General features: G+C 31.8%; 2 protein-coding genes and 1 pseudogene across 2 annotated transcripts; 2 read left to right on the top strand and 1 right to left on the bottom strand.

The window, feature by feature from the left end:
* Positions 1-13744: 13744 nt before the first annotated feature.
* On the top strand, positions 13745-15634 carry LOC111614071 (annotated as a pseudogene).
* Positions 15635-29023: 13389 nt separating this feature from the next.
* Positions 29024-36621, bottom strand: LOC111614069 (protein argonaute-2-like). The gene is made up of 3 exons (XM_023355447.1): positions 36320-36621; positions 32137-32236; positions 29024-32050 (listed from the first exon to the last, which is right to left on the bottom strand). Exons 2-3 carry the CDS (start codon positions 32210-32212, stop codon positions 29367-29369), a joined length of 2760 nt encoding a protein of 919 aa, XP_023211215.1. The 5' UTR covers positions 32213-32236; positions 36320-36621; the 3' UTR covers positions 29024-29366.
* Positions 36622-39804: 3183 nt separating this feature from the next.
* LOC111614070 (dynein intermediate chain 2, ciliary-like) lies at positions 39805-56414 on the top strand. The gene is made up of 7 exons (XM_023355448.1): positions 39805-40280; positions 44093-44137; positions 47595-47636; positions 54316-54363; positions 54736-54816; positions 55899-55998; positions 56092-56414. The coding sequence occupies exons 1-7, from the start codon at positions 40263-40265 to the stop codon at positions 56094-56096; spliced, it is 339 nt and encodes a 112-aa protein (XP_023211216.1). The 5' UTR covers positions 39805-40262; the 3' UTR covers positions 56097-56414.
* The last annotated feature ends 15675 nt before the right edge of the window (positions 56415-72089 follow it).

Genomic DNA, 72089 nt, shown 5'->3' with positions numbered 1-72089 from the left:
AACAATGCTATGTTCAAACTGTGCTCATTGTATAAATGCCATCTGTTTAATCCAAGTCATCTCTTGCTCTGTTTATGAAAGCATCTTGTGTTACATTTGTGTGTTTTCAATGCTTTTGCTTTATTTTTGATGTGTTTGATTATATGTAGTGCGTCTAAAAATTTCAGTAAATGTTAGAATAAAAACAACAATACAGAAGATGCATAGCAATTACTTTTATTGGCTCTTATAGTACTCTCCATCAGACACAACACAGCTTTGACAACATCCATAAAGCTTCTAAAAACAGAAAAATCTTATTTGGGAAGTGCCTTAAAAATTACTATCATGGGTTCCTGAATCAAGATGTTAGCAAAACATGATCTCTTAATAACCTCTGACCTGAGACAAGAAAACAAAAAAAATTTCTGCTGGCACAAGATCAAGGAAATACAGCAAGTGATCCAAATTAGTCACATCATGCTGAGCCAAGAACTGGCATACAAGAATCACACAGTGCACTGGAACACTGTTGTGCAGTAAAACTCACTTTCCAGTCTCATGGAACTCTGTTAAGGTACATTCGGTGCATATGGACAAACATTTCAGAACTTCCATGTTATCTGTGTGAGATGCATAAACTGTTTGAATGACTGCTGCAGAAGCCCACTTGCAGTCATGCATATTCCATGACAAAAGATACTTCTAGATGTGTCCCTGGATGTTCCGTACATATGCTTGTTACTTGTCACATGCATTGCATTCGAGATATCCTAATATTCACCAAACTCTTCAGATACACCATGTATATATAACTCCTTTCTATTAACCATAAGTAGTGTGTAGATGAAATGAAGCCTAAGAGGAAATGTGTAATATGGACAATTACGATGAAAATGAACTTTATGAAAGCAGTACATGTGTGGCAGATCTGGCAACCATGTTTAAGATGCTAAACTTAACAGTGTGCACAGTTTCTAAGAAACAGGGAAGCAAATATGGCTAAAAGTGCGACAACATTGGTCTCCAGGAGATCACATATTGAAGAGATAGAAAAGCTCCTCTTAGTGTGGATAAATGAGAAGCAATTGGCTGGTGATATCATCTCAGAGGATTATTTGTGAGAAAGCCAAGTAAGCTGCATAGTAACCTTAAGAAATGGGACATCACTTCTTACTAAGATACAGTGAATACAACTTTCATTTTATTACACAGTATTTACATATTTTTTGATTGCTTTCATGTTTTATTATTTAAGACATTTAATTGTGTTATTTTTAACCTTAAAATGATGTGTATTTGCTATTTAAGTTTATTGAAATGGGTATTGTTTAGGATCTGAGAATAGATTATTTCATTTTTCATTATTTCTAACAGGAAAAACGAATTCAGACTTTGAACAATTCAGGGTTCAAACAGCTTCCTGGAATGAATTAAATTCAGAGTATGAGGCATCAATGTATTTAGAATATTAAAAATTATTAAATGAACATGCATAAAATCAAACTTTTTCCTATTAAATATTTAATTTAAGATTTATGCATGTTCATTAAGAGAGACATCAGATATCATGGACAAGATCTGAACTTGAAGTTAGAACCAGGCAAGCTTTCATCTGATGCTTCCAGAGTATCTAGTTTTTTTCAGATTTTTGGATCCTTTATAACAGATTCTCAGAATTTTTCTGACTTACTTTAAATTTATATCCTCTCTGATGGCCAGACAATCCTCTCTCCTAATGGTCTGCTGGATGGCAAATCCAGAGCCTGCTCATGATGTATATATTACCTCACACATTGACTGAGACTAGGTGTTGGGGGCAGTGAAGTTAGAACAGCACGGATGATGGTAATTTAGTGAAACATCCATCCCACACCCTGTGGCCTAATGATGTAGCTTTTTAAAAATCTGTCAACTGTAAACAATGTCATTGACTGCATTATACAAGCAAGCCTGGTGTTCAAATATCTCCAAACATACATTGAAAAATTTTGAATATAGTGAGCCTCTGCAAGCCTTTTTATAGTTTTACTGGTAATATTACAGTTGTAGTGCAATCACATCAGCTAATCATATACAAGCCTGAGTCACTGAAAACTTTGCATGGAGATATAAGTTAATTGGACAATTCTATCTGAATGCATAATTTATTTTTCAGTGTATTTTGCTGCCAAATTTTTAATATATATGCACATAAGATATATATATATATATCTTATTTGTGTTGCGTGCTGTCTAAACATGTTAATAAAAATGTGTATCTAGCATTAGTATATTTTACTATAAAATTTTAGTTATTTCATCATTTATCCAGACAAGATACAAGAATATTCAAACTATGCAAGCAGAAAAATTTTATAAATTATTTCTTTAAAATTGTTTAATATATAATTTTATAATTTGAGCTTTAATTTATTTCCAATTCAATTTTTTCTTTTTGTTCTACTTTATCACTAAAAAATGTTTTTACAAAAATCCATTTATTACAGTAATCTTGAAATGTAATCTCACTAAAATGTCACAAATAAAAACAACAGATATTAAACCAGTTAAAAGCTATGCTAAACATCAATGAAATCTATATACCAAACTATAGTTTTATAGTAACAGAAATGATTTAAAAGAATGATTTAAATTTTTAATTCTCATTTCTTTTTTGTTTACTTATTACTTACTTGCTAAGAAAAAATTTTCAATTTAAATTTTGTTCCTGATAATGGGTATCTAGTTTTTGAAAGTACTTGAACTCTTAGTGTTGTTTTGTTTCATTACAGATTGTTATAATAAAAACTGCTTTTCTAATACAGCATGGCCAATTCCACAAAAGAAAACATCACTTTTTAAACACGTGATATTTAGTAGTTTATTTGAAGGAAAAATAATGTTAAAAATAATATTTCCAACACACTGATATAATGGTCATAAAAAGACAAAACTAGTTTTCTTGTTAACTGTGAAATAATTATTTTTTTAAAAAGGTGATTAGTTAAAAAAACTGAACTGAAGAAAATACTTCTAAATATATTCTTCAACAAAGTCACATTCATATTTAAATATAAAATATAAAATATAGAGCACAGCATATGAAAATTAGTAGTGTACTTAAACTAATCAATATGTAATGTAATGTAATGTTCTAGAATTTTTCTGGCCGAATGGTTAATAAAAAAAAAAAAAACTGCTAGGGAAACCTATTCTATCTTGAACAAAGTTATTAGCAAGGTTGAGACTGAAGTTTTAAATGAAAAACGTGTACATTGGACGTTCAGCGCCGCTTTCCTGTAAGCCTAGAAGTTTGACAATGGTGTTTGGACAGTCAGTGGAATATGCTCGATATTCCAAACACCATTAAGGGTTCCTTATTTAGGGCTTTTTATTAATTTTTGCATGTCTATGTAAATATAATTTTCTTTTTAACTTATGTTTATACAATAATCTTTTTATGTTAAAAAATAAAGACCTTAAGGCTTCATCAGTTTAACAATATTAAAACAATGATCTATACAACTTCAAAACATTCTAAAATTTCTACTTTCTACAGTTGTATTCCAAAAGAAAAAGTGTACATCAACATCAGGATTCTACATATTGTTTTTTTAAATGTATTTTACTTACTGTAGGGTGAAAATATGTTTTATGTATTCACAGAATAAGATATATTCATATGGAAGTATTAATAGATCTGTTGGAAATCAGCTTATTACTTTAAAACTTTGAATGTGTTCTGGTAAACATGTGTTAAAAATTGGAATCCAACTATAGTAGAGAAATACAAAAAGTTAAATCTTTTGAAATACATAATGGAATATTTTCTTACAAAAACAAGGGAAACAAAACACCTAGTTTTGTTTTACAAAGCATATTCATATACTTTACTCATAAACCATACTCAGCAATATTTACATCTAAGTATGGAATACTGTCAAAATTAACTAATTATAGATGCAGTTATATCTGAATTCAAGTTTCCTGATATTAAAAGTTAAAATTTAGCTAGTACAATAACTGAAAATACAACTATATCGAGAAACTATGTTCACTCATTCATTTAAAAAAAAAAAAAAAGCAATTTGTCATATATGTATATTTTTCAGAAATCTCACAACAGCACACAATTATAGATTATCAAAATAAAGATAGTACACTGACCAAATATACTGAATTCATCACTAACTTTCTTACCATAGTATAGTAGTAAATTAGTATGAAATAATTCAAAACACAAACTTTTAGTGTTATTTGATTTTAAAGGAGTACTACTTCAGAAAGATTTTCAGCAAAACCTTGCATATAACTTCATTTGTAAGTATTTAGAAGTTCTTCAGTTTATGTATCAAATTTTAACATATAAATCAGGTGATTAAAGATTAAAATTTTCTAGAGCAATACAACAATCGTCATACCACCTTATATTTTGCATTGTATATTTTTTGTTTTTGATATACTGTAGTTTGTATACCTCTGCATACCAATCATTCCCTACAATTTATTTAGTACTATAAGGTAATGTTATTCAGTATTATATATTTCAATATTTATAATTATAGTAATTCAGATCATCATTTCCACAATACAATGAGGATAAATTTTTTCTCATGTATTTATAGTTTCTGGAAGTGCATGTTATTAATTAGGTCAAGGTCAATAGTGAAAAATTTGATTAACTGCCATTTATATTTTTAGAATTATTGAAAATGCTTTATAGCAAATAAAATATTTGCTGTGTAATATTAAAATTATGTTTGTTTATTTATAACTTAATACACAAACAAAATATCTCATGTTACTTCATTGACATTTTTCTAATTGACAAAATGAGAACTATTCATAAGTGGTCTGTGTTATGAATGTCTATAACAAAATTTTTTTTATTAGTTTCAACTAGTAAATAAGTTTGCATTAAAAATAAAATTAAAAAAAAACAATTTCTTTTAAATAAGATTATAAACAGCAAATTTATAGTAATAAATGCAAATCTCTTCATTACTATAGAGTAGTAGTAAATAACATCTATTTACAAATATAATCAAACACCAAACACTTGCTGAGCTTACTATTAATTTAATACTCAAACACTTACAGCCTATTTCTAATAGGCCATCCTCAGGAAATTACTGTTCTACAATCGAACACAAAGCTTTTTGAACACTCTTTAAATTTAAAAAATTATATTCTATGGGACCAGATTGAGGTACCAAAAAATGTAGAGAAGGTGTTAAAAAATGGACCCAGTTATGTTCCAAATGGCAAGAGCAATTGGGAAACTGCAATGGCTGAAATGGAAAGAGGGATGGCCGGTCTTAATGAAATTGAAAAGGATTTTTTTAGATGGAAGATGGTATTCAGAAAAAAGGAAAGGCACGAGATAGAATGTAAGGAAAGGTTAAATATAAAGTATACAAAAGAATGAATAACAAAAAATTAGTTGATGTTAACAAAAGCTGACAAGACCAAGCAAATGGTGATTATGGAAAGAAGGTATAACGAAGCCATTAAGGATTACATTAAGAAGACTGAATGTGACATTGTAGAAGAAAGGATTGTAACAGTAATGAACAACAAGGTTAAAAAGCTTGAAAAAACACCACTTGCAAATTATTTGACATTCTTAAAAAAGTCACATAACCCTAGACCCCGAATACCCAGAATCTTTGCATTCATAAAAATGCACAAGGAAAACAAGGAAATTAGATTGGTAGTTGAAAAATGTAATGCTCCAACCTTTATACTAAAGAGGTGATTAAAAAAAAGTACATCTATGAAGGTTTGGAAGATAATATGTATGTGGCACATGATCCAAATAAGCTGGTTAAAGAATTACAAGACTTCGCTTTAATGAATGATGAAATAACAATGGTAATGTATCATCCATGAATCTAACATGTTGTTTCAGTGCCTTTGTTGAGTTTAGCTACAACATAATCCAGGGTTATCAGCATATATAGAGAGGACTTAAATAAGCTAGCGAATTTGATGTGCTACCAATCCTTTTTTGCATTCAATGGGGTAGCATACAAACAAAAGAAAGGCATCCCAATGGGTAGTCCCATGTTGGGACTCTTATGTGAATTAGTGATACGTCAATTGGAAAAGGAAGTCCTAGGAAACTTCATGGAGGACATTATATTATACAAAAGATATGTGGATGACGTGTTGATAATTTGGAAGGATAACCAAAGAATTGAAGAATTTTTAATTGCAATAAATAGCAATAATCATGGGTTAAAACTAAAACTGAAAGCCATACACATCTTCATTTTTTGGACATTAATATAGAGTTTAAACAAGGCTATGTACAAATGGCAGTGTATTTAAAACCCACACATGCTCCACTATATATTCCAGCATGGTCCAATGATCTGTTTAGATACAAGATGTCATTATTTAAGGTGCTTATTAAAAGAGCATTCTTATATTGCACCAACGTACAAGATCAACTTGGGGAGATTAGCAGAATTAAGAAAGTTGCAAAAAGTTTAGGATACAAAACATCTACAATTGACGGATTAGTCAAGGATTACAGACAAGATGAAAGGAAATGGGATAATAGAGAAAATAAGTTTAATAAGTTCACGTATAACAGGAATGTAGAGGGAGTAATGGAGGAATTATGTAAATATAAAAACACAAGAACGATATATAAACGAGCACCAAACATCTATAGATTGCTAAGAAATGATAAGGACAAATTAAGAATAAAGGAGAAGGCTGGGGTTTATAGAATTCCTTTTGAAAATCAGCAGTTAGGGAGTGGCAAAGGATTATGTGGGTGTCACCACAAGAAACTTGGCAGTATGTATAAAAGAGCACATGTATGACGTTAGTAAAGGACACAACAACACCATTTTGGCAATCATGGCACAAACGGATGGAGCAAATGTAAAACGGGATGAGGCAAGAATAATTAAGCCAATCCATTCTCCAACGATTGCTTTGGGTATGGAGAAAATGGAGATATATAAGAGTAAAGTAAATAACAATTGCTTAAATGCCAAGGACGCTAATGCTCTTCCAACAGCCTGGAAATGCATGATAGAAAAGGAAATGGGAATTACAAACCCTTAAACTTGTGGCAGTTGTATTTTAACTGGTTTAATGTATATTTTCATTATATTAGTTTATTTTTNGACATACTACCAAAGCAATCTTATAAATATTTTGTAAATTTAAAATTGCATAGACGATATTCTAAATTTATAAAATGCAAACAATATTAAAATAATATTGACTGCCAATTTATTAATCTCAAATAAAAAGGTAACTAATGTTAAAATTAATAGTGTTCAATTTTATGTCAAATGGACTTTTTAATATACTTTTATTATCCATATTTTGTAATTTTATAATGTTTGTCCATTGAGTTCTGTAATCTGTTACATTAAATATTTTCTGTAATTTTATATATTTCATTCATTTTTGAACAGACAAAAACTTATTAATTTTTGAATGTTAAATGAAGTTCTAAAGTCTTTGCTTATTAAAACTAAATAATTAAAAAAACCCTTATTCTAGTATGTAAAAATTATAGTATAATTTTTTATTAATATGAAACAATTAATTATATTTTCAGTGCAAATGAATACAGATTTTATAATTGGCTTGGATATGAAGAAGATCAACATAATATAACTTTATATCAATGTGATATGGAATTTTCTCAATGGAGTAAACATTGTATTTATCAAGCTGATTATATTTTAATTTTGGCAATGAATGATCAAGAACCAATTCTTTCTGAAGTTAGTACAAAAATCAATAAAAAAGATTTTTAAATGAAAAGAGTGTTCGAAAAGCTTTGTGCTTGATTGTAGAACAGTAATTTCCTGAGGATGGCCTATTAGAAATAGGCTGAAAGCATTTGAGTATTAAAGTAATAGTAAGCTCAGCAAGTGTTTGATGTTTGATTATATTTGTAAGTAAATGGCTGAGGAAGTGAGGATAGTAACATCTATTTAACTGGAGAGACAACAGAGTTCTGATACTAATATCACATGTTACTGCTGTAGTTTGGGTATTTTAAGTAAGAGTAGTAGTAATGAAAACAGATGCCATAATTTTTGTGTGTATGCAAAAACTTGTCTTAAAATTTATTAGTAGTTTTATATTTAAAAGTTTTTGTAAATATTCTAAAATCAGCTTATTTGATAAACAGAATTTCTAAAAAAATAAAAAATTCTAAGTAATGATTTAACAAGAGATTTTATTAACTAAAAAATAAAGGCTAAAATTATACATTTAAAAATATATGTTTAGTTTGAGTTATTTAATATATATTGTATTTAATATATTGTAAATCACAATTATTATTTCATACAGTGTATGTAATAAATATGCCACTCACTCCATTACTTTTTAAAATAACAACAACAATTTCAAAATAATTTAACTTACTTTCTTTTAATATTTGTAAAACCATCTGATTTATTTATTTAAATGTTTTAAGCTTCAATATAAATTTATAATTTTATATTTCATATTCTAATAATATGCAAACATTACATGTGTGCATACCATACATCCTAAAAAAAATTTCTAAATGAGAAAACTTACAATAGTGGACATTTATATACTTTTTATAGCACTTTTATACAAATTTATTGTACCTTTTTATTTAGGTAGATTTTTGAATTTTGTTTATCTAAATTAATTAATTTCTATTTAACATTTTTTGTTACTGATATGAGAATTACTTTTTTGAGTATCAACAGTTTACAAAATGGCTTGTTTGTATTGTTCAAAATACATAGTTATCAAAATTTTTTATCTTCATGAAAATCTTAATGCACTCAAAAGTCTGCAAAAACTGCTTTAATAGAGAGGTTGCGGCCAATGTTTTCATCGTGAAAACGTGTACATCGGACATTCAGCACTGCCTTCCTGTAAGCCTAGAAGTTTGACAATGGCATTTGGAACATCAGTGGAATCATGCTCGACGTATTAAACGCCATTGTCAAACTTCTAGGCTTACAGGAAGGCAGCGCTGAATGTCTGACGTACACATTTTTGCGATAAAAACATCAGCCACAACCTCTCTATTTACTTATGTTAAAATAAAAAGAAAAATGCTAAATTTGTTCTTTCAAAAGAATAAAAATGTTTGAGTAAAAAATCTATTTTCGTTTCCTCAATTTAACATTTTTCCTTTTATTTTTAATTTGGTCCAGAGTTCAAATGGTATTTTTGTTGATTTACTTATGTTATTTGTCTTTCTACTTCCTTCATTCTAAATTTTGAAGACTGATTTCATTGAATCTTAATATTTCCCAGTTTACTAGCTAATTTGCATAATCATATTGATAGTGTATTAAAATTGCATTCCACAAACCTATATCAAAATTATAAAGAATTAATAAACTCATTAATTATTATTAAATAATGATAAAGTAATTATAAAAATTTATAATTTTATGTACATTAATAAGATGTCCAGAATACAACCACATCTCTTCTATAGTTCTAGCAAAAGAAATTCAGTTTAATACCATATAAATATTTTCAGCCATTTTACACTAGACTTCCACAGATATCAGCAAGAAAAAAAAACAAGTAAAACGGTAAAACCGTATTTGGAACAAGACTATGTCTCGGAGACTCACTACTAAGCAGAATCACTTTGACACTCAAGGTGGGTCTCGTTCTCATTCTCCAATCTTCTTTGGTATCACTGCTTTTGGGTACGATTGTTCAAACTTCGCCAGCCACGACCACGAAATCATCCACAATGCATTTTCGATGAAATTAACCTATCCAATTTCGAAATTTCTTTCTGTTGCATGTCGGCCCAGGTTGAATTTTTGTCAATGCATAACGAAAATGTCCCGTTTTTGAAAAAAAATAGTTATGGCTATTGTATAGTCCAAAATTATTTTTTTATTTTGCACAAGCAATATACAGTTTAATCCGATTATAATGTCAGACGTAACGACAAACCTACTATAACGTCAAATTTTTATCAGTCCCACAATTTTACTATAATAGATAATGTTAAAAAACCTACTTGTAACGACATAAAACCATTTTATCATCATATTTGAAGCACTCTCAAATTTACAAAATTAGATTACAAATTTTATTTAACATAAAAGAAACTGTGTTCTAAGGTCAAAGTCCTAAGGTCAGAGTTCACTTCTTAGAATAACTGTGGGTGGTACTCTCTCCCACCTGACTTCGGTGGAGTGAGATGCCTGTTTTGCCTGTTTGTAGAAAAGGGTTGCCATTTCGGATTTTATTTTGACTCAGTCCTCTGACTACCTACAAGTCTAGATTTTTTTATGCGCAAATGATTTGGGAACCTAATACTCTATGCCAAATATCAACTCTCGACATGTACTCCTTCATACCTTTATGATGGTAACATAAAACGGCAATATGATTTTATAAACAAGAAAGTCTTGTCAAAAATAAACACGAAAATTAGAACAAAATTTTATAACACAAATTTCTGAACAATTTTTTTTTTTGCTGAAACTGTAGAAAAACGTGTGGTTGTACACCGAGTATCCTGTTCCTATCATATATATTATATAAAAAAATTACATATAGTCTGTCTTTATTAGTGTGTATGAAAAAAGGATCTCAAAGCTGACAAAATATGTTATTGTTAGAAAACTATACTACTGATTTGAGACTTCTTAAATGAATTGCTTTGATAAGTCTTTGTTACTGGTATGATACTTATGATAAGAAAGTTCAAACTGGTACAAGAAATTATATTGTCTTTAGAAACATGTACTGTATATAACAAATAAACCTCTTAACAAATACTGGAGGAAATATAATTCATCACAAAAAAAAACCAGATGGCACCAGATCTAAACAACACAATATGTTAATTTTAGGAATGCATAACTTTAGGAATTTTAGGAATGCATGAGCACCTACTGCTATTGTAACATTGAGTAAAAAAAGAAACAGTATTTGTTCCCGTAGGCTACCAGTTGGATAATGTTGACATCAGGAATACACTATATATATATATATTTACAGTTAACAGAGTAAAACAGTTTTTACAATCAATATATATATATATATATATTGTAAAAACTGTTTTACTCAGTAAGCTAATTCATAAAGTATGCTGTTGCTACTTTATGAAGTAGCTACACATAACAAGAGCCTTTTAACTCAGTAAACTAAGGTTTGTTCACATACATCGCATTAACCTTGTATGGCTTTGCAGTTAATTTTAGAAACTTAACACTAACATTTTCGATTCACCCTAGAACCTTCTTCATGTATTTTATAAAAATTTTTCTGGTGTGATCCAAGTATAATTTAGCTTTGATTTTAAATGTTCTAAATGTTTCTATCTTTGAATTTATTCAATAAGTTTTGTTGTTCGATAAGAGGTGGCACTATTAGGATTGTCACTTTATTTCTCTATAAATAGTACTATTATTTCATAAACACATGTCAAGTTTCAAGTAGATCCGTCAACTCATTGTATATTTGCAATAGTTCAAAGTTGATGTGTCACTGTACTTTTTTTACAATGGAAAAAATTGAATATTGTGCAGTGATAAAATTCTTATTTTTGGAAGGTGTAGCACCAAAACAAATTCATGAATGATTGTTAAAAGTGTATAAGGACTCTTCACCTTCAATCAGAACAGTAGAAAGATGGGTTGCTGAATTTAAACATGGTCGTACGAGTCTTGAAGACGATCCACGTGAAGGACGTCCAAAAAGTGCATCAACATCAGAAATCGTAGCAAAAATACTGCATATGGTTTTGGAAGATTGTCGATTAACCGAGAGAGATTTAGTAGAAGCCCTAGGGATTTTGTTAGGCAGTGTGAGCAATATTTTGGCTGAAGTTTTGGGTTACAGAAAGCTGTGTGCACAATGGGTGCCGCATTCACTAACTATGGAACAAAAACACATTCGAATGCAACTTTCTCAGCAACATTTGGAGCATTTTAGAAAGGATAAAAAGAATTTTGTGCATCGTTTCATCAATATGGATGAGACTTGGGTCTACCACCATGATCCTGAATCAAAACAAGAGGCTAAGGAGTGGTGTGAACCCGGTACTGCAGCTCTGAAGCGAGTTAGGGTCCAGAAATTGGCCAAGAAGGTGTTAGCATCAGTTTTTTGGGATTCAAAAGGAATTTTGTTTGTGGATTACCGCCAAACTGTAAAACAATAAACTCAGATTATTATTGTAACCTTTTGGACCAGCTGGATGTAAAAATTCATGAGAAAAGACCTGGTTTAAAAAAGAAAAAAATAATTTTTCATCAAGACAATGTACCCTCTCACACAGCTCAAAAAACCATTGCGAAAATCAGTAAATTAAAATAAAATTGTTGCAACATCCTCCCTATTCACCAGATTTAGCTCCCTCTGACTTCTGGCTGTTCTCACATCTCAAAAAATTTGTGTGGGGGAAACGATTTTCATCAAATGAAGAGGTAATAGAGGCTGTGAAAGCTTATTTCGACAGTCTTCCAGATTCTCACTTTAGGGATGGAATCCATAAATTAGAAGATCACTGGAACAAGTGTATTGAAGTTCAGGGAGATTATATTGAATAATAAAATGTATTTCAAACCATAAAATCATGTTTTTCTTATCGAATGACAAAACTTATTGAACAACCTGGTACTAATACAAAAATAACCTACAGATGTAAGCCGAATACATTCAGCATACTAAGGAATGAGAAAGATCGAGCAGAAATTGAAAGAACACCAGGAGGGTATAAAATTCCACTAAGAGATGACAGATTTGATAGAGACCTCACATATATCAGATCTACAAAAAGATTGCTCAAACAACACCTCCGTGAACACAAAACAGATATTGAAAAGGAGGAAAAGTACTACCACCATGTAAAGTACTATATATGTAAAGTACTATATATGCCAGTGAACCTGAAACTACATTACATTACACCTGAACTACAACAGCATTACACCTGAACTACAACAAGCGACAATGATCCGGAAAACTTGGCATATAAATCAACTACAAAATCTGGAGGCGTTAGAAATTTTTAAAGCGGACTACAAAGGCTTGTCAATCAATTTTAAAGATGAAAAACAACTCTCGAGAGCTTGGCAGGCTACATATGACCCAGCACTTTAACAATCAGCGCAGGCACGCATCTTTTGGAAATTTAAAAAAATAAATTTGAAGATAGAAACATTTAAAATTGGAAGCTAAATCAAACTCAGATTGCACCTGAAAATTTTTTATAGAACACTTGAAGGTCCTAGAGTGGATCAAAAACATCAGTGTTAAATTTCTAAAATTAACTGCAAAGCCATACAAGGTTAGTGCGATGTATTTGTATTTATTATTGCTTTGTTCATCGAATGGATTTGATTAATACAGTAACACGACACACGGGCAATCTGTCTAGAGCAGGGATGTCAAAGATACGGCCCGCGAGCCACGACTGGCCCTCGAGGCAATTAGTTGCAGCCCCCGACATTAATTCAATAATGCTATTTGTTTATTTTTTGTTATGTTGATACAGTACTAAAGAAAATGTGATATTTTGTATTTAAACAAATACTTAATAAATGAAATTGTTAAACTCAATTATTATTATTATTTATTTATTCATATTACTTAGAGATATTAATTTTATTTGATTTATTTTTGTGTTTAATTTTGTGTTTACATTGTTTTCTCTATTTCCTCTTTTGAACTTCAAAGTCTGTCTAAACAAGATTATTTATTTTTGCTGGAAAAGTACGAATGTTGTTTTTTTATTTTGATGTCAAATCTTAGGTTATTAAAAATGAATTTTTTGATTTGGATACTTTTGGGCTACTTTTTAGAAAAGTTTTGTCCACAAAAGCTAAAATCATCTGGCAACATTGTTCAGTATTCAAGACACTTCCATAATTAGAGACTTTGTTATGTTTTCTTATTGGTGAGTGAGTTCGGTCAAATAAACTGCAACGGTAAAAAATTTTCAATAAATAATGCCAGTAAAAAGAAAAGTTGATAGTGAGTGCTGATTTTTCCAGCCAAAGTGGGAAATTTGGTATTTTTTTATTGAATGGAATGGTAAATCACTTTGTTTGATTTGCAATAAGATTATTGCCATTTGTAAAGAATTTAATGTGAAAAAACACTATGAAACGAATCATAAAGACAAGTTTTAGTTATTTACCAACGAAATTAAGCAAGAAAAACTGGCATCTTTGAAAACTAAACTTATGGGGCAGTAATCATTTTTTAAAAAATCAAAAACAACAGTGAGAATGCATTGAAAGCTAGTTATTCGATCACACTAAAGATTACAAAAAAAATCAAAAGCTTTTAGTGACGGCAAATTTTTAAAAGAATGTATGCTAGACGTGGCTGACATTTCATTCCCATCACAGAAACAAGTCATTCAAAAAATACCCCTGACTAGAAATACAATTGCTTCCAGAGTAAATGAATTGGCAGAAGATTTGTACTTTCAACTTAAACATAAAATTAAAGAATTTATCTGGTATTTCTTAGCAGCCGATGAAAGTACAGATATCAGAGATACATCGCAGCTTGCTGTATTTATTCGTGAAATTAATGAAGAGATTAACATCACAGAAGAGTTGTTGCAGTGCATACCATTGAAGAGTACTACCACAGCTCAAGATATTTACTCAGCAATTGAGCAATTAGTACCAAATTATGACTTGGAGTGGAGTAATTCTGCATGGATAGGTTACCATCCATGGTCGGTAAAAATACTGGTGTTGTCACAAAAATACAGAACAAAATTTTAAATGAAATTAAAGGTGAACAACCCAAATTTGTTGGAATTCACTGTATTGTAATATTGTACATCAAGAAGTCTTGGCCTCTAAAGTGCTGAAAATGGATCATGAAATGAATCCCATAATTAAAACAGTTAATTTTATTAAAACGACTAAATCATCACCAATACACACAATTTTTAAACAATCTTGATGAAAAATGTTGAGATATTCCCTACTTTTCAGAAGTATGGTGGCTTAGTCATGGATCAATGCTTAAATGATTTTTCGAGTTGCGTAAACACGTTGTTACATTTATGGCTCAAAAGGGCAAACCGATGGAACACAGTGATGAATGGTGGCTTGACTTTGCGTTCTTAGTAGATATGACGAAATACTTGAATAATTTCAATGTTAAACTTCAAGGAAAAAATGTAATCGTTGTGCAACTGTACTCAAGTGTTCAAGCTTTCAAAATAAAATTAAAGTTGTGGGAATCGCAGCTGCGAGAACAAAAACTTGACTATTTCCAGAGCATTCGTGAAATCGGCATGCACAATGCAGATAAATTAGCAGATTTTTCTTATCGTTTGCTTGATCTTATTGCTGAATTTGATAGTCGGTTTGCAGATTTTCGCAAACTCAATACCTACAACTTTCCTCTTTTTAAAGATCTATTTATGTTCGATGTTGGTAAAGCACCAATTTACTTGCAAATAGAACTAATAGATTTGCAGTGTGCTACTGCTTTAAATAGCAAGTTCTATGAAGTTGACATTTTGGCATTTTATACAAAGTACTTCAAAAATCAAAATAGTTATCCCAACTTAAGGAACCATGCTGCCCGCATTTTATGCATGTTTGGAAGTTCATATGTGTGTGAACAGTTGTTTTCAACAATGAAGATTAATAAATCTAAATACCGTTCAAGACTTACAGATGAACATCTTCCCTAAATAGTGGCCACTTTCCCATAAAAGACCTAGGAGGCATTCCCTCTAGACCAGGGGTGTCAAACTCAAACTCCTTAAGTGCCAATTTTTTGTCTCAAGTATGACAGCGGGCCAGATTAAAAATAAAATGCAAATGTAATACTAAGTATAAATAAGAAGTATATATAAAGAATGATTTTATTAAAGAAAAAAATTATAATTTTTTAAGTAGAGATGTAAAATATTATTTTGAGGATCCAGAAACTTGACTTCTTCTATGCTTCATTATATAATTGATCCACTTGGCCACTGGTGGGTAATAAACTAAGGACATCTAATGCCAGAGGAAAAAGCTAAGTATCATTGTCTCCAAAGGAATAAAAAAGAAAAGATATGACTCTACACTGATTACTATAAATGAGATCAAGAATTCTAAATTATTGAAGTGCTCAGTAATCTGATTAGAGGGAGGGAAAACCACTTTTAATTAAGATTAATTGTATTTTGTGAACTTTGTATTTTAGTAAATATAACCGATATTTATACCTGCCTTTTGATAAAAATCTGTACTGGTAAATAACTAGTTTAATAAAAAAAATTTTAATACCATTTGTCTCAGAGTACATAATCTGAAGCATTTCATTAACTTTGAAAGGTTTCTCATAAATAATACAAAAATTATAAACCTGAAATGATACAGTTAAGTGGTATTTAGTACCATGTAAAATGTAAAGTTTTTAATATCCAAAAATTAGTTGCTAATCAGAATCACTTGGACAGAAAAAATAACAAAAAGGTTTGCTATTAATGGCTTTTAATGGTTCATATAATAACATTTACAGTCAGTTATTAAAAATCAATCTATTATTTGGTTATCAATTCTTAAATTGCACTTAAATACAAAAAATATTAATTACAGAAAATGTATTAAATTCTATTACTTTGAAAATTTGTTATAGATAAGCAAATTTTAATAAATAAAATTGTAAACTATGAATAAAATGATATATAATCATAAAATGTAACAATAAGTTAACTTTACACCAATTGGTGTGATTCATTTTTCTGATGTAAAATTTTTTTTAGTTTAACTTTTGGTCAAAGAGCACAGAGGAAATGTAATTTCTAATATGTTAAATCATCCTGAAAATACCCAGATAAAAAAATTCATAGATAAGCTGAAATTCTTTAATCATCAGTGAATAATGAACATCAAAATACAAATTGATTACTAAAACATAGAAGTATATTTTAATAATTTTAATTGTATTATTGTTTATAAAAATAATATTTCTAATCCAATTTATTTTTAATAATGATTATATATATACACTCTTACAACTGTTTTAGAAAGAAACCTCGTGAAGCATTGCACTAATTTCATTCATATTCTAATCTAGACTACAGTATTCTTAATTATTATAAATTATTACATATTATATAAATAATTGAAAAATAAAATCTTTTTATGTGTATATATGATTTTAAACAAAATATAGTTATATAGAAATATTAATGTGAATTCAAAAATAAAAAAAAAATAAATCGAATAATTTTATAATGCTTATTTATATTTATTTAACTATTAGTTTAAAATATTTATTTTCATACACACAATATCAAAATAAGTATTTAAAAATAGTCAAATAATTTAATTCACATTTTAAATCTAACCTGTTTCGTAACTGGAATTTACTCTGTATTTAAATATTTTATAGATTTTAATAAAATTGATCTTTTAAGTAAACTACAATACTATTCAAATACAGTGAAGTTAGATTAACTTTTTATTTTAACTATTTCCAAATAAATAAAGAAGAAAATACTAAAGAATAAATGCTAAATTATGCTTAAGAATACTAAAATATTCTTCAGCATAATTTGAAAAATCAAGTTATTTTAAGCTAGATCGATTTCAAGTATGGAAAATATTTAAAAAAAAAAGCATTAAAGAGTCATTTTTGAAAAGCTAATCTAGAATTAAAATCTGTTATTTCCTTTTTTTTAATTCTTAAATTCCTGTCCGACACATACACACACACAATATGTAGTCTAACAAAATTTCAAGTTCATACAATTACTTTTCTCCCAATTTCTTACTGTTTACTTTTCTCCACCATCAAAAGATTATTTGCAATCAACATAAGATAAAAATGCATTATTAGTAATTAAAATAAACGTAATTGGTAATCTACATAATAAACTAAAATCTACCTATTTAAAAACGTCTATTCTGTATGGTGACAATTTAAATATATATAATTGTATAAATGTGTAATCGTATATTAAACGTTTGCCAGGGTTAAATTTTTAGTTAAAAAACGAGAAGAGATTTTTTTCTCAAATGAGAAATTTTTCACTGAGGGGAAAAAAAAAATCAAAAATAAAAAAAACTTGTTTCACTAGGCCTAACATAAACGTCTTAAGTTTAAGAATTATTTCTGACCTGAATTCGATGCATCCATCAATCTAAACATCCAAAATGTAACCAAATAAAACTACATTTCTTATATTTTTTCATAAGGAACTTTTTAATTCGCACTCCTTTAGTCTTTTCTTCGTTTATAAACACAGAACTTGGATTCCTTCTTCGACTGCACCCATCTTTAGTTTTTAACGCATAGGTCTCTTCATTTAACTTACTATATTTATGGTTATGTAGTGCGCCTAATAAATAAATGCGCCTTTAAGCTACTTAATACTGAAATTTATAGTTAAATTTATAAAGTAATATTAAAGTATAATAAATATAAATAATTATTTAAACGTTATATCTTTTTAAAGTAAATTAATTCTTTGCGTAAAAATACACCGATTTTGTGGTAAAGTTTTGTTACTCAAATGTGAGGTTGTTTTGATATGAAAAGTAGGCGTTAAACGGCGCTGTTATCGCTTCTGAAAAAAATTATATATATAATATATATATATATATGCATTTATATATATTCGTCTGTTTTTTAAACGATTTCTACTTTTTATATGTAGGGTTAAATATTATTTAATATTATGAAATTTATAATATTTATGTAATTGTATTTTAATTATTAAATTTAAATAAAATAAATTTTATATAAAGTCTTATGTTTTATGTAAAGACAAAACTTTAAAATGGAGCATCTTTACACCATGTCCTTTCTACACCTTAGAATCAATAAAGTCACGCAATACACCGCGTGTTCCAATACATCATCATAGCCTGCTGCGTTGGCTTACATTTTAGCAAACATTGGAACGTGTGACATTATATTCCCATTGCACTTGGAACCATGGAGCTATAATATCTAAATGGAGCGGCAGCGCTTTGTTGCTATTAAAGGCGCACTTAAAGTGGCTTCACTGTAGAACAAATCGCCATATTGTGAGGGGAAGAAAGTTTGTTTTTCTTTTGAAATTGACGTTGGAAAAGAGAATATGAACATGATAACATGAAAACGATAAAGAAAACATTCGGTTAGGTTTATGCGGTGTTGCTGCATTTCATACAGTAAGGCTGTGTACACACTATGCGTTTTTAAACGCGCGTTTTAAAAAACCAAGAGTTCTGCATAGGCATACACACTCAAACGCGCGCTTTTGGCTAAGCGCGCGTCAAACGCGCGTTTATAGATTTTTCTTAAAACGCGCGTTTTGCGGGCGTCAGCCGAGCGCTTTGAGATATATGTGCTGCCATGTTACTGTACATTCGATCGCGCATTTTGCGGGCGTCAGCCGAGCGCTTTGAGATATATGTGCTGCCATGTTACTGTACATTCGATTGCGCGTTTTCGGGTAGAGTGGACGTACGTTGGCCGAAATGGAGAACGATCATTTCGATACTGATCTATTTATTGATGAAATCTAAAACAGACCAACCATTGTCAAATGATTTTATAGATATTTTAAAAGAATTAAAAAACTTAGGTTTATTTTGTCTTAGTTTTGGATACAACGTCGCAAACATTCCATGTGTCAGTCTATCTCGTAATATTCGGTGCACCCAAAATTCTCTTTGCCTTGGCCATCGTCTTTTATAGCGACGATGAAGGAGGGGCACACAAGCAATTACTTTCACGTCCATTTCCAAACTGAGCCAGTGCGTATGCTCCACTAAACGGTCGTCTAACGCCGAGCTAATGCGCGGTGTGTACGCTGCTAACGCGCGATTAACGCAACGCAAAACGCCTAGTGTGTACTGTACATAGCCTAAGTTTTATCCGTGTATCACTCACTTCTGGGAAAACCTCAATCTCACTTTCAATTTATATTTAGCTAATCGATGAAAAGTTTTAAGCGGAAAACGATTATGACAAAAAACTGACCGGCGACATACTGTAACATAATATATATGGATATATACCTTGTATACTATATATGCAAATCTGAAATTGCTATTGAGAAATGTTGGTCTAAAGTCAAAAATAACGAATTTTTATGTGAATTTTGTTGTATTTTCGGATATAGCATTCGTTATATTTATCCGGCATTCTAGCCAGGGCTCTCCAAGGAGTACTTTTACTTTCCGGACTGTTATATATACATAACAATGGGAAGTATTGAAATCGTCTCAAATTTGACCCTCTGAGTTTTTGCAAATCTCCGCGTTTTGAAGCACCCTTGAATTCAAAAATTGTCTGTGTGTATTAGTGTCTATTTAGTTTAATATCTCAGGATAGTGTAATGATTAAGAAACAAAATCTGGCATGGTAGCTTGTATGTAATTGGCATTGATGCTATTAAATTTTGGTGGTTAAAGATAAAGAGGATGGAGAATAGAAGGGAATCACTTATTATATCTCGAGAGGAATCATTCTGACTTAATTATGATTTTACTCGTTATTAATATTTACAACTTTTTTTTATATATAAAACTCATCTCTACCCTCAAAATTAAGCGTTTTGTCATTTTGTATTAATATAAAAAAGATTTTTAAGATAAAATCTCATAATAGATGGGGCCACACACAATTTAATTATGATTAATGATACAGAGTTACTTTTTAATTGAATAAAATCTCATAACAACCGGGAAAGTTATGTAACTCGTTGCTGGATTTTTTTGTGCTCTATTTGATTTTCTAACCAGAAATTTCTATATTACGCGGATGTTAAGCTACATCTTATTGAAAATCTTAACTTTTTGATTTGTTGTTGTTCAGCCAAACTACTGTATATCATAATGAAAATATCCTTTTCTAGGATGTTTTTCAAATACGCTTTTTTTTTATTTTTACAATAACTAATTTTCTGGCTAACAAGTAAGAAAAGCTTATTTTTTGTGGCATTGTAAAAAATCGTCAAAAATGAAAATTTTAGCTATACGACGAAATTTAACATTAAAAAATCTCTTACATAAATGTTTTTGCTTGAAATCCTACTGAAAGCAATAATTTACGTTAAAAGTTGGTTTTTGATAAGTCGTGTGATTTCTATAGGCAGCCAGGACCTGAGGATGCGGTTGGTGCAATGCACCCGAGGTCCTAACGATTGAAGGTGCCACGAAACGATCATGAGCTACACGCTGTTATTTAAACTTTATTATATATTTTATTTACTTAATTTTTCAAATGTATTGAATTTGAAAAATGTATATTTTAGCTTATTTTTATATTTGATTATTATACAGTATTTAAAATAACGTGATTATCACTGTATACCTCTACCTCACCACTTTACTGTAAAAAGTAATTCTTAAGAATTCCACTAAATGGTGCAAGCGCTTAGTTTTCGTTAGAGAACCCGTAATGTGAGAGTGGCCTTGTAACGCTTTTCTATTGGTAGTTTGTGATCACGCGACTTTAAGCCACCATTATTCTTCCAAACAACGTGTTAGCGAGGAAAACTTTGAGAAACAAAAGAGAAAACTGGAAAGCAACCGACAGCAGCTATTTATGTGAGGTAAGCAAAGTACAAACAATCATTTATGCATGTAAAATTTTTATTTTATATATTAATTCATAAAACAGTCCAAATTGCTTAAAATTTAAATAAAAAATCAGTATACATAAATTAATATAAGTACAGTAGAGCGTCGTTTATCCGAATCAATTGGGGACTGGGGTTATTCGGATAACTTATCTTTTCGGATAACCGGTTACGTACGAAAAAATATATTAACCTATACCATGTTGAAATTTTTCTCCGTTGCATGTCGCTTCGCGTTGAATTTTCGTCGATGTTAAGCCTAACGTAAACTTTTTAAAATAATCGTGGCAATTGTATCGTTAAAAATTATTTTTATATTTTGTACAAACAAAATAAATATATTGAAAAATATAAAAACCAAAAAAATATATACTTTAGAAGTTGATCTAGTATCAAAAACGTTCGATTCAGCACCACACACAGTCCTCAGAAAAACACACACAAAAGTGCCAGTGCTACCATCTAAAACACACACACACCCACAAAAAGTATATTGGAGTAGCCCAAGATATAGCCAAAGATTACAGCGCCACAGCACTAGCGAAAATTTAAATTTGCCGACTGGAATTCTTTCGGATAACCGACTTTCGAATAAACGACGCTCTACTGTATTGATATATTTTAATATTTATATTATGTGATAAGCCTATAAATTATCTGATATGAAAGTCCTTAATTATACAAATCTACTTTATTTTAATAAAAATTATTGTAAATTACAGTAGATTTGTATTGTAACTTAGAATATAAAATATATAAAGTAGAAGTTGACATTGAAATGACTAGTGAATAAAAANTTTAATTAAAGTCGCGAGTTTAATTGAATTTTTTCAATTTTTCACTTAATTTTTTTTATTTGCAAATTAAAACGACTTTCAACTTAATATTAAAAAATATTATAAGCTTTTTAATATGCATACAATATATTCCCTTCTTCCAAAAAAATATTTTTTACATTATTTTCTAATGGCATCTAAGGTCAAAGTTCAATGTAACGTTATTTGAAGAAAAGTTGTAAGTACGTGATCATAATTGTATATTGATAAATATATTATAATTTATACAGGTATATATTATATGATATCATATCAATCTATTTCTTAGTAATATCTTATATACATATATTACTGATAGGAGACTCTACTTACAAGCAAGTTTTTACTTATATATTAGTTATGTTATGGTTTGGAATTGCATAATTATTTGATAAGTTCCATGCAATTAAACAAGTAATAGCATATATTGTTTAGATCAAAATGTGCTGTCTTACTATCTGAAATGATACACTTAATCTGATTTTCGAATACATTTCCTGATTATCAATGGGAAAAACTAGAGTTGAAGGAACTAGAAAATTGAAAGAAGGACGAGCAAATTATTAAAAACATTAAAATAGAAGAATGGGATGCAGTGAATGTAGATACATCTCTATCTAATACAGAAATAAACGTATTATCAAATATAAGAGAGACTGAGAAAATATGTAATGAATGTTGTGAATCTGTATGCTCCAAAGATGGATTGGTGTAGATACAAAATTAGTATGTCTGAGTAGTTACAAAAAAGTTGCCTACTTTATGCTACTAAAAGCATAAAAGCAGATGTCAATTGTTCTTATATATACAGGGTGTTTATAAATAAATGGTGCGGTTTTAAAAATTTATTACCTTGTATGGGCAAACCTTACAGCATAAGCAGCGGCAACTGTCCAAGTTCATGTACGCGAGCTTCTTAATCGTGTTCTTCACCGACGCTGGATTGGACATGGTGTAACAGCAGATAACAACCTTTCCCCTGGCCAACCCGTTCGCCAGATTTAACACCCTGCGATTTCTTTTCGTGGGGTTTGTTAAAGACCGAATTTAGGTACCGTCAATGCCCGTGTCCCTTGAGGAACTGTGTGATCGGATAAAGCATGCACTGCAGACCATCACGGAGGATATACTACACCGCGTTTGGGAAGAATTTGATTACCGTGTAGATGTGTATCGTGTGACCATGGGTGCACATATTGGAGGATTGTGATTAAATTAATGCGTAAAAAACTTGGACAGTTGCCGCTGCTTATGCTGTAAGGTTTGCCCATATCTATACTAATATTATAAAGAGGTAATGTTTGTATGTATGTAAGTTTGTTTGCAGCAGGTAATCTCCGAAACTACTCATCCGATTTCAAAAATTCTTTTTCACCAATATTTAGAATGGAACCTCAGGGTGGACATAGGCTGTATATTATTCCGTTAAACATTCATATAAATTAAAATATATATTCTAGGTTAAGGCTTTTATGTCCAACAGATGGCGCTACGAGTACGACGCCCTAAGTTTGCTTTTCTGTGAGGCATTGAGCTTTTCTGTGAAAAATGAACTAAAGCAGATCATCATCTATTTATCTATGTAAATAAAAATGTAATGTTCGTTTGTTCCTACCGATTCCTTTGAAATTTTGACACAATGCTGCATTCGAATACGCACGTGTTTTTATATAATATACGTGTCGAAATTCCCCCCACTGAAGGGAGATGGTTAGGATTAAAGCTTACCGTAAAGAACTCTGCTTCTATTTATACCATTTTAGATGCGGTTTTTTGCGTTTTTGATTGCGTTTTAATAGGGTACGTCAACAGAATGTACACTAAGAAGGGATTTTTCGATATTCCCCGCGGGGGAGAGAGACAGAATTAAGGCTTACCGTGAAGAACTTGGCTTCTATTATATTATTTTAGATGCGGGTTTTTGCGTTTTTGATTGCGTTTTAATAGGGTACGTCAAGAGAATGTACACTAAGAAGGGATTTTTCGAAAAATTTCCCCCCACGGGGGAAATGTTATACATTTATAATAGATACATTTTGAGCCACAACAACGCGTGGCGGGGTTTGCTAGTAAGGTAATAAATAGATATATTATTAATTTTTAAAACCGCACCATTCATTTATAAACATCCTGTATACAAAATTCAGATCCTTGGAGAATGTTCTTTTAAAGAAGAAACTAAACTGTAAGGATTTCTTAATTGATATTATAAATTCCGATTTTGAAATTCAGAAAATTCATTTTAAAGAATGCCACAACATTAAAATAAAAATAATGAATCGTTTTATAACATTTAGACTTAAACTTTTTGGTTTAAAAAAGAAAAAAGAAAATAAATGTAAAGTTCTGTTAAAAAATGTTCTTTGGATTAAAAATGCAGTAATGTGCATATTATCTAAAAATATGAAATTATGTTAATTTCCATTTTTTAAATAATTATATAATTATTAAAATATAATTTGTTTTTTAATAATTACTGTAATGATATAACTATATACTGTAGACATTTTATGACTGATTTACTGTAGACACGGGGTTCGTGGATGTCGTGGATATTTTTCTATACAAAATTATATAAAAGTAACGAATTAAATAAAAATTAATTTCTTTGGTTCTTATATAATAACGTATATAATTAGTTTACCTGGTGATTAGGCGAAACGTTTCGTATCATTTTGTCACGTTTATTTAATCTATTTTTAGAGCATAACATAAAACAACTTTAATTTTTACCATTATTTAACATTCAGAATATAAAAAATAAAATACAGTCGACCCCCCTATAACACTTTCTTTTTTATATGAATTCCATGTTGTAACACAACATGGAATTTATATAAAAAAGAAAGTGTTATAGGAAGGTCGACTGTATATAAAAAGGAAAAATACATATGCCGGGCTGTGAACGGCTCACGTATTTGTAAAATCTAAGTGACTCGTACAACATGGAATTCATATAAAACGGAAAAATCAACAGTGTTATACGGGAGCCGACTGTAATTGGCTTGTCACTCGTCGCGTGTTCGTCATAAACAAATTCCAAAAATTATTAAATAGTATGGTAAATAAACAAATAATAATAGTAACAATTAATTCTAAAACTCGAAAACGATATTTATTTTCCTCTTCCCGAATTTCCATTTAAATAAGTGTGCAAGATTATTTCCATTTTCCCAACTAAGTATAGTACTGTACGTGGCTGCCACTAAATGAACAGTTTGGATAGGACATGGCGGCAACTGTTCGTACGGCCACTCTCTCATTATAGGCTCTCTAGTTTTCGTAATACGAATCGGAGAATTCTGGGGATTCTCAACTACGTTAATTTCAGTTCCGTTGATAGATAAGGGTGAAACTGAAGTATTGAAGAAAAACAAACGAACAAAATAAACACATTCATTGTATTGCTAAATTTTGTAATATTGTAAAGGTATATTTAACTTTTTGTTAATTCATGGAATAAAAATATTTAATGTTATTAGAGCCCATAATGTCCATGCCAACAAAGTATCCTTCTGGGTGTCAAAAAAAAGGACACTAGCAGAAGAGAAAAACGAAGAAAAACAAAATCTCAAAAAGTCACATGTAGATTTGTTTTCGTGGCTACAAAATATGTTCGACTGTTGACGGAACAAATGAAATTAATATAAACAAAGAAACGAGACGTCTAAAATTACTATTCCAAAGAATTATAGATGTCATTCTTTTACTTTCCCGGCTGTTATTTATACATAACAAGGGAAAATACAGTATTGGAATCGTGTCAAATTTGATCGTCAGAGTTTTTGCGAATCTCCATGTTTTGAGATTTCCTGAACCCAAAAAAGTAAAAAAAAAAAAAAAAGACAAAAAATATTTCGTGGCTGTATGTGTTGGCGTCTATTTTGCTTAATGTCTCAAGATGAGATGAAGATAAAGAAACGAAATTTGGCATGGTAGCTTGCATATAAGGGGTATTGATGCTATTAAATTTTGGTTGTGAAAGTTCAAGGGAATGGAGAGATAAAGGATGATCATTGTCATATCTCGCATGGGTCAGACTTAATGAAGATTCATCTCTACCCTCAAAATTGAGTTTAATATATTTTTAATTATTATAAAATAGCAAACATTTTAAAACAAGATCTCATTACAGATGACGCTACATATAATTTTAGTTATTTACTAGCAGATGAGCTCGACGTTGCCCGGGCGAAAATAACAACAAAGATTAAAAAAATTCAATATTTGTTTTATATTATATTTATATTATATAATAAAATCGCGGTACAGAATAAAAAAGTACAGAACTGCGACTCCCATGCAATTTGCAAAACCTACATTTCGGCTCCCACTGAACTCTTGCTTGCCACCCCTGGTCTATATTCTGTCGTGAGACTTCATGTTCTGAAGGATTTTCTACTTTTTTTCGATTACGTGAACATTGGAGAAAGTACTGTACCTGGATTTGCCTGTGAAATTGAGAAGCTGGAATTCAAAACTATGAAGGGTAAGTAAATTCTGTTCCGAAATTTTGAAAATGCTGTATTTAATTAATATATCTTAAAATAATTGTTTTCATGAATATTAACAGCTCATTCAGGGTTGTAAATAAAAATATTATGTACTGTATTTGATAGATTTCTACGAATGGGAAGCCACAGATAAGTTGAGAACCAACTAAAGATAACTGTGTCGTACTGTCTAAAAATTCACGGAATTTATAAATTCTACTCGTGCGGCTTCGGCACATGGGATCACGACTACGCTCAAATCAGAAATGTACTTACAAAAGGAAAACATTCAATAACAGATTGTGTATATGAAAATGTTGCAAATGTATAATTTTCAATAAATCTTTTTCATAAAGAAAACATCTTTCTTATGAATAGCATTTTTTCTTAGCTAACGTTCAAATAAATCATTGCAGATCTGTCAAATCAGGCTACAAAAAGTTCACTAATATTTTACTGGCGATAATTTGTTGATGGATTTAAACTACCAATTCAAAAGACTTTACCCAAATTACACAAGATACACTTTACTCTTGGTATTCGCCAAGGTTAGGTTATTTAAAATCTCGTGAAAATTAAATAAGGATGCCTATGGAGAAAATTGCGTTTGGTTTTGTGGAACATTTCAAAGATACATGTTAATTGTAAAATAAAATACTGTATTGCAAATTTTCTAATATAAAACGTTTAAATTATTTCTAGAAAGCAATAAATAATTTTATTAAATATTACAAAAAAAAAAAAAAAAAAAAAAAAATTCGAGTGAGATTGAAAATTCAGCAGGAAAATCTTGAAATTAAAAGAATTTAAGAACGAAAGTCTACATATTCTGTAGAATAACTTTTATAATATACTATATAATTTTAAATATTTTGATAAAAATAATGAACAATAATCATCCTTTAAAGCTATAATACTGTATAAAGAATAAACATTAGACAAAAGACAAATTTTACGTTCAACAAACGAACAGTAGCAAATTTTGTTCGTAATAAATTATTTCTTACACCACAGTCAGAATTATGTTTGTCCAGCTTCTTGACGTCACGAAGTAGAGACATCCCGTGGTAAAAAACAGAACTACGGCTACGGAATCTTTCGGTAATTAGACGCCAGTGTGCTTGACGGTTTCGGCATGCTGCTTGCTGTTATTCAAAAAAGAATTGGATATAGCGATGTACAGTACGTCATAGTGCATGACCATAGTTATGGGCAGTTCACTTTCAACAGTGTTCTGCCGAACTCTCTGCACTTTAGGTAAACCATTTGTAATTATTTATCGTTGCTATGCAAGCTATTTAGTCCCTGCATCGGGCCTTTTAACTGGTTTTACATAAATGTTGCTAATAAACTGGATATTGAAGTATATTTAAATTTTATCGTTCTAACACGAACAGTTTTATTTAAAAAGATCATTTCTAACTTGCTTTCTTATCCATTTCTATCAGTTAAATATATCATTTTTCTCCCTTTCGATTTCGTGTTATAGGGAAAACAGTGGGGCAGTGCTTAAATAATATATATATACGAGGGTACTTGTTGTGTAAGATGTTTTTATTATTCTATACATTCAACTTAAGTCATATTGAATATTAAAATATCTTTAAAAAAAAACTAAAATTAAAAAATAATCTATAATCAGTTTACAATATAACTCAATGCTTTCATAAACTTTTGTATGTTCTTGTAAATTAATTGTATTAATTATTAATGAATTGACATTATTTTGCAAGAATTTAGGATATTTTTAAGGAATTTATTTAGAAAATATATTTTGCAGAGGCTTCTAAATTTTTATTTAGAAAATCGAGTGAAATTTTTGAAGAAAATATTAGGAAAAAGGAATTTGAATTCGAAGTAATTTCAGTCAGAAGTGATTCACTTCGAGGCATGTGTTACAATAAATCAAGATTTTAAGACTAACAAATTATTATTCAAAAAGTTGTAATTTTATTTTAAGAATAAATAATGCATTATAACAGAATACCTCTTTGAATATAAATAATAAAATATGACAACAGCATAACAGAAAACTTTTAAAAAAATGTATTCAAATTAACTAACTGATGCACAGAAATTCATTACTAATCAGCAACAGAAAGATATTTTTTGTACATCTGTAAATAAATGAACTATAGCAGGGTCATTGACCCCTGCTATATCAACCCCAGGGGTCATTGACCCCTGGGGTTGATATAGCCAAAGTGGTCTATATCAACCCCAGGGGTCAATATAACATTATTGGGGGATTGATTAAAAGACTAAAACTTACAAATTTTGAACCGAATATTACTAATGATTATCAAGCTTATCCGTCTTATTGATTGTCAGTTACAAAAATTATTATTAAAATATGTACAATAAATGTAAAAAATGTAAGATTAAAAGATATATATTAAAATACTAACAGCTTTTTTTGCTTGTAACACAAAGTTTTTGGTGGGGGTTGATGTGAGATTTCGAAACGACGATCAAAATAGTTTGGCGACAATCAAAATAGGGGCTTGACGATCAAAATAGTTTGGCGACCCCTGAACTATAGTTTTTCTACACAAAATACATGGAATTTATAAAAGTTTTTACCACCTTAAGCAACTCCAAATCTATATTAGAGTCTGTTGCATCACCATTGGAACTGTCTGAACTGTTGACATCCATCTTGCTGATCAGGTGCTGTTTGGCACGAGCAGCCGCTAGATGTGCATACTGAACGGGGCTGGGTATGGAGATGCTGCGAGTGCATCGAACATAGATGTGGCACAGGTAATATGACAGTTTCTGCAATTCGTCTGAAGAGAAGTCATTGTCATCCCAGAGTACTGTGTAGTGAGCAGGACGACTAGTGCCTTGAATGCCATAATGACTGCACAAGAAAAAGTCAAAATCAGTTGGATGGGTTATGCCATTATCTATGATGGTGCCGGGAGGAACGTTACCCGCTTTTCCAACTCTGTCATTGTAATTCTTCGGCATCATTCTTGTGTGGTGTCTTTTTCCTACCACAATGTAAGTTATTCCTGGCTGATAATCTTCTTCCAATTCCATACATGACTGTCTTATCTGTGATATTTCTTTGTTTTGGACTTGACTAAATTCACCCTCACTCACTCCATCACGATAAAAGATGATCTTGATGGGTTTTTGTTTTGTGTTTTTGTAAAACTGTTTTAATATTTCTTTTACCATTTCTTTCAGTTGTACTATTATCTCTATATGTCTTTTGTCTTTGGTGGGCTGCTGAATTCTCACTGCTGCAGCATAACGAGAAGGATGAGAATCAAGACTTCCCACTACCGCAGCTATAGAGTAAGAAGTCTTATCTCCGGGTGATGGATGTGTGACATCGGCACCAAAAATAATTACTGGTTTTTGGAATATTTTAGGTTTTTTGTATAAACTGAGTCCACAATTTATGCCACCCATTTTTGCATTTATTTTTTGTAAAATATTATAAATTGTTGTATCTCTGCATTTTTTCATAGTATTTTCTTTAACACACTGAGTCTTTAATCCTATTTCTGTTTCTGCAACATTTTTGATGTCAGAATATATAGTTGAGTTCTTATTAGGCAAAACAATAATTGCTAAATCTAATTTCCAGACTTTTGCATACTTTCTTAACTTATCGACAATAGTGCCAACTGAGACAATATCTGTGATCTTTGGATCTTCTATTTCTATGCCCATACTTACTCCTATTTTGCACAACATTTTTTTAAAATTTTGTAAGTCTTTCTCATTACAAGAGTTGCGGTAAATGGTACTCAACAAGATCCAATTTTGTATTTTTATGCTGGTGTAAAATTGCACATTCTTCATGTCCCAAACACCATCTTTGGGAGTTTTGGTTTCATTGTTTTTGTACATCACTTGGGGAGGATCCAAGACTCGAGCTGGTAAATCAACACATGTTGTACTCATTTTTAAATCAAATTCCTGCATAAATTTTTTGTTATATTTAATGGTATTTTCTGCTGCCTGTTCTATTTCTTTGAATCTTTGAGCTGGAGGCTGGCATGTTTGGAATATCATGTTTCTGGTCTGTTGTTCATCAAGTTGCTTTTTACATGGTTGCCCTTCCACAATTTCACAAACTTCTAGAGGTAAATATTTTGCTTTCTCTTTGGATCCCACATTAAGTGCAGGAAGATATTTATACTTTAATTCTAATCCATACTGCTCCCTAAAATAATCTACTACCTTCATATCATAAGTTTGGTCATTTCTGTTCATTTCAAACACTAATGTTGATAAGGGTTTTTTTGTCAGTCCAATCACATTATATTTTCTTGGAATATTTTGATGAGTAACCCTTACTTTCAAACCTTTCAATTCTTTTTCCACAGACTTGATAGTATACTGGTCAAATGTGTTTGCAATATTCTTCTTTAATGTTTGGCTAATAAAATCTAAAACTTTCTGTCTTTCATGAAAGACACAAACAGCTTTGTCAATGTTAACCATCATCTTCCATGCAGTAGGTCTTACACTCTGGTAGTAACCAAACCATATCTCTCTCCCTCCTCCCAGTGGATGTAGGTCATCTGGACTTGGCTGGTAGAATAATGATCTTCCAACTGGCATTAATTTTAAATTTAATCCTGTTTTCATTATGATGTCTAATGCCATAACTGTTCTAAATGGAACTTTTACAGGTTCGCCTTTAAAAAATCTATGCAAAGTATCCAAATTTATGACATGTTCTTCTTTTGTTGGTGTTATAACAACTTTAAATTGTTTAGAATTATACTGGCCATCTTTATCGAGCACAACTGTAAAGTCTTTTGTGTCAGAAAATAATTGGCTTCTTGTTATGATATTTGCTTTTCCGTCATAAGCAGGAATACAAGCAGAAAAATCCTTAGAATTTTCTGATAATTTATTGATTATTTTACGACAGGTTTGTTTGTTAGGTGCTTTCATTGTTTCTTTGTTTTTATCGTTTAAAATAGTAATTTTCACATCATAATGATAAACATTACCACTTGGAAGACTTAGTGGAAAGTAGTTCACTTTCACTTGTATGGGTCGACCCTCTTTACCAAAGTCTGGTCGTCTAGGAAAGATACTTTTGTTGATTCCACTAGTTCCGAAAGCTTGACAGGGAATGTCTGTGAAAGAAGTTGTTGCATTGCAAGATTCCTTTGGAGTATTGACAGAATCTTTGCCAGAAGTCCTGGAATGTACATTTCGTGAGATGGAAGTTTGGTCTGTATTACTGTTTGAACTTTCTACAACAAAAATTTTTTTTGAATGTTTAGAAAAAAATCATAAAAAATAAATTAATATTCAAAATGGAATAAAAAAAAAACCTTACCATTTTTTGTTCTAGAATTGACACACAATTTGTGCAATGAATTACAGTTATGAGAAACTCCAAACTTTTTTGACATTCTGTTCAATTTCACTTGAAATACCTGGAATAAAAAACATTTTAAATTAATATTAAATAATGAAATAAATTAATAATAAAATTATAAATGAAAACAGTTTCACAATTGAATTTAATTATGAAACTTTTTTTTTTTGTTAGAATTTACTTGTTTATAAAATGAGAAGTACTTCTCTATTATTGGAAATGTAATAACATCTAATCACAGAATCTCTTCAGCATCCAGTAAAACATGGAAGATGAAACAAATATTTTTGAATCCACATAATTCCAGATTTAGGTTGAATAGTTTGTTTCTATTGGAATGAACCAAATACAACAGTTGTGTAGTATTTGAATTTGAAAAGACCAATAAGAGACATGCACTGATCATCCAGGCTATAATGATGTTTTGTCCCTTGCTCTCCATGCTTTAGATAGTTGTATCTCGTCCTTAGAGTTTATGCAATTGGAATTAAGGCTGGCTTTAAATATTTCAATGGACTCTAAGACACATGAAACTTCCAAACACAAACTAAACGCTCAATTTTCAGATGCTGTTTTTTTGGAAAAATGCTTGAGAAGTGGATCCTATTATTTGGACAAGGTACTGTGTGTTTAGGGCTACATGATCAAGTTTCATTTAAATTGGAGAACAAACAAAAGGGAATGGTTCCACTCATATGAAATTTGTTTTGGTTATGATGAGAAGTGATGAACACATATCTCATCTCCAATCAGAATTTAATCCAAAAATTCCTGTCCTTCTCTGCAATAATGATCTAAAACTGCAAGAACTGCTTGAAAACGTTGCTCCTTGAGGTACAATAATCTTTTGGTAGTCACCATCTTACCGAGGTGAGAGAGTTTAGTAATTCTAATCAACTATAGAGCAATGCCAATGACATCGACATTTCAAGGTGTCCCAAGTCCAAAACTAAAAATTTGGGGGGGTCATTTTTTGACTGATTGCTACACTTTCCTTCTGTTATACATAACAGCCGGGAAAGTAAAAATTATTGAATACATATTTATAAATTGCCTATCATTACTTAGAAGAGTCTTTTACCTTTGGAATAAAATAGTTTCTACATTTTATCTTTATTAGAACTCTATTTATTGAAGCTTTTATTCTGAGGTCACATGATGACATCAGAATTCCCAGGCCTATTTTGGTAACAAGTCCACTCCTGGTTGGAGTCAGATAAGGCAAATTTGGAGTCAATAGATTTTTACATGATTCCACAGCCCTGGTAAAAACTTTATGCTGGAACTTTCTGGATTAGTAACATATTACATAAAATAAATGACAACTATAATATTTTAATTCAAAATAGTCAGTATTTTGTTATTACCCTGACGTTATGTCCATTTATAAGCAAATTTTGAAGTTTTGAAATAAAAAAACAAATTTATTGTAGGATGTTATTTTTTGCAGAAACTAAGATATTAAGGATAAAGAGAAACTTGTAAATCTAAGCCATTATTATTACAAACAAGCCAGTTTTTATAAGTATCTGTTTAAAATAATAGTATCTTTCATCTAAGACACAGTATAATCATTCTACATGTAACATAAAAAAAATAAGCTTGTATTTGTCATGGAACATCATGTTAGATGGCAGACACAAAATGTGTCAAATGCTTTCCCATCACTTGATCACAATACTTCCTAAAAATATCACTTGCTTCAGTCATGCAATATCTCCAACATCTTTTCTGAAAACTTCTTCTCATGGAAGACTTCATTCTCTAGGGCTGAACTTTGAATGCATCATGTAATAGAGCAGAGACATCATATTTCCTAACACATAGTTCACCTACTTTTGGACTACGAAGAGTTTGTGGACCACAGTTTAATAAACATTACATTTAATTACATTTTCTGTAATATACTACAACAAAACCCACCAAGGTAAGATTTGACAATGTCAATCAATTTTTCCACATTAACACTACAAAAAACAGAACGAATAAAATAATTATAAATTTGTTATCTAAGTTTACAAATATATAACTTATATTAAAAATTGTTGTAAAAATTTGAAAATCCTGAAAGAACAATCCAACGCTCTCATAAAAAGACTTGATATCTATATTTTTAAAAAAACATACAAGTCGACTCCCCTATAACACTGTTGATNTGCCTGGCTACAATTTTTAATCATTCTTAATTTATTGACAAGACTATGACATGTTTATAAAATCAAACTGCCAGTTTATGTTACCAGCTTACAGGTATGGAGTACGTGTCGAGAGTTGATAATTGGCACAGAGTATTAGGTGTCCAAATCATTTGTGCATAAAAAAATCCAGACTTGTAGGTAGTCAGGGGACCAAGAACAGAGTCAAAATAAAATACGAAATGGCAACCTTCTTCTACAAACAGGTAAAACAGGCACCTTACCTCACCAAAGTGAGGTGGGAGAGAGTACCACCCACAGTCATTCTAAGAAGTGAACTCTGACCTTAGGACTGAACATGTAGTTTCTTCTATGGTAAATAAAATTTGTAGTCTAATTTTGTAAATTTGGGAGTGCTTCAAATATGACATTAAAACAGGGTGTCGTTACAAGTAGGTTTTTTAACATTATCTAGTGTAGTAAAATCTTGGGACCAATAAAAATTTGACATTATATTAGGTTTGTCGTTACATCCGATGACGTTATAATCGGGTTAAATCAGTGTTTCTCAATGGGGGCGATATCGCCCCCATGTGGGTGTTTTTCCATGTTTAGGGGGCGATTAGTAACAATTTATATTTTGGGGGCGAAAAACAATTTTCTGGGCGATATAGTAAAACATTATATTAAGAATAATTAGATATTTTATTCATTATATCATACAATAATTAAATAAATAACATTACACTAGTCAATAGTGTATTCAATGCAGTACAAATTTGGCGTTAGCCTTGGCCCTCGGCATTGGAATTATGAAGTGAAGGGGGCACTAATACGTAACGGTTTTATTGAAGGGGGGTGACGATTCGTTAGAGGTTGAGAAACACTTGGTTAAACTATATATTGTTTGTGCAAAATAAAAAAATAATTTTGGACGATACAATAGCCACGACTATTTTTTTCAAAAACGGGAAATTTTCGTTACACATCGACAAAAAAGTTTAACCCGGTAACGGAGAGAAATTTCAAAATTGGATAGGTTAATTTCATCGAAAATGCATTGTGGACGACCTCGTGGTCATGGCTGGCAAAATTTGAACGATTGTGCCCAAAAGCAGTGATACCAAAGAAGATTGGAGAATGAGAACAAGATCTGCCTTGAGCATCAAAGTGATTCCGCTTAGTAGTGAGTTTCCGAGACGTAGTCTTGTCCCAAATATGGTTTTGCCATTTTACTTGTTTAATTTAAAATATATGTTCATCTCAAATTAATAATGTCTTGCCCCTGTATATCATACTTTTCTTGATAACAACAGAGTCATGCTGGTCATCTATGTAACTTCATTCCAGGAAAATTTCTGAATTGAATTCACATGATTTCCTATCTAGACCTATATATATATATAGTTAATTGGGGCCTCCTGCCACATCTTGTTTTGACTTTCATCTATTTAACACCATTCTTGAGATTAAGGAAGGACGGAAAGGCAGTGGGAATTTATAGGTCTAATTTTTTCACATTTCAGCCCAAAAATAGATGTAAAGTGTGTTAGAGCAATGCTTCTCTAAGTTTTGTGATAGGTAAATTTATAAAATAAATTAGCACACATACAGTATGTAAATTTATAAGATAAATTTACATACTGTATGTGTGTTAATTTAGGTTTTCTTAGCTTAAATAATTTTGGAATTCTATTTAAAAAAAGCATTTGTTGGACATTAATACATCTCAATATTACAAACGACAGACTAAAAGCATAGGCTATATTTTCTGTGCAACCGCAACATAGGTATTTGTTCATAAAAAAATTACGGTAGCTTAAAAACCACCCCCCACCACCGCCCACACGGCTGTTAATTGACAACCCAAAATGACTTCCACGATAGTACATAAAACATACAAAAATTTGAAGTTTGATACGTCGAATAACATTTACAAAATTATATAATTTAATCATTATTTGACATTATAATAGAACTTATATTTATCGTTAACTAAGTCATACCTTTTCTTCTGCAGATAAAGGTCCTATTACTATTCCTCACGATATAATTACTTAAATAAACGTCACCTCCACACTCAAAACTGAAACAAACTTCGACGAGAAAGTTGAAATCAACATGCAACGCCAGTACCATCAACTTTGGCGGACGAAATGACGTCACTGCTTAATCTTCCCGCCAATGGTTACAGAACGTTGAATAATCCTCACGTGACAATCTCGTATTCAAGCGTGAAAATAAATAACTTCAATAATTGCCGTTTACCACAATTACGAGGGCCAAGGATGCGTGTCAAGCTGTTGGTTGATATTACGTGTTTCTTAGGTTAGTACTGTATTTATTAGCTCAGATAAGAGGTCACGTGACGTGTTATACGTAATTCGGGTTTCGGTTTTGGTATTGCTGCGAGACTCGTAACTAGTGCTGTGCGATGTCTATAATTTTAACATCGATGTCAAACATCGATGTTTGCTTAAGCATCGATGCTAAATTTCGATGTCGGATTTCACATCGATGTTTGATCGATGCCCATTGGAACATCGATGTTCAATCAAGATAAACTCAAACAGTTTAAAAAAAACAAAACTTAATTTTATTTTCAACTTGTATAGTTCAATTACAGTTCCAATGCATACAGTTCTTCAATTGATAATGAATTTAAAACTAGAAGTTTATGTACATTCTTTGGCTTTAAAGAACTCCGCTTTTTGTTGATAGTATTTCCAGCTTTGGAAAATAATCTTTCTGCTGGAACTGAAGTGGCAGGAATGCAAAGCCACTTCATGGCAAGTTCACATAAATTATAGTTAAAAAATTTCATGGATTTCCACACATCCAAAGCATTACTATTGTGAGGCACAATAGGGTCATCTAAAAAAGTATTAAAATTTGAATTTAAAGTTGCATTTGTGTTAACATTTCTATCTTAATATCAATTTTTCTGGATGACCAAAGGTCATCATCTTCAAGTTTATTTTCTGCATTATTGTGGAAACTTATTTGAGCCTCAGCAGAGGGAAATTTACAAAGTTCTGCATTTACACATTTAATTGCATTTGCACAACATGCTGGACTTTTAAAATCTAGCTTTTTGAACCTTGGGTCTAGTAATGTGGAAACACTATATACTAACTTCGTCTCAGTGGATTTAAAACGGAAATCAAGATTACTAAAACATTTTTCCAGCAACTTCTTTCCCACATTTGTTTCTGTAGAAACCTTGCAAAGTGTATTAAACATTAACCCTAAAAATGGGATAATTTTACTGATGGTAGTGTGAGTTTCTGCTGAAATTTCATTAGTTACTTTATAAAAAGGTTTTAGTACTTTAAGCGCATCATTCAAAGCACTTAATTCTCTACCAGAGAGCATGTCGGGTGCCCCTGGAAACTTTTGCAATGTTAGTGTAACAAAATTTTTTAGTAGTACAAATCTCTCAATCATCAAGAAATACGAATTCCATCGAGTCTCAACATGCTGAATTAATTTTAATGCCACAGAACCTTTTTCATTCTGCGATGAGTCGGCGTAAACAGACTAACATGGCAGAGTTGAGGGTGAGTTTCAATGAGTGTGAGTTCGTTCACTGTTAAAATAGTGTAAATTTGTAAACATATTTGCAAGAACTTTGTTTAAATTCCCGGACTGTCCGGGTGAAAACCGAACAGGTGGTAATACTAGGAACAAAGAATGAACTGCATGCATCGATGAATCAAAATTCACATCGATTCAGGATCGATGTTTCAAAAACATCGGAAGGTCGATGCATCGACGAACAAAAACATCGATGTATCGATGTCACATCGATGCATCGCACAGCGCTACTCGTAACGCCGTCATTCGGTTTCGGTATTGTTGTCATACGTAGTTCCGGTTTCGGTTTCGGTATTGTTGCAAGACACGTTGTGAGTAATCCCTCTGCATAGGAATTTTTAACACGAAAAGAGATGAAGGATTTTCATACAAAAAGGAGGAAATGTAGGGATTTTTGTAACATTCTAATCTGAATGAGGAGATGGCGACTCCCTAGAAAACCAATATTGTCCTAAAGGACTGTGGTCCTACAGGAAACCTTTCGCGAGATATTCGGTGTTAAAGTTTGTACTGTGACGTCACTTCCGACTATAATTAGTAGAAGTGAGATATGTTAGTTCCGCTGCCGGAACCAAACATATCTCACTTCTTATGGTTTATTTTGTGTAGAAAAACTATAGTTCAGGGGTCGCCAAACTTTTTTGATCGTCGACTCCCTACAAGTTTTCGAAACCTCACATCGACCCCCACCAAAAAGTTTATGTTACAAGCAAAACGAAATACTGTACTTACTATTTTAATACATTTCTTTTAATTTTGAATTTTTTTCATTTATTTATCGTATATTTGTTAATAGTAATTTTTGTAACTGACAATCAGTGAGACGGATAGGCTTGATCTTTAGCTTCCCCTTAGAGCCTGTACACACTAGGCGTTTTTCAACGCGCGTTTTAAAGAACCAAGAGTTCTATGTAGGCGTACACACTCAAACGCGCGTTTATAGATTTTTGTTAAAACGCGCGTTTTGCGGGCGCTTTGAGATATATGTGCTGCCTTATAGCGACTATGGAGGAGCACACACAATCAATTACTTTCACGTCCATTTCCAAACTGAGCCAGTGCTAACGCCGAGCTAACGCGCGTTTAAAAAACGCCTAGTGTGTACGGGCTCTTATTCTTAGACGCGGAGAAAATCCGGAAAACTCCACGTGGTCAGCCCGTCCCAGCGAGGCACGAACCCATGACCGAACTCCCAGTGTTTAGGGTACGAAGAACGCTTGGCCACTAGTGGGTCAGTTAAGCTAGGCTGTTCCTCGGAAAAATTAGGTTAAACGGATCCTTTAAAATCATTATGTAACGTCGAAATTGCTTACTCAGGTTTTTTAACATTGAACCTGTAATTAAATTTCTCGGAAAAAATCACGTGATTTAAAGCTGTTTGTAAACAACACCGTCATATTACTTGCCACTTAACCTAATTCTTTTTGTCGATACTGTATATTTTTGAGCGTTAAAGAAAACAGTATTGTTGTTTCATAAAATAGCAACAGGTTACAACAATAGTTATTTAAATTAAAAATTTTAATTTACATAAGAAAAAGCAATTAACATTAAGTCTTAATTTGCATTTAAAAGTGGTACGCGTTTAGAAAACCTGACCAATGTCCCGCTGTTTCTAAATTAAAATAATTTAAACTAAACATGGACAATTATAGATATTTGTTTTAAAGAAAATTTCATTTTAAATGAAATAATCCGTGGAAAACCGTGTTCGTAAAAGTACAGAATGAATGCGATCGCAGTCACGTGACACGTTTTGTATGTGTTCGCTTTCCAATGGGCTATTCCGCGACGAAAACAAGCTTAGGCAATGGCAGCTCGAATTGTGCCGAGTCTGTAAATAGTTCTATGAGTTTTTGTTTATAGCTCTTTTTTATGAGTTACTCCAAAAATTTCTATCTGTTTAGCAGATGTTAACTAGTGACTTATCGTAAAAAAATAAAACCAAAGCAAAAAAATGCACGATTTAATAAATCACTAAGCACTTGATGACATCGTGAGTGATCATTAATTAATAATCACGTGATTTCTTTGACACTTGTTTCGGTTTCTAGTCATTGTTCTTTAGATAGAATTAGAAAAGATGACAGAAGTGTGTCAGACAAAATTACAAATTAATTTTAAAAATTTCCCATTTCATTATTATTATTTTTCAAACGAAATATTTTTAAAATTTTCTATTTTTCTTTAATCGTTTCTATGGCAACGAGTTTTTAATATGTCAATATTTATTAAAAAGAACATTGTTATTGACAATTCTAATGGTCACAACATCTTACTTTTTTAAATTAATATATATTATTTCTTATTTTATAAGCGCTAATAGATTGATTTTTGTGTTTAAATCAGAAAATGCCATTAAAAACACCAGTGAGTATATTCTTTTCTTGTTGTAAAATAATTTGAAATTTTATATATAAGGAAATTGTATGACCAAGGAATAAAAAGGGCATGATTCAAGCTCTGAATGATGGGGTCAGCGATCCCCCAGATTGTAGTAAAAAAAAGTCAAAGGAACCACACCCACATTTGAAACTTGAGTTGTGCCCACTAGTGGCCAAGCAGTCTTTGTTCCTTGAACACTGGGAGTTCAGTCATGGGTTTGCACCTCGCTTGGACAGACTGGCCACATGGAGTTTTCCAAGTTTTCTCCATGTCTGTAACACTTAAATAGGGGCCAGTTTCCCTTAAAAAGACCTCCCGGAAGGCATCCCTCTAGGCAGATCGCCCAAGTGTTGCATTGTCATAACTTAAACAACAACAAGTAACCAGTGGCATACGGTGACATTTGATGATAGGAAAGCTGTGCCAGCCCCAGATATAATCATTGGAAGCGTTATATGATATTTTGGAGTCTAGCATCCACAACTAAACCATGCGAGGTTGGTGCTCTGTAAAGTGCATGTGCCAATGTGTATAATCTGGCTGCTTTACACCATTCAAATATTTTCGCTGTGGAAACTATCCTGTATTTGACAATATGGCACTTCCATTGGGAATATGCACATATGAATTTATATTCCAATATACAATAGCAATCTTATTATTGTTTTTTACATGTATAGAAATTTGTAATAAGATACATAATGCAATTATAATAAAATATTAATCTTAAGTAATTCAAAGTACGTTAAAATATGAAAATAATCGCTCAATATGTATTTATATTTTAGAAAATACAAGGGAAGTGGTGCTTCTGCAGCTTCCATGGACAGCAAGCCACTGGTAGTAACCAGATCTAAGTGTGATACTGGTTTGGATGTCACCTGGCTTAACAAGGTCTGCATTTGTGAGATAGGCAGAGACTCACATTCTAAAAATAGGCCACAGTTTCTCTTGGATACCAGTGGCAAATGCAGCACCGGCCCAAGCATGGCTACTGCAATGCCCTTGATAGCTGTGAGGAACCAACCTAGCCTTGGTATTTCTGTGGCAGTGGCGTGCCATCATAGTGATAACATAGACATAGATTTAGTTAATACACTCTTGCTTATATTTCAGGAAACACTCACTAAATATACAGGCACAGATCCCACACAAAGACCACAAATACCAAAAATCAACATGTCAAAGGAAGTAGGAAAAACACTAAATTATGTAAACTCACTTACTACCACACTACATTCATTCAATTTTTACACTCTCAGACATTCATACATTAGTTTATGCTGGGGCAGTCATAGTAGTGACACACCATGGACTGAAAATACAATCACAGACAGACACGCACAAAACACAATTCTATCACAAGCCTGCCTGGCAGAGAAGAATAGAAACACAAATAAATGACATTAAACAGCAATTAGGCAGGTTGACACAATACATTAAAACAACTAACACCCAAATCTAAAACAAAAAAAAGTCAAAAATATTTTCAAGAAAATCAAAACACACAAAACATGAATATCACAAAACACACATTACAGAATATGTTGATACTGAGGAGGCCATTGAGCCATACCTCTTGAGAAGGAAATCTGTTAAGTCTGTTTCCAATTACATCCATGAGTAGTGTTGTTGTTGTTGTCGTCATCGTCCTGCCGGAGGAATGAGAACAATGTCATTCACATAGTTCAAAATGTCAGAATTGAGAGTGGAGATGACCGAGTAGTATTTGGTACAGTCATTTGTGATATCAGAGATAGCAAACTGGGCCTCGATATTCACAAACCACAACTCTGGGGCCTTGTCCCAAAATGGGGGTAATCTGAGGGCCATTCTATTCACTTCGGTGGTGGTGTGCCTTACATCTTTTCCTGCACCCCTTTTGCCATGTGGTGGGTCTGACTTGGTGGAGAGGAGTTGTGTAATTCTGGGTGTGTAACCGAGGGTGGGAGTTTTATTGGAGGGTGTGTCTCGGGGAGTTAGAACAGAAGTGGAGAGAGGACAGGGAAGAAGAAAAGAGTGATGGTGGTGAAAATGCATGGGAAAGTAAAGACTGTGCAACCAAGTCAGTGTGGAGATTTTGAATTTCGAACTGTTTTCTGCCCAGAGTGAAGAAAAAGAAGAGGTACACTTCAAACTTATTTGTCGGTATGTTTTATGTCCTCATGTTACGGGAATTTTGAGCAGTATATTGTCAGGAGATTTAATGTTAACGATATTTGGTATATTGGATTGTCGGGCTCCATACGTTCCTGTGATTTTTTTTTCCTAGAAGTACTGTATGTTCTCAGGAAAATTAAAGGGTTATCTTGTTAATTTGGTTAGTTGTCTTTGTCTAGTCCCTATTGAGATCAGTGGATTTCCCCTGCTAAGCATATACTCTATTAAGTGCGCTTGTTCTAAATTTGTCCCTTCAAAGAAATCACTAAAGTTCTACATGTTGACTTGTTCTCACGTTTTATACTCTCACAGTGGGTTCAGGCTCCATCATCTTAGTTCACTTTCTTGACCAAACGTTGGACAGAGGTTTTACCGTCAGTGCTCCTAGGGATTCAAATCACCTTGAAGGATGACATCAAAGCAGCAACTGCCGAACTTGTCTACGGGACATCTTTATGGATACCCAGCAATTTCCTTGCCCCTATACTACCAGACTTGAACACAGCAGCTTTCATCCAACAGCTCAAAGAGCTAATGCATCAACTAACAGCAATGCCAACGAGATGCCACGGTGCAAAGAAAATATTCGTCCCTTAGGACCTTCAGTGCTGCACTCACGTTTATGTGTGGCACGACGCCGTACGGTCACCTCTGCAGCCACCATACAAAGGACCCTTTCCTGTACTGCAGCAGACAGACAAGTTTTTCAAAGTCTGCATATGCCAAAAAAGAGACAGTTATCTCTATAGATAGACTTAAACCGGCTTACTCTTTAGTAGAACACCTTTCTCAAAGTGATAGAACACCAACAAACGACAACCAAGAGACACACGTGGAACAAATTTCTCGTTCAACAGACGTAGTTGACCCTAAGTCACTGGGCACAAGTCACTCAAAAGAAACTGAGACCAAGATCATGACGTGTTCAGGAAGACGTGTCTGATTCCCAGCACGTTTTCGTTAGCCACATGATATCATTTCCACTAGGAAGGAGGTACTGCGGCAGTTAGGTTGGGAATGGTGGTCAAGTGCCCCATTGCTATGTGATGTCAAGAATGAGACTAATTCACTTTTCTTGGTCAATGTGCTTCTGTTTGAACTTTTCACTTCACTGTGCACTCCAAACATTTCTTCCATGGTTGATGTAATTGTAACCCTTGTATTTTTTTCTGTAAAAGGAACTTGTGACAATGACTGTTGGACTCCTTTGCTATCTGGTATCATTCCTCCGGCACAACGACAACAACACTACTTGTGGATGTAATTGGTGACTGATTTAACTGATTTCCTTCTCAAGAGGTATGGCTCAATGGCCTCCTCAATACATTAAAACAAAAACTTGCAGCAAAACTAAAATAAATATTTTTATCTTTACCAACAATCATGCCAGTTTCTGCTTTATTGGAGTACAAAAAAACAAAAACAAAGATTTTTAATAATTCCTAGAACCTTCAAGCTCTTCACCTCATTTTCAGAGTTCATATGCCCCAATAAAGCAGAACCTGTTGTGATTGTTGCTTATCAAAGATTGGAGAACAATATTGAATTTCTATCATTTTTATATAAAACAATACCAGTTTTATTCATTTAAATTCTATTTCTATGAATTATTTAAATATTGTAATTTATAATTTCAGAGAGGAAAAAAATATGAAACTGATTTATCTCGGACTGCATCAAAGGTAAAATTTTCAATTTTTTTGTATTACATAGTATTTTATATATATATATATATAAATTTCCTTAAAAATATAATAAATTTTGAACTTAAAGTAAAATAATACTTTACTTACAAGAAGACAGGCCATTTCTTATAGTTTAATAGATTTCATTATTTAATATTAATAAATTTTTAACGATAATTTCTTTTTGTATCATCAAATAACACTATTAATTTAGTATTGGAGTTGAACTAGTCATTATAGTTAATCAACTGAATTCAGCAATGCACCTTTAACAGTAGATTAAGTTGGAGAAATGCTAATATTTTTGACCCAGTGGCCATGATGGGGCTGGATAAAAGTGAAGCCTGTTCATGTCTTATTACAAGAAGACAGGCCATTTCTTATAGTTTAATAGATTTCATTATTTAATATTAATAAATTTATGCCATTAACTGGGCTGAAAACATTAACATTTCTCCAACTTCTCCCACTGTTAAAGGTGCATTTCTTAATTCAAATTAATATCAGTATATAAATGGAAAATGTTCTTTATATTGTTTTTAAATATAGTAGCTTATTTATTTACTCATATTTCTTCCAGTTTTATTCCAAACAATTTAGTCCTCTAATTTTGCTTACTGCATCTGATTTTATACTTCTATATAACAATTATTGCTGATGATTATAAAGTCAGTTTTCTATTAAATATAATTTATTATATTTTAGTTTGTTTCACGATGATTATCATTAGCTGATATTCCATAGAGGAAAAATTCATTTTTGTCTTAATTTTTATTGAAAAACAACCATAGTCATACCCATTTTCTAAGAAAGCAGATTTAGAATAAGAAATCTTTTGAAACTTTTATTTCTGTTATTAAAATCCTCTAAGAATATAAATTAAGAACTAATTCTATCCATAAACCAATTTTACACTCTTTGACAAAAAATTCAATACACTCCAAAAAATAATCCAATTGCAATGAAATGTCATATTCAAGTACTTTTCAACTGAATATGCAAGTGATAAAAAATAAAAGAAGGAATAGTTTGAGCTAAGCACATTGGAAGTGCCTGTCATTATGATAATGTATATAAAAAATGATTCTTTCTTTGAGAGATGAACTTTCAGTAAAGTTTGATTATGCTGATTGTTGTTGGTGGTGAACAATGCCTCACCATCAAATTTATGCCCACTACAACCTTATGAGTTTGAAAGAGAATTTGTCATTGGACTAAAAGAGGGTGGATGGATATATCACCCAACATTTGGGTTAGAGTTAGAGTGATGCAGCAATTAGATGATGCTTGCATGAATGAGTCTTGAATAGCAAAGTCCAGGGAAAAACAGGCAGTGGAATGCCCAGAGTGATGACAGAATGGGAGGATAGCGATTGTTGCTGTGTGCAAGGGTCATCGTTATCGACCATTCAAATTCAATGTGTGACTAAGGCCAAAGTATCCATCAGGACCATTGCTATATGACTACTTGAACAGAATCTATGCTCACAATGTCCATTATGCTTGCTGCCACTGACCAATAGACATTATCAAGATTGATTGCAGTGGTTCTGGGCTTGATTAATGTGAAACTGTTCTGATTGGAGACAAGTCATCTTCATTGATGAGCCCTGCTTTGAACTGAGTCCTGACAACCAGCACAGATATGTATGGAGACACTCTGGCCATTGCCAGAATTCCACTGTTACTGTTGCATGCCACATAGCCCAACAACAGGGAGTTATGGTTTGAGATGCCATTTCTTTTGATAGCCAAACTTCCTTAGTGGTAGTCCATGTTTCAGTCACAGCACAGCAACATGTTGATGACATTATAAGACTATTGTGATACCGTTCATTTTGCAGCACCCAGGACATACTTTCCAACAAGACAATGTCAGGCTGCAAATGGCACCCTTTTCACATGAATGTCTTTGTGGTTGCGATGACCTTTCTTGGTCAGCCAGATTGCTAGAACTCTCTCCAATTGTGCACATTTGGAAGCATTGCCTACAAATGTGCATGATTCCCAGATGGTAGGCATTACCTACAACTATCTGGGAATGTCGACAACTTAGCCATCCAATTAAACTCTGCTTGGCAAGAAATTCCTCAGGACACCATCCATCAACTTTATGAATCAATGCCATGCCAGATAATAGCTTATATTCAGGTAAGATGTGACCAATATCTTATTGACTTCCTCATTCTGTATAGCTCTTTCTCTGGAATAAATCATCCAACTGTTTTAAAATTGTAATAATTTCTTTTCTGTGTATGTATAATATACATACCAATTTTGTTCCAGTTGGATAATTCTTTCTAGGTGCATCAAGTTTTTTGTCAAAGAGAGTATATGGAGGGAAATTCATTTTTGTTAAATTTTAAATTTTAGAAATAACCAAGAAGGAATGCACCACAAAGAAATCATATTTTTCTTTTATAATATTATTTTTCTCTTTTAATTAATCAATCTTTATTATGTATATCAGTTTGTTACAAAAGAGGCTTATGATTATTTAAAACATGTGTGAGCTGCCAGGTTGTTGGGAATTCCTCTCCTTTCCGGCAGTTGGTCTGTGACCAACTTTCTTGTCAAGGAGGGCAGTAACGTTTGGTTACGCATTACGCGAGTGGAGGAGAGTCAGAGAGGTCAACGATAAGACAGTGGCACAGTCGAGTAAAGACACCATTTAAAACAAAACAAGAGTTTATTACAGTCAACTACAGAAAGAAAAAGGTACAAACTTAATTACTCTAAGTGCATGGATGGCCGAGAGAGAGAGAGAGAGTTTACAATTATGCTTTCATACATCTTTGCATATATCAGTGGGATATTTTTCTGTAATATCGTCCAAATGGATTCTGGGGTGTGGCACGATGTTCAATGGTGGTGTATTAAAATCCTGCGCTGGGGGAAGGACGATGTCTGACTTCAACGTTTCGACTTCGGCGATTGGCAATTCCCCCGAGAGGTGAAGGAGGAGGTCTTTTATACTTTTTTAGTGGGAAAATTAGTCAGGTGATCAATTGTTTTAGCAGGTGTGGGGTTAAAGGTGTGATAGAATGGCAACAATATGACGAATTTTGCCTGTAAATGTAAACTATGCATGGATTCCTCGTGAGAATGTTTATATTAAGACATAAAATTCCCACGGCCTCTATATTTCGATTTTGTAGGTAAGGAATAAATTTATTTTATAAAATTAACTAAATTTTGAATCTCGCACGTGATTATTTTGTTAAAGGGATGTAAAACCATGGATGAAAAAGTTAGTCCAAGATAAAACATGACTTTTGTTAAGAATATTGGGTTTTTATTGACTTTTTTAAATATTGTTATATTTTAATAATACTATATATTATATAAATGGGACATCTTTTATTATATTTTCAAAAATATTTTAATATTTCATTTATTATTTATATGCAAAATTATAATTTTATAAATTAAGATTAAAATTTGTATTTTACAGTATAATACTAGTAATATTGAAGAGCAAGAAGATTATAGAATAGTATGTATTTTTATTGCATTTTTATTTTTTTTAATTTGATTAAAATTAATTTTATATATTAAATTTTTATAAAAATATTTTATGTAGCATTTTTGGGTACTTATGTGTTAAGAGGACGCCAGTTCAGTGGGGACGCATGTTCTAACCTAACCTAACCTATTCTAATAAATTACCATAATTATTACCAATCAAATTAATAGTATAGGTTAGGTTAGGTTAGAACGTGCGTCCCCACTATTTCCTTTTGTTTGCTGGAATCAGAGATGAGCCGCCATGACGGTATATGTATCTGGACTTTAACCGGCAAATAGGCGATATATATCATCCTAATTAATTTTCTTTTTTCATTTTTACAACCTTATCAGTAACTTTTTTTGTTTTTAGATTTAAATTTACTAGTCTATTGTTATTTTGATATTTTCATTCAAAATCGCGACTTTGATCGTTATTTCCGACTGGCGTCCTCTTAACCTATAAGTACCCATTTTTGTTTTGATAAACAAAATTAAAAGAAATTTACTAAAAGTGTTATTTGATTTTGTGTAAATTATGAGGCATTAGGTATTAAATTTTTAAAATGTTATTGAAGATTTTAAAATATAATAGTGATGCCACAAATAATGATTTTGCCGAATACTGAATATTCGGCTATGCTCTCGGCCGAAGTGCCGAATATTTGGTCATTGAATGTTCGGCAAAATATGTGTACGTTTTACGGGTGAAAGATTACGACCTGTCTCATTGCGGTAGATGCGGTATCGACACCATGGGCACATTTGTTTTATTTGTGAGTAGATTGTGTCACGACATGCATTATTTGTTCATTGTTACATCAAATTGTGTTACTAATAGTCCTTATTACTAAAAAATATCACTGTTTTTATCACTTTATATGAAAACTGTTCACCTAGATCGGCTAGATCGCCTAGATGCATTTGCTGACCACCACTTGTAAAGTGGTGGTCAGCAAACGCAAAACAGTACCCCAAGCCTGACAGAATTTGCTAAGATTTATCTATTGTCTCCTGGCAGTAGTGTATATAGTGAGAGGCTATTTTCAGAAGCAGGTATAGTTTATGAGGGAAAGTGCAATTGTTTGCTATCAACAAATGCTGAAAAATTGTTTTCATTCATCACATCTTATCACTGATAGATTTTAAGTATTAAATGTAATAATTTGTGATTAAAATAAATATGTTTTTGAGTAATATGTGCTTTTTTTTTCGTGATTTGGTATTCGGCCAAATAGTATGCAACATTTGGCTGAATACTGAATATTAAAAAAAGTAGCCAAATAGGCCGAATACCGAATAGTAGCCGAATATTCGTGGCATCTCTAAAATATAATTTGTTTCTTGGTAGTTTTTTATTTCTTGCTGATATAGGTTTAGTATAAAGTTTGTAATAAAATTAAAAGTAAGTTTTTTTAAAGTGACTGAAATTGTAAAGTGACAATTTTATTATGAACTTGTGTAGTATTAATATAAGTAAAAAGTGTAAAATTGAAAACTTTTTAAATAAAAATTTAATATAGTTTTGTAATTTACTATGTAATTCTATAATAAAGTTTATAAAATCAGAAGGCTTCAGGTGAATGTTGAAAATTGAAAGAAATGTCTAATTGTGTATAAATAACAAAGAGATGTAAATCAATTGATGGCAATTTACAGTTATTTATTTATATTATGTCATATAAATTTCTGTATATCATAACAGACCAAATTTAACAGATTATCAAACTCAAACAATTTGGAAAATGTATAAAAATATAACATATAATTTCTAAAATTAACTAAATGTTTCATAATTTTTTAAAGTTTTGATACAAGCCATTATAAATAAAATGTAGAAACTTGATAACTGAAAAATTAATTTTCAATTTAAGAGTTATTATATTGTTTTAAGGAAGTCTTTCAGTCTTTCCCCCATTTTTTTGTAGTTTATCTAATAATGATACATTAATAGCATCAACTCTTAATCCTATTTAATTGATTAGAGCCAAACAATCTTGCCAAATAATTAATCTAAAAATAATCCAATTGTTCGGCAAGATCATTTGACTCTAATGGTATGTTAACTTTTGTAATCTGAAAGAAACCTACTGAGCTTTGCTAATTATTCAATAATTGTTAAATTCTATGAAACTATGAAAGTTAAATTTATACAAAAGTTTTGTTTTAGCATTTTATAAGTAGCATGCTTATGATTTATTCTTCTGTTTCTATTCTCTTTTTTTTTATATATATAATTTCAATATGTAACCAGTTCAGACACCATTATTTTCTAGGATTTATCGACTCCAAAAATACTAGCCAATCAACTTTATTTTACTCAGATGCATTTTGGAAATTACAATATTTTCTTCCTCAGCAGACTTTCTTTCATATAAGCTAAACAAGGCACAAATACTTTTTCAATACTCTGTTAAAATATTGAAAAATTGTGTGAGTTTTTTACTAATTTTTATAATAAAATATTTTTTCCTGTGTTTTTTTCTTAACCTTTACATATTATTCACAGTACTTGCAATCAGTACCTTCATTCATTGATTGTGTCTTCTTTAGCTTGTATGAAAGAAAGCCACTGAGGAGGGAAATATTGTAATTTTCAAAATGCATCTGGGTAAAATAAAGTTGTTGATTGGCTAGTATTTTTGGAGCCTGTGGATGTGATAATTCCTAGAAAATAACAGTGTCTGAACCAGATAGATATTGAAAGTTAGCATGCTTATGTTCACTATACAAGAAAATACTAATTTGTTGGCTTATTGAAACCAGATTTGTAAAGTTTTCTGACTGTTTTGTTGGAATACAATGATTGAAGTTATTCCTGAATATAAATTTAATTACTATGTGTATGATCTATTATGATAATATTGTCATAATAGTTTTGTATGTATGAAAGGTTGATATTGTGGCCGTCAGCCATGATATGTTATATTTCCTATATTTTATGTTGTATTAGTATTAGAGTTTCCTTTTCTCTTTGTCTAAAACCGTCTAGAACTTTCTTTTCTCTAAACCTTTTTATAACTTTCTTTGTCTGACCCCTTTTTGCCTTGGGGGAGGATTACCCTCTTCGGAGAAATGAAGAACAAAGGAAAAGGGAGTGAGGCCCGGAAGCAAAACAGAGAGAAAGAAGATCAGATTGAGTGGAGATCTCGAGTAGGTAGGAGGGAACAGAGAGGTGCTCCTACAAGTGAAGTGATCTGAGACGAAGCGATCCAGAGAGAAAAAAAAGAGGAAGGACTGTAGACGAAAAGTCTACCAGTGAGAGGTAATCAAAGACAACTCAATCCGAAAGACGAAGACTGTAGACGAAAGGTCTACAAAATAAGAAGTGACCTAAGAATAAAAAGCGCAGAGAGAGAGAGAGAGATCATCGAGGGAAGGCCTCTTAATCCGAAGTGTTCTCCAACCAAGGGCTCATCGAATCTAAACCCAGGTATTTCTACTTCTTTCCTTGTCTATCTCTATATCCTATATTCTTTCTTCTTTAGTCATAAGTTAGTGTAAGTTAGCGTAAGTTAGTTTAAGTAATTTTGGTCCTCGTCAGGTTTTTGTCGCGTGGGTAATAGATAACTGTTTTCGAGGTGTACCATTGAGCACCGGTGTACGCATAAAATTCGGAAAATTGTAAAGTTGGGATCCAATAAACGAACCTGTTCAGTGAGAAAAATAATACTTTGTGTTGAGACTCTTTTTTTTTTGTACCATTTTGCTCGCGGGATCGCGTACCTCTAACTCTGAACACCACAATATAGTGCTAATGACAATTCTGTAAGGAATTGTTACTCATGATGATTTCTGTGGTGTTATTACTATATTTGTTTTCTCTCCTCCTTCCTGTGTACATGTATGTATATATGTATATATATATATATATAAATTTAATTTATTCCCTGGTTTATTTTATATACTACTTTACTTCCATATCACTGGTCAGTGCATCCTGGGTGCACAGTTAGTCACTATAACAATGTCATGGCAGGGGACAAGATCTAGATTTGTCAATTTGTCAGATGATGTTTATGGGAACCAAAAGGACATGATGAGGAGAGAGATCTCATCTTTTCTGTGGCGTTTGTCCTAGTGAGGTTTGTGTGTGTGTTTGTGGGAGAAGAAGACAGATAATGAGCCTAGACAGTCATGGAGATCAGCAATGAGTTAGGAGCTGGACTACATCTCATCTCCCTTTTACTCTGCCTTTCCTAGCATTGATGTTCTGTTAAGCAGGTTGTGTGATCTTTTGTTTACATAACCAGTTCTATGAGTTTAACTAGCTATATCATAATTTTCTACAAACTTAACTAGTCTAATGTGTTTAATTATATTACACAAGTATAGTAAAACTTTGATTTAACAGACTTTGGATTTAACAGAAAATTTCCAGTCAGTACATCATATGTGAAAATTACCACACTGTTAATTTCAAAATGCATTTTATATGTTATTAAATTAACAGGTTAGTACTTTCCCAACTGTTATATATAACAGAAGGAAAGTATAGGGAATGTATGGTGATCGGTCAAAAATTTTGTTCACCCAATTTGAAACTTAACTTCTCTGTTTCAGAAATTTTATTGAAAATTTCTGAAAATTGTGTATTTGGAGGATTGATGCTATTAAATTTTAGTGATTGAAGATCAAGGGAGTGGGGAGCTAGAGGGGATCATGTGTCACGTCTTGAGTAGAGTTGGATTTAATAAAGATTTTTCTCATTATTTGCATTTACAATTTTTTATATAAATCATCTCTACCCTCAAAATTAAGCTTATTGCCATTTTATAATAATTAATAATATAAACAGTTTTTGTTTTTTTAATAAAATATAACAGATTGTGCCACCACAATTTTAAATGTTTTACCTGGAAAGTTACACAACTTGTTGCTGGATTTTTTTTATTTAGAATGTTTGTGTCAATAAAACAGGAATTGTATGTACCATAAATAATACTATTTTTCTTTGAAAACATCTTATTAAAAAGTTAAAATTTTATTTGTCTTTCTATTCCACTTTTAATTTGCATTATTTTTTTTAATTAAAAATTTTAAGAAATGACACTACTTGAAATGCTGCTGAATTCTGAATTTTGATGTATTTGACTTAACAATATGCCTTGTTTTAAAAAAATAAGTTTCTTAAAGTATTTCTTTATCTAATTTTTTTGTTTTTAAATTTTCATTTATGTTTATTTTCATTCCTAAATGATTAGTTAAAATCTTTCACTAAAATGCCATTGTAACTATTAAATAATTATTAATATAATAATACAGTGTGAAAGAAATATAATCTGCTGATACAAGTATTTTATAAATAAGTTTAGCACTAATTATGTGATATTGTCAGAAATGAAAAATTAAAAAATATGTTTTTATTTGAAAATTTCATTTATTTTTTTTTAATTATATAAATTTGTTATATATATATATAAATTAATATTTGTCTGAAATATTTATTATTTGTTATAGTATTTTGAAGAAAAAATAATAATGATTGCCTTTAAATTTACATTTTACTTTTCTTATACANCAATACAGGTATACCTCGCCTTACGTCGGTAATTGGTTCCAGGAGAACGACTTAAGTCGAAAAACGACGTAAGTCGAATTTACTTGTCTCCAAATCTACTTGTCACTAGGCTAAACCATAAATTGCCAATTCCGGTTCTGTATTTTATTTATTAATGCATTTTTAATAATGTATGGTTAATAAAGATCTATTTTAAGCTTACAAACAAATAAATTTTAGTTTTTAACATAGTACAGAAAAAAAGTAATCTAAATTTACGAATGCATGTATTGTAAATACAGTACATACTTGTAAATGTATATATTTTAATATGATTTTATGTGCTTTAAATGCTTTTCTACTGATATTACAACTTCAATATTTGTGGCAGACAGACGTAATGTCGAATAAAATGACTTAAACTTGATTTTTATTTTTCCATATACTTTTTTGACAAACGACGTATAATCGGGAACGACGTAAGTCGAGGTATACCTGTACAGGGTGTTTATAATTAAATTTCCACTTTGAAATGGTCATAAAATGAAAACTACTGGACAGAATGTTATCAAACTTGGTAATAGTGTACAGGACATCATGGGATTTTATTTCCCACAAAAAAGAAAGTTAAAAAATTCACCCATCAACGGGAAATGGTGCTATCTGCAATATTGTTAAACAAAGTAAGACATGAAGACATCGTTGAAAATGTTTTAATCGGTTTTAAAACGAAATTGTTTGTGGGGTTACTCCTGATATGCCGAGAGCTGCTGTTGAGAACACAGTAATGCAATGTAACTTGCTTATCAAAAATGGTGGACACCACATTGATATGCTCTGTAACATGTTTTAAAACCAATTAAAAACATTTTTCAACGATGTGTTATTTTGTTTAACAATATTGCAGACAGTGCCATTTCTTGTTGATGGTGAGTTTTTCAACTTTTTTTTTTTCCATGAGAAATAAAATCCCATAACGTCCTGTACACTATTACCAAGTTTGATAACATTCTGTCCAGTAATTTTCATTTTATGGTCAGTGGAACTTTAATTATAAACACCCTGTATTATAAAGAATTTGTTTTAAAAATTTTGACTTTTTCATTAATAATTTTAATTACAAATAAATGCTCTTTACTATAACTAATAATATATTGTTAATTTTCAGGGAAAAGAATTTTTAAAACCTTATGATCAGTTGGAATTAAATGAAAAAGTAAATATATGAAATGAATTTAAATATGTAACATTTTTAATTGCTTTTAGTGAAAATAATTTAATCAATCTTTTTATAAAATGTAAATTTATTTATAATTATTATTTAAATAATCTAAATGATATTATTGAATAATGATAAAGATAATATAACTTGAAACAAAACTGAAAGGTTTTTATATCTTAAAAGTATTCCAAAAAATAAATAAATATATTTATGAAAAATAATTGTATAAAAAATTGTCTTTATTTAAAATTTTCTTTACTAAAACTGCTAAACTTTAATTGTATATACCATACATAATGTTATAATATTAAAGAATGCTTCTAGCCCACAACTTCTTATTTACAAAATTATTTGATTATTATTCAGGAGCTTGAAGAGAAAATAACAAGAATTCTTAAAATAGATAATCCAAATACTGCTGTCAATACTGTTGTTTATAGCTTCAAGGTAATTTTGATCAATAAAATTAATATTCATATAATTTTTATGAACATTTTTAGCTTTAGTCTGGGAAAAGAAAACATTAAAGTACTCATAAAGGCTGTTGTAGTCATATCTAACAATTTAATTACTGTTTTTCTTGCTTGGCATTTGATGACACACCTTGATTATTTTAAATTGTGTTTTTCTGTTTTTCTCCTCTCTGTCTCTCATTTGTTAAATTAGTTTAAATATTGCTCATAATAACAATTCTAAATTCTTAATGTTTAGATCATTTTCATTAGATTATAAAATCTAATGAAAATCTTCTAGAGTTTTTCATTTATATTTTTATGTTTTATTGTATACTGTATTTTTATTGTAAATTTGATTAAACATTCATTATTTTTTTTATTTGAGTGTATATTTTTCTAATTATTCCTACTGCTTTTGTGGTCCTAAAACCTATCTTCAGGAATATTATTCTAACAATAAATATCAAAAGCTTATACAAGTGTAAAAAGTCATACTTCAAAGATAATAAATTGTTAGAAAACAGTCAATAAAACTAATGTATCTGTTAAACTCAAAGATGTTTAACACACTTTTTAGCATATCTACTCTTCTTTCCTTTTTTTAAAGTAATCCTTCCTTCTGGCTATAAACCAAACAGTTATTTTTACATTATCCCTATCAGTCCTTATTGTTAAAATAATGCTTCTAAAGATGGGTTATAGTTATTTGAAACTGCTTGGAGTAATGAGTAGTGTGAACTTAAAATAAGCAGTAATTAATATGATTGTTACTGAAATCGGTGTTAAGTTAAATTGAATTAAACTCTGCTATAGCAATTGACATAAAAAGATAATCTAAATATTTTATAAATAATCTTTTTTCTTCATGTTTTATTTTGGATTTGATCTTAGTATAATTTGTTTTTCAGAAAGATCCCAAACCAGTTTTGATGCTTTGGATACTAATTTTAAATTTTATCACACATTAAGTTACTCTAGTTTGAAACTAATAAAATGGCTTTTTTGTATAATATATTACAGAAATATAAAGAACTGATTATTATATATTAATAGTCATTAATCTTTTTTAATTAGGAATGCTCTTTTATACCAGTTAACAATATTCCACAAACAGAAATTTTGTATTCATTAAAAGGAAGCCTTAAATCTAAAATTACTGAAGAAAATATCAGAGGTAATTATCAAATATAGTTATTTTAAGTGAAATTAAGATATTTTTATTGTAAGAATTTATGCAGGAGATAATTATGTTCATTGATTAATTCAGAATAAAACTAATGGAAAATTAGAAGAACTGGAACCACACTGGGCTGAGCAAGCAGAAAAATTAGAGACATTGTAAAAATTTAATGTTATTTATGAAATACAGTATAGAAATTCATTAATTCAGCACCTGACATTCTGCATTATCAGGTGCTGAATTAACTTGTACCTTGGCACCTTCTGAAAAATAGCCAATAATCTAAAATTGTCTGATGATAATCTGGCATGCTAGTACAGTAGACCAGTGTTTTTCAACCTTCTTGAATAAGCGACCCCTTTACAAGTTAAAAAATTCTGACGACCCCCCAGGGCCATATTAAAACTATGTCAGTGATTTTAAAAACTACAAATTTAAGTTTCTTTCTGTTGAGACTTAAATATCGATCAAAAACCAATTGTACTGCAAAATAAACAGGCACAGCCTTCTCACTGAGATTGTAGTTTTTTATTGTAGTGTAGGACCTACAAACACTTGTCTTTTTCTTTTACCCGCTATCCCCCGTGTAAGGCTTTGCGACCCCCTGTGGGTCGCGACCCACAGGTTGAAAAACACTGCAGTAGACCATCAATGGATAGGTTTAACAATGATGTCAAGATTTAAAATATCCAGATGTAAGGATGAAGAGAAAGCCAACTCCTGGATAGAAGTATGTGTAAAGTGGTATGCTAGTTGGGCTGCAGTTTGAAAAAATTGTAGACCTACAGTATAAATTCCCACTGTTGTCCATCTGTTTGTTTGTCTGTTCATCTTCTGTCTTTCCTTAATCTTGAGAATGGAGTTAGATAGATGAAATCCGAGACCATATATAGAAATTTTACTGGCAGGAGGCCCCTATTAATTATATAAGAACTTCCAATGCAATAACTCTCTAGTAAAATTTATTAGTAATTTATAATTATTATTGTCAAATTATAGCCCAATGATATATGGCAGTTAAAGGAGTGTTATTGCAATGTATCAGGTTTAGTGTGATGTTTATACTTCCAATGCAAACCGGAAGTCACATTATTTCAATTCAAAAATTTCCCCTGAAAGGTGTAGATCAATGATTGGCATGATTCTATTGTTAAAGGAAAAGTATGATGTACGGGGGCAAGACACTACTAATTTGAGGAGGAGAGCATATATTTTAAGTTAAATAAATTAAAAACATGGTTAAAAATTACATCTCGTCATTGTGACAATATCACAATAAATAATTGCTTATTGCTATTACTCCGTCATGATTTTTCATTATAAAACCAACTGTCTCTGCATATAGATTCCCACATTTCTTTGATGCTGTCCTGAATAGTCTTTGAAGAGATGGTATGCATGGATGATATATATTTGTTTGGTTTGCCAATAGTATAAAAGATCCTGTTTCTTAAATGTTTTCATATTTTAGTTTATATTTTTTCTTCCTCCATATTATTTTAAATAGCATTTTCTTAGTCTTACAATCAGTTATACTCTATTTAACTTTAATACATAAATTTATTATTAAATTCAATTTTTAAAATATGATTTACTATTATTTAATCAATATATATATTACTAGCTGCAAGGACCCGCTTCGCTGGGTTTTTATTTGTTCGTACATTTGTATGTAATATAGTTTATTTTTATATATAAAAGACTGTTTTTCTAAGTAATCTAGAATCTAGCTGCAAGAACCCGCTTCGCTGGGTTTTTATTTGTGGGCAAAAAGTAACGATAGTGAAGATTAAGATAATTACATTATAGCCAATCTTACCCGTTTTCAGAAAATGCAAGAATTAGGTCTCCCGTTTCCAGACGTTTCCAGAGAATTTTTACATGAGCATAAAAATATGTTTGATTTCCCACAAAAGCACAAAAAACCGCCTGTAAATCTTGCATGCGCTTTATATTAACACTTCCTGGTTCCGATTCTATTTCTGAACGTCTCCTGTTCACGTCCAGTCAAACGAACTATTTTCAACGTTTCTGAAACGTTTACAATCGTTCTATAATCAAACCAATATTCTAATTTTATGTTCGAATTTAATTCTAATATTGTTTGAATTTGTTCGAACAAATTCAAACGATATTAGAATTAAATTTGAACAAAACATTCAAAATAGAAAGCCACTTTCAACCACTTTCAAGCCCATATCTCCCGCACCCTTATAGCTGTCGAGACGCAACCCCTCTGGTGCACGAATGGAGACTTGGGGCTACTACCACATACAAACACCATTCACGTGCGATGTGTAGGTTTGGCGGAAAAGTGAAATATAGGGACACACATGTCCATTTATATATATATATATAGATATAGATATATTATATATGTAATCAATACTAAAGGAAAATCTAGTTTTTAGTTTCTATTTATTAAGGTGAAGCAGAATCACAGTTATGTTTCATATATCATTTTGAAACTTGTTTAGTGTAGATGAATCATCTTGCATTTATTTTACTGTTTAATTTGATTTAAAGTAATCCAGAGCAAAAATGTACCCAATTTTGCTCTTTCCATAGTGGTGTTCCTGCCATTCTAGCTACTAAACATTGTAGGATAAAAATTATTCTGAAAATAACTTCTCAAGTTGGCATTCTTTCATTCATTTCCAATTATTTTTTAATTTTTGTAATTTCTGATTATTTTTTAAATTTTACATTATTAATTATAAGACCATCATAAAATTTTGGTTGGGAGGATGACATCATTTGTAGAGCTGATTACAATAATGGCATATCTCACAAAAAGCTAGAATTTTAGAAGAAATTAGAAATTTTGCATATTTGATACCGTGTTTCCCCAAAAATAAGACATCCACAGAAAATAAGACCTAGCACTGGTTTTGCTGAATTGTGAAATACAAGACCTCCCCCTGAAAGTAAGACCTAGCGAAGTTTTCTTTTAGTCATAACGGTCATCGACATATGGTTGAAAGTGGCCGTTGGCTTTTTGAAAGTATAGCCACTGATTGGTCAGCAGACAATTACGCCACACGGCATGGTTTGCATAAGACTGTGGCTTGGGAATCACAGATTTGCATAACGTTACGGCTGGTGATGGCTAATTGGTCGGCCGGGAATCACGCCACATGACATTTGCATAGTGCTACGGTTCAATAAGCACTAATTGGTCATCGAGTCCGATGTTGACGCTATAAAAAGGCGACAGTTCAACACACCGTATATACGTCACTCTCATCTAAGTTCAACTTGGGAATTTTTTTGTTCAATAATGTGAATTCTTCTTCCTGGAAAAAATAAGACATTCCCTGAAAATCAGACCTAGCGCATTTTTCAGAGCAAAAATTAATATAAGACACTGTCTTATTTTCGGGGAAACATGGTATATACAACAATCAAACTTTCATTCTAATAACTATTAATGCTGATTAGGATTGCTCATGATGTGGATACTGGTATTATATTATTGCTGCCCATATTGCAACAGTGGCAAATCCCAAAGTTGATGCTGTAAAACAGCAACTAAAAAAAAAAAAAGAAATTGGCTTGAAACAATAATGACGTTCTTTTACTGCCTGCTGATTTATAGCAAGCTTTATCTACTCCTGTCATACTCCTGAGGGAATAGGGGTTCCGCCGAACGGATAGGACGTGACCAACATCGCTCCTGCTATCGATCGACGCATCGCCGTTATTATTGATCAATCTGTGGATTATATGGTATTATTTTATTTAGCTAACGGTAAGCTATCGAATAATACTAGTTTTATTCGGATCGGAATAGCGGTTCGGAAGTTACGCGACTTGGATATTTCCGCTTTTCCGACCACTTTTTACGGGCGTTTTCCGGACCTAGCGGTTAATCATATACATCATTTTACTCGGCTCGGAAAGTTCTTTTATCCGCCGTTTACGGTTTTTTTTTGCTACGGCTTTTTGTTCGTGAGATATCACGACCGTTAGTTGTTCGTTTTCGGGCCGTCGTGCGGGTTGATCGGGCTATCGATTATTTCTATACTTAGATAGTTCGATTAACGTTGTTAAAGCTACCTTCTGTGAAATTTTGGTGATCGTGGGTAAATTATTTAAGGATTTACGGGCTTTTTTAAACTAGACGAAAACAAAGAAGTCAGAGGTCATTGTTATCAACACGTGGCCGGGTCATCATCATAGTCGACCCTATTTCGGTGGCTTCTTTCGGCTTTTTCTCGGGTCGTTTTTGTCGCTCGGACGTGTACCGTATATCATTCGGCACGATAATTTTTACCCTTTTTTGTGAAGTTGATCCTTTTACCAAATTTATTAATTTTTGGAAAAATTTTTCTGGGCTTCATACGTTATAATTTATCGTTTAGCAGCTGGTAAAGGCCCTTTCGGTGTGCATTATTATTAATTTAGTCAGTAGAATAACAATTTAATAATTTTAATTATAATTGTGTATAATGAGTGATCCAAAAGAGGACTACGACTCCTCTGATACGGAGTGTGAAGAAACATCCACGTCTATGGTCATCACCAACGATGGGTTTTCTACAACTCTGGAAGCGGTGCTATTAGCGGAAGCTAATGAACATCTTCAAAGGATCATGGAACTGCTCCCGCAACCGAGCAAATTATATCCCTCGGTTCCAGAGAAGAGGGAAGTTAAGGAGAGAGCCGCGGCTATGTTTGCCACGATTAATAAGCTTTATGGAAGCATAGTCGAACTAAGGAATGCAAAGGAAAACACGGTAGTACAACAACCACGTTGCCAATGCGACCAGAACCAAATAAGGATAACACCACTTTATTCTGATATGGTTAAGACTAATATTTCACAAAGCAACACAACAAAAACGATCTCCAAGTCAATAAATAAGAAAATTAAAAACGAAGGGTGTAGCAGTAGCTACGCTGTCATAGTCTATCCTAATGGCACTGATGGAGAAAAAGTAAATATGGGGGAAGTCAAGCAGAGTATCTTCAAAGACGTGAAGCCGGATAAACTTAAGATCAAAGTCACTGCCATTAAACCGGTGAAGGGTGACGGGTGGTGCTTCCATACTAGCAGTAAGAGGGATGCCACAGTACTAGAACAAGCTATACAAGACCTCCCGCAAATCCAACCTATAATTAAGACAAAGATCTCTGAAGGCAGACGGCCGCGGGTTATTTTACTAAATGTCCCGCAATCCGTGGAAGAGGATGACATAATAAAAACTGTGTATGAGCAAAACGAATCCCTTCACGGGATAACTAAAATGGACTTCATGACATCCACCAGAATTAGCACTTCACTTAAAAAAGGCAATACAAAAGAAAACTGCCGTCACGTAATACTGTCCACCACTCCATCGATACGGAGTCAACTTATTAAAGAAAAGCATCTATCCCTGTCATGGGCTAATGTCCTAGTAGACGATTACGTACATATTACCAGGTGTTTTCAATGTTGTGGTTTCCACCACCTAGCGAGAAACTGTTCGGCAAAACAAACATGCAGTCACTGTGCCAAGGCACATCGCTATAGTGAATGTCATAGAAGACAACAGCCAGCCTGCTGTATTGCTTGCAAGACGGCAAATAAAGATCTAGCTCCGGAAAAGAGGCAACCCACCGACCATAACGCATTCGACTTTAAATGCCCACAAAGTATCAAAATAAGAGAGCAAATCATCAAACAAACAAATTATGGGGACTAACACACAAACGGGACAACTCAAACTGCTACAAATCAACTCCCAATGGTCTAAGGCAGCCGCAACTGATGCCTTTTATCAAGCAACTCACAGAAAAGTCGACATTCTAACTATTCAAGAACCATATACCTACAAGAATAAAATCGCAATGTTCGGAAACTTCCGCACAGTCTACATACAGGACCCAAATGAACCTCCAAAAACCGGCTTTGTTATCATCAATGATAACCTCGATGTCCAGCTTCTGACCGAACACTGCAATAAATACTTTACTACCATCTGTCTCAATCTTAATAATGCCAAGTTTATCATAATTTCCTTCTACTGCTCCCCCTCAGAAGATTTAACCTACCCTCTCGACACGCTGGCCTCTACGATCAACCAACTACAGAACCTTCCCATCCTCATTTCCGGAGATTTCAACGCAAAGTCGTTCACTTGGCATAGCCCCATAGAAGACCCAAGGGGCTATCAGGTTCAGGAATTCATGACCCAATACCACCTAGTTTCTCTAAACACCAGCCCGCTACCAACTTTTTCGTCAACCAATGGTGACAGTTGGATAGACCTCTGTCTTGCCTCAAAGAGACTCACTAACAGAAACATCCACTGCAGTACAATCGATATCCATTCCGTAAGTGATCATAATTATATCGAAACGTTCATTGACCAGCAAACCCCAGTCCCAAAGTACTGTATCTTTCAAAAGACTAACTGGGATCACTACTTCCATCTCATACAACAGAATTGGGACTCTACGAACATCGCACAAATATCCAACTCTAATGATATCGACACCATTGTTGACAACCTACACAATCTCATTCACCATGCTTATTATCAAGCCACCACCATTAAAACCATCAAACGCTCGGCACCTTGGTGGAACTCTGACCTCGACAAGCAAAGACAAACCCTCAGGACGACCAAAAAAAAGCTAAGGAAAGAAACGGACGTGGATAAGAAACAAGAAATCCGAGCAAGGTACATCATCTTATTCAGACAATACAAAACATCTATAAATAAGGCTAGGTCACAGGCCTGGAAGGATATGTGCACGAAAATGGGAAATGATAGTCCTTGGTCGATCCCATATTATGTGGTCAACAAGAAGAAGAAAAAACTGGAAATCCCTCCGACTATACAGACAGATAATATGACGTATACTAACTCAATCACGGAAACTTATCATTACATTATTAAAGAATTATTCCCAGCTGATGATATAACCACGGATAATCATATTCACAAGAAAATCAGGCACAGTCTTCAGAGTGACTACTGTAATAACAATGACATCCCTTTCACTTTTCATGAAATCGCCAAGGAATTCAAAAAACTTAAAGTTAAAAAGGCCCCTGGCCCAGACTGTATAACAGCCAAAATGGCTAAAATAGCCTTCCAAGCCATTCCAACCACGTTCTCCATCCTTTTCAACAAATGCCTTCACATCAGTTACTTCCCCACCAAGTGGAAAAAGGCCAACATAAAACTTATCCCCAAGAATAAGGGCACAACCCCTGCAACAGCTTCGGATTTCAGACCCATATCCTTATTGTCAGTCATTGGTAAAGTACTAGACGCCCTACTCATTAACTGTATTACATATCATTACGAGAGCAACGGAATAATGAGTGACCGGCAGTATGGGTTTAGAAAAGGGAGAAGTACCATAGATGCCATGGATAATCTCAAGACTAAGATTCTTAATGCAAGGGAGAAGGGAAAACATAGTATTCTGGTCACAATTGACTTCAAGGGCGCCTTTGACCACGCTTGGTGGCCAGCAATCCTGGCTAACTTAAGGAGTGACAGGTGCCCGGAAAATATTTACAAACTGACTGCCAGCTACCTACAGGATCGTAGCATCATTGTTGACACAGGAAACAACACCTACCATCAAAGTAACATCCATAGGGGCTGCCCGCAGGGCTCCAAGTCCGGCCCGTATCTCTGGAATATCTTGTATAACACACTTCTGAAGCTACAAGACAACTTCCCACCTGATCATGAAGTGCTCATCCAGGGATACGCAGATGATACTGCCCTTATCTTAAGCCATGTCAACCATAAAATTCTACAGGAAAGGGTTAACTCAACGCTCAAAAAGATCTATGACTGGTGTGATAACAATAAGCTTATCATCAACTATAAGAAATGCAATGTCATTGGGTTTCCAAAGGGCAACATTCTTAAAAAAGGGCCCAGTATAAAAATCAATAACACCAAGATTAAGAATGCCCACAAGGTCAAGTACCTTGGCATAATGCTGGATCCTAAGCTAAACTGGACCGAACACACTCACTACATATATGAGAAGGCTGTCAAGGTAGCCCAGGCACTTAAGACCATTTGTAGGAACCAATGGGGTTATGGTCCTTCTACTAGTAGGACTTTATACTGTGCCGCTATTGAACCCATTATCACATACGGCGCAGCTATCTGGGGCCCCTCCGTCAAAAGGATTCACATCAAAAGGAAATTACTATCAATCCAGAGGTTGATGGCTATCAGTATAGCTAAGTCATACAAAACAGCTCCTACGGAGGCCCTGCTAGTTATCAACCGTACCCTCCCTATTGATCTAAAAATTACCGAAATCTATATCAAGCATAATCTAATCAAGTTAGCAGATAAGCAAATCAATGCACAGCAGTTCAAAGCTATCATCCAAAAAGAAGACTGTGCAGATGAACTTTCAGCTCTTGCTGACTTCATAGCCACCAACGGTGCCGACATCTCCAGCTTTACATCTCACAATCATCCGAGCTTTGCTCCTAACGTGACTTTTGACTCCGATTATAGTGACAAGCAAGTTATCTCTATCTTTACCGACGGCTCCAAATCTGAGCATGGTGTGGGCAGTGCCTATGTTGTTTTTCATGGTCATCGGTGCCTACAGCAGTGGTCCAGGAAACTGGCTTCACATTGTACAATTAACCAGGCGGAGTCACTGGCAATACAAAACGCCATCAAATGGATTGTACAGGAGCATCACAACTGGCCCAACTACAGCTTTCACATTCTCAGTGATAGCAGGGTTGCTCTACATCAGCTTGCTAATTTAAACTCCAAACTACCCATAATCCAAAACTGTATAAATAATCTTCAAGATCTCACGAACTTAAATATAAGTTAATTTTGTTTCACCCTACATGTAAGTGCCTAATGAAGCTTGTAAAGATCAAGTAAAAATCTTTGCAAGTTTTAAAATTAACATTTTTTTTTTACTTCATAACATTGGTAAAAATGGTCATTTTTAAACTTAAATTGTTAATTATACAACTTTTAGTTTTCACTCAAATTTCAGATTTCTCACACTAAAATAAGTTTGAAATACATACAATGAATGACAAGATAATGATGATAAAGATTTATTACCTCATCACTAGGCACATAATATTGCTTGAAATATGGATGAGCTAATGCTTGTTCTACAGTTATTCTTTTATTAGGATTAAATGTTAGCATCTTATCAAGGAGATCCAAAGCTGAAAAATATAATAATTCAAGATGTTTAAATCACTATCATTTAATTGTTATAAAGTGAATTTAATAATAATAAACACGGATAACAATCAGAACTTTAAAGTTTTTATCATATCTAAATATCTTACCTTTTTCATCACCATTTGGATATAATTTTGTCCATAAAACTTTTGATTTTTTTGGCAATGACTGCAGATAAATTCTAGCCTAAAAGATTAAAAATTTATTAATAAAAAACTTAAGTTTTACTGAGATAGAAGTCTTAACATTGTTAAAATGTGTAAATTAATTACAAATACATTTAATTAACTAACTACAAAATTAAAGTAAAATCAAAAAACTTGAAAACCTAACAGTTAGGGATTACTTTCAGATGGCTGATGTTATATTTGGATTTTTGAGAGAAGCTTAAAATCTATTACACTAATAACATAGTATAATGAATATTATTTGTTCATTGTTTTATAAACTGTCATTAGTCCTATGATTTAATTTGAAATTTTAATGGTTTTGTTAAAAAATAAATAAATCAAAATACAGTAAGGACAAAAAGAGCATGGTTTAAAAAATATGACAAGATGACAGATAAGTTGGAGAACTAGATGTGGAGAAGAAAGATTAGAACTAGATATTGCATAATTTTGTAGATAAAGTGTTGTAAGTGAAAACTTCATTGTGAACTGACTGTACTATAATCAGTGTACTAATCAACAACAAAATAAAGACTTGTTTGTTTAAACTTGGAGTTTGTGTAAATTGAAGTAGTATTGGCAAAGGAAATAGTTGTAAAAGCTTTGTTATTTTGTATACTTGGTAACACTATAGAAGTGACTCACAATCTGAATTCCTATACATCATCAACTAATTTTAAATTTTTGTTTAATTAATACCAAACAATTACTGGATTACATTGGATTACTATAATTATGCTACTACATAATAACTGAATGTCAAGTAATTTGGCATAGAGGTAGGCATTAGATACAATCTCCTGATAAATTTAATAATTTTAATTAAATTAATATTTAATAATTAATTTAGAAGATTCTGGAATAAAAGAATTGGCCCAAAGTGGAACTGAAAAAACCTTGTTTAATTAATTTATACATGTAACTTAAATCTCTAATTTTAAATCTGTAATTTTATGCTTAATTTATTTCTTTATGTAATCATTAAATTTTGTATTATTTTTTTAACTTATTCTAACTAATGTAATAGTAATAATGTTTTCAAATTTGTGCTTCCATAGCAACAGAATATCAAGTTTCCAAAGATGAGCAGTTAGCTCATCTTCAGGAACTCAAACATGCTTAAATAATTTTTTTATATTTAAATATATTAGTAAAAATATTAAATATCATAATTAAAATCCTATTTATGCTTTAACATGGTGTAATTTTTAACAATAAATGTCAATACTTTTAACAAAAAATTTTTGGCACAGCAGTGTAACAAAAGACATACATATTAATGTAAGAAGTAGAATCATATGAGAATTCTTACGATCCTAAAATTCTTACAAGTGAACAACATCTATCTATTTAATCAATAGATCTAGGCTTTAACTGTCAGAACTAAGAAATTTATGTAATTTTGCAAAAGTGTATGGATTCAACTATATCTCATTTTGGAAATATAGTTCATACCATCCTAGAAAATTACCTGAACGCAAAAATCCACCCTGTCTTAAATTCTCTCCTTTTCTGTTCTGACATTTTGATCATTTGCCTCCAATTAATTCAAGATATTGCAAAAAATCTACAGCATTGTTAATAAGAAGGCTGAACTCTGAATACATCTGCTCATGCAATGAACAATGCAGCAACAAACTAGTGTAGCAAAATTGGGAGCAATGCCGATTATAGAAGGATTATATTATTGTAGTAATAGGTGAGGTGTACACTATGTAAATATAAGTTGAGGAAAAAACTCAGTCTTGTGGTGTTAACATAACAAATTTTTCAATGATTTCAGATCATCATCATCACCAAGAAAAGCAACATGGAACAAATGAACAAAGAATTTCATGTACAAAATAACACTGAATTTGAAGACAATTGCATATTTAATGAATATGTGGCACATAGAAGTAATAAAAATAAGATATTAACAGATAAATAACAATGTACAAAAGGTATCAACAAGCATAGGAGGAGAGGAAGAGAACAAAAGCACTAACTGTTGTGATGTTTTGATAACCGCATAAAAAAAATAGGGTTATATAAAGTTTATTATCTTATTCCATGACTTTGGAGAGTAGGATTGTTTATAGGATTGGATGTTTTAGTATAAAAAAAAGTTTCCCAAAAGTGTCCCAAAGAGTTTTAATAATAGCGACATTACTCCAATTGAAATCATAGTTAATATCAATAACCGAATATCAAATTCAACCTTTTCAAACACTTAATGAACACATCAAACACTTTCTATCACTGAAAAATGTTTATTAAACAAACACAAATGTTTTCAACCTAATAGAATAGGCCATCTTCAGGTGTAACTGAATTCAAATGTATTTTTAAAAATTTAACATTCTAATGATGGAACATCCAAATATTTTACATTTAAATTTAAAACAAAAATATTAGACACATTAACAAATAAATAATATAATAAAATATATCAAATAAACTAAAATAACAACAATATAAATAATATAATAAAGATCTGAATAGATTATATTGGAAAGATCTAAAGAGGTAATCAAAGAGGCATTTAAAATAATGGATGAAGTAGCAATAGATAAAGGCCTAACAATTAATGATGAAAAAACAAAATATATGAAGTTAATTAGAAAAGATTGTCAGGGGCCAATTGAACAAATTCTACATATAAAGGACCATAAACTTGAACAAGTGAATAAATTTCAATACTTAGGAACTCAGCTAACAGAAAAGAACGAAATTGATGAAGAAATTAAGGCAAGAGTGACAGCAGGAAATAGAAGCTATTATACTTCAAGACGAATTCTAACATCTAAAGAAATATCAAGATGCAGTAAGATCAGAATATGTAAAACTATTATAAGACCTGTAATCATGTATGGCTCCGAGGCTTAAACACTGACAAGTAAACATGAACAGTTGAGACGATTTGAAAGGAAGATTTTGAGAAGAATATACGGGCCAGTACAAGAGGGAGGAGAGTGGAGAATAAGAAGTAATATGGAACTTGAAGATCTGATATTGTGACAGAAATCAAGAGGGAGATTTCGATGGATTGAGCATTTGGAAAGAATGGACCCGGAGAGAAAGGTATATCAAGTGTATAAAGACCAGAGGGGAGAAGGTTGAGAGAGAGAGACCATCAAAAAGATGGGATGAGGATATGGAGGCTGATTTGAGAAGGATGGATGTGAGCTGCTGGAGAAAGAAGGCTCAAGATAGAGAGGAATGGGTGAAAATCCTGGATGAGGCCAATGTCCTTCAAGGACTACGAGGGCGAGAGAGAAGACAAGACGAAGAAGAATAAAACAGATAAAATAAAATAAAAATATAATACATAAAAATGCATCTAAATGTAAGGGCAGGTACAGACTAAGAGTTTATATATTTTAATTTTTCTTTTATGTAGAATTTTCAAGCAGAAGCTAGTCCATCTGCATCCCTGGCATTAATATAACCATCCTTTAATTTACTTTTATAGATTTCAATTTTTTCTTTGTGCATTGCTAAGAACATGGCTCTGAGGATAGTAGCTTCATTCCATTTAATTACAGAGTCCTCTGCTTGTGCCATACTTGATAAAAACGATACTTGACAAACATATGAAGAAGGTAAACAAATCAGTTTAATATCGCCAAGCACATTGACTTATAATAAAAACATCAAGAATATCATGAAACAAATATTGGACAAAAAACACTCCAAAATAGTTTTCAAAAGAGTTTTTCATATTTTGGTGCAAGTTTTACAATGATTTTTTGCATTTCTCTGTTAATCTCCTTGTATAAACTTTTAATATATGGAAAGTTATATATTTTACTGGTGACTGTTCTTTATTTTCTTCCAGGATCTTTGTTGTGTATATTTTTCTTTTCCAACTTTTTATTAATCTACTTGGGTATCCATCTAGGAATTTCTTTTTTAGCTAGGTTATACTGTTGTGCACATTAACGTTTTCACTGATTCTGTTTTTTATTTCATTATATTCCATTCAAAATTATCTTCTAGACTTAAAAAAAGACATTCCATACAAAAAAAAAAAACAAAAGTTAGAAGCAATTAAAAACATTCTTTATCAAATTCCATGTACCAGTATCTGTGCACCACCAAATATTATATAGGAGAAACAAAATAGAAAATGAAGATCAGACTCAAAGAGCATATAGCCAACTTAAAATATTGTAGAAATAATTTAGCTTTCTATGAACACTGTACACTACATAATTGCAATATTGACCAACATAATATAAAAATTTTTGCAAAAAAAAGGATGTATATAGCAAAAAATTTAAAGAAAGTATAAAGATTTTGAACAATAAAAATAGTATAAATAAAAATCTTAGTGTTAAAATAAATGAGAACTGGTTAAAAGTATTGTAAAAACAAAATACAGTATTACCCCCCCTATAACATGGGTTCATATAATGTGGATTCATATATTGCGGCGAAAAAATTGCGACTGTATTCGTATAACAGAGACTCGTAAAATGTGGTAAAACGTCATCGCCGACTCGTGTTGCAACAGCATTGGTCGAATCTGGACCAATAGTGAACGAGCAGCCGAACTACTTACACACTACAGAGAATTTAGGCAGGTAAGTTGAGTTTACTATAGTCTGTACAGTGTGTAGGCCTAAATTAGGTACTGTAAGTCTAATACAGTACTGTAATTTTATATATTTCTTGTGAAAAAAACATTTCTTATTCAACAGTCATAAAAATTATTTCTATTAATGATGTCTCCAAAGTTCAACGAATTTTTCACAGAAAAATAACTTATCAGAAAACGCGCCCACCATTTGGTGCACTGCTCTGCGATGAAAACAAGCTTAAGCAATGGCGTGGTCAAACGGTGCACACTCGGTAAGTAATCCTACAATTTTTTCTTTATAACATATTTTATACGGATTATTCCCAAAAACTTATACCTGTTTTGGAAATGTTGAGTCAAATTAGTCTAGAATTGATTAATTTTATGGAAGAAAACCTTTCAAAGAGTCGTAGTCCGTAAACTGCACACATGTCGGGCTGTGATTGGCTCATGTATTTAAGGATTCTTACAACGTGAAATTCTTATAAAGTGGAACATATCTACCGCGTTATATAAAGTGGAACATATCTACCGCGTTATATCTACCGCGGTACTGTAATAACATGAAATAAGTATCGCATACAGCTAGTACAAATTAAAATTGTAATAATAAAAACCAATGTAAGAGCAACTATAAATATATTTAAATTAAGCAAAAAAAAAAAAAAAAAAAACAGATGAGAAAGATCTGAGGAAATAATTTATAAAAAGACAATAACTTTATAATTTGAGAAACTTTTTCATACTGAAGATTTTTAATACTGAGAAATTTCTAATACCATGCAATGTTTAAAATATTTAGTCATGATTTGATCATTTCACTTAGTGTGAATATGTTAATTAGCACAAGATTGTGAGATGTAAGAGATGAGATGCTATAAAAGTTCATGCATACCGTTTTTTGATTTAAAAGTTTTTAATGGTTTTAACAGTGCAAAAGAAGTATGTTATTTCAAGTCTAACATGCTTATTATTATGTCTTGATTTATTGTAAATTCTCCAAAAAATGACAGAATGGAAAGAAAAAAGAAAGATTTGTACCCATGTATACATCACTATTAAGAGGATATGAAAGAACATCACCTAAATCGTCCTGAAAGTGTTACAACAGGTACGCTTTTCGAAACACTGATTTGCATATATAGTATAGTGTTGTAATTTTAGTTTAAAAATTTTTTTCCAAACAAACGGCTCAAAATAATAATCTGTACCTGTTTATGCACCTACTCTGTAAAATATGTAACATCAATTACAATCAGTTCCGAAAGATAAATATTTGAAGGTATGTTTGCAAATTATTTGTATCATTCTTATCAATTTAATGTCATGTAGTAATTATGTACATTTTTAAAAATTAGTTGACTGAAGAGGGATAACATAAAGCCTGAAACATGTAAACAATGCATATCAACTAAATAAACAAACAAAAGGATGAAAGGATGCCTGGTGTTCGATTAATTGCACTTTATAGTACTTACGCAACAAAAACATATAGTGACACGGTTTCAAATTGGCAAAAAGAAAAATTATAAAAAGATGCCATCTGTCACACAGCAGAAGAGTTAATTTTTTCTGTAATCAATCAGATGTAAGTCAGCCATGTTGTTTTCTCATGAAGTCCACATGTAAAACTTAATTTCAATATAAAAGTAATAATTAAAAAGATCATTTATGCATAATTATTTTTGTGGGTGTATGAACATAGTTGAAATTGAATGTAAAACCCAATAGACTTTATTGTAAATAAACTTGTATTTACTGTGTGGTTATCCAGCACTTTGTAAGCTTTCTGAACCATATTAAGTTCATGTGTAACAAGTATACTTTGGATATTAATAGGAAAGCCTTTTTAATCATGGAACTAATAGTCATGTGCTTGAATGAGCACAAATAAATTATGAGGAATGACTAGGAGTAACAAATTAAATTTTTGGAAACACCAAATTTCAATTTGTCTGTTCCACTTTGTATCAATAAGTCCAGAAAACTAACAGAATTGCTACTATCATTGTTGTCTACCATAAATGTTATAGACATAAATGTTATAGACATAAATGACAGACATCAGTAAATATCAAAGGAAAAACAAAAAACCAACTGTCTCATGATGTTATTTAATTATCAGGTCAGTCCATAAGTTCATGTGTATTTTTA

The sequence above is a fragment of the Centruroides sculpturatus genome, unplaced genomic scaffold (genome assembly GCF_000671375.1).
Source record: "Centruroides sculpturatus isolate CEXI.00-Female unplaced genomic scaffold, Cexi_2.0 scaffold2102, whole genome shotgun sequence".
NCBI classification, from domain to species: Eukaryota; Metazoa; Arthropoda; class Arachnida; order Scorpiones; family Buthidae; genus Centruroides; species Centruroides sculpturatus.
This window is presented reverse-complemented; position numbering and strand designations above follow the sequence as displayed.

What these genes read in the sequence shown, in the direction of transcription:
- LOC111614070 (XM_023355448.1), top strand. An exon ending in AGTTGGAATTAAATGAAAAA is followed by an intron (nt 54,364 to 54,735) that starts GTAAATATATGA and finishes ATTATTATTCAG; the next exon opens with GAGCTTGAAGAGAAAATAAC. An exon ending in CTGTTGTTTATAGCTTCAAG is followed by an intron (nt 54,817 to 55,898) that starts GTAATTTTGATC and finishes TTTTTTAATTAG; the next exon opens with GAATGCTCTTTTATACCAGT.
- LOC111614069 (XM_023355447.1), bottom strand. Translation starts at nt 32,212, where the DNA reads ATGTCAAAAAAGTTTGGAGTTTCTCATAACTGTAATTCATTGCACAAA. An exon ending in CAATTCTAGAACAAAAAATG is followed by an intron (nt 32,051 to 32,136) that starts GTAAGGTTTTTT and finishes TTTTTGTTGTAG; the next exon opens with AAAGTTCAAACAGTAATACA.